At 42.9% G+C, this 72,089-nt stretch overlaps 2 protein-coding genes across 8 annotated transcripts in view; one reads left to right on the top strand and one right to left on the bottom strand.

Moving 5' to 3' along the window:
* PCBD1 (pterin-4 alpha-carbinolamine dehydratase 1) overlaps positions 1-672 on the top strand; it is a 5,055-nt gene extending 4,383 nt beyond the window's left edge. The window contains exon 4 of the mRNA XM_046651966.1: positions 113-672. Coding sequence (XP_046507922.1) covers positions 113-211 — 99 coding nt within the window. The 3' untranslated portion in view covers positions 212-672. The remainder of the gene's footprint in view (positions 1-112) is intronic.
* Positions 673-4,941: 4,269 nt separating this feature from the next.
* On the bottom strand, positions 4,942-57,168 carry SGPL1 (sphingosine-1-phosphate lyase 1). 7 transcript variants are annotated; one of them, XM_046653168.1, is made up of 15 exons: positions 57,075-57,168; positions 53,492-53,552; positions 33,154-33,319; positions 27,941-28,008; positions 24,677-24,824; positions 22,242-22,318; positions 20,678-20,806; positions 13,809-13,897; positions 12,325-12,430; positions 10,819-10,917; positions 10,020-10,169; positions 8,458-8,696; positions 7,412-7,558; positions 6,056-6,176; positions 4,942-5,521 (listed from the first exon to the last, which is right to left on the bottom strand). In XM_046653168.1, the coding sequence occupies exons 2-15, from the start codon at positions 53,516-53,518 to the stop codon at positions 5,381-5,383; spliced, it is 1,707 nt and encodes a 568-aa protein (XP_046509124.1). In that variant the 5' UTR covers positions 53,519-53,552; positions 57,075-57,168; the 3' UTR covers positions 4,942-5,380. The 7 variants fall into 7 exon arrangements, with proteins under 7 accessions (XP_046509124.1, XP_046509123.1, XP_046509122.1 ...); XM_046653167.1 differs by lacking the exon at positions 57,075-57,168 and adding an exon at positions 55,559-55,566; XM_046653166.1 differs by lacking the exon at positions 57,075-57,168 and adding an exon at positions 54,392-54,461.
* Between the last annotated feature and the right edge of the window lie 14,921 nt (positions 57,169-72,089).

The following is a 72,089-nucleotide window of genomic DNA, read 5'->3' on the forward strand; positions in this document are numbered from 1 at the left end:
CGGCCACTGCTCTGGAGCTCTCAGGGTGGCTGAGCCCCACAGCTAGTGCTTCTCCTGCTCTTAGGTGAAGTCAGTGGAATCGGCTGGCCCTGAATCTCTGGTTTTGTTTCAGGTCCACATCACCCTGAGTACCCATGAGTGTGCAGGCCTTTCAGAGCGGGACATAAACCTGGCCAGCTTCATCGAACAAGTAGCAGTGTCCATGACATAGACCCTGCCCTTCCTCTTGGAATTCTTCAGGGGACAGGGGTTACTGAACTGGGAATCTAGAGAGGGAACTGGGGAGCCTCGAGATGGTGATGCAGTCAGAGTTGCCAAGGCAACCCTGCTGCCTCCATTTAGGGGTGAGCTCTTGCTGGGAAAATGGGAGATGCCAGCACATGGGCCAACACCAGGAACTCTTCCCCACACCACTCTCTTCATCCTCGGGGCTCTGTTACATGTACACTAAGTGAAGTAAGATCTTCCCTTTCTTTGTGACTTTCCAGCAACAGTACTGTTTTTTCAGTAATTTTCTTTCCAGGCTGTGTCTTGATCCCTTTTTAGTTCATTTCCCAAGAAGCTGTGACAGCTGTGTCTACGATAGAAACCAAGATCCTAAAGTCAAGCCTATCCTGTGTGACAGAAACATATGTGCTTTTATGCCTCAAATAAAACTATGGTTTTACTTGGCCTCAGGCTCTAGAATCTTCTTTTCCACAGGTCAATCCAAATTGGAGTCAATATGCATTTAAAGCACTTCCTCTGGGCAATGCAGTGTTCAAGGCACTGGGGGGAAAAGGCCACCAGACCACCCTGCCTTGAAGGAGTTCATCATCATCCTGGGAAATTAAGCAAGAAAACAGTTAACTATTACTAGGCAGGATGAATTAATGCTAGATGCAAGGATAAGAAATGAAATGGGAACACACAGCGATTAAGAAGGGGAATCTGGAAGCTTCATTTGAGATGTGCCTTCAAGACCTGAATAGGATTCTGGAGGCAGAGAAGGCTCAGGGAGCATCACGAACAAAGATGAAGGTGTGTAGGACAGTATTATATGCATGGTGTGACCTATGACTAGCCAGGGTGTCATGGGCTGTATATCTTCTTCTGGTCTACAACATCCAATGGTGAGATTTCTAATCCTCATGGTTTCTACAGTTTCTTAGAAACTTAGCCAAAGTCTCAAGGGTCACCTGCTTTTACTCTATAAGGAAGATAAGAAAAGGCCCAGCTTAGGAGGTGACAGGCTATCTACCATCTGAGCAGTTAAGCAGCTGATTCACACAGATCACTCCTCCAGCTCAGTAACTCTAGGGCAGAATGCTCCCACTGATGCGCCATGACTAGAAGGGCCGAGAGCAGTCTCATCTCTACCCCTGTGTGCATGCCACGTGGGTATCGTCCCACGTATGCCATTATGCAAGAGTGGGAAGCCCTTCTCCCGACGGGCTCTCACCTATGACCTGAACCTGAAGCTGCCTGGGTACTAAGCCAAATGCCAGGGTCACTGGGACCAGGGATCTAGCAGTGTCAACCCAGTCACCCTGGATGAGTTGGTCCTGCAACAAGGGTGAGAAAAGAGGCAGAGGGTGGTGGTTGAGAAATAAGCGTATTTTTGGTAAGATGGACTAGCAGGACTCCCTTCCCAGCCTACATGCCAGTAAGGATTATCAGTACCTATGTTACTAGCATGTTCTCAGCAAAGCTTAATTTCAAAACCAACAAGGTTCAGACAGCAGTCCCCCATGTGCTCCATGTCTGACATAAATTTTTCTAAGTGTGCTCTGACCTGATGACTGTGTGTTAGGGGACAGAAGCCACCAGACACGGAGGTATGGACCATGTGTACGTCACCTCCCTGCCTCTGCTTACTGTCATGGATGAGAGGTTGAAAAATGCCAACCTAGAGGTCATTCCAGTTGTATGAAGCATCTTTGTGTTAGACAAAGACACAGGAATACTTTTTAGAAATAAATATATTTATTCTAAAATTAATGGAAATAATTGAAATTATAGGGGAGAATGTTAAGGAAAGACTATGAAAAAGAAAGCACAAGTAAGGCAATTAAGACTCCAACTCAAGAAAGAGCCCTCAAACACGTGACTTTTGCTGACCAGGCTCGAGTTGCTGGCTATCAAATTAGGCTCCGTCCTTACTTCCGTCACTACTGGGTCTAGCTAAAAGCGGCTTGTTGCCACTGAGAATCCAGAGAAGGCAAAGGGGCTCCCAGCCGTGAGGAGCATGTACAAGCATCTGGACCCCACTTCTTGGACAGGACAGGCCTCCTAACCAAGCATATCTGGCCCCTCTTTCTCCAGGGTTTACCTCAAAGCAAGTAGGTGCTCAGGAGCCGAGTCATTTGGCAGAAACTATAGCAAAGGTGGCATTCCTTCGCTTGATTCTGGCAAAGTCTGAAAGGGCTGAAAGCCAGAATGCAAAGCTGGGTTATCTGAATAACAGTCTTCAGAACCTGAGTGACCCTTTGGAAAGACTTCTCATTTGTTATTCATAAAGCAACAAAATGCCGAGTGGTGACATGTGCAAAGATCATCTGAGGGGTTCCATTAGCCCCCAAACCAAAGGCAGGGCTTGAAGTCAGTGTCCTCTGGTTAGACAGAGCCACACTGCCCAGGTGGCTGAGACCACCGCAGAGCTTAAGGCGTCATTAAGGTGTAAGAAGTGGATGATGATGACACAACACTTAAGGCAGGGCCCTGGCCCTGGGGAACTAAAGACCTGAGTTCCAAACCACTTTAAAACAGGTATGACCACCCCTTCAGTGGAGCTACCTATGAAAGTGCTCGGAATTGAGCGGGATTGCCGCTCATCATCTCTGCCCGCTGGCCCCAATATCAGTGGTCACAGAACATTTCACCACAAGGGGGCGATGTCTCACCAGCAGGCAGTTCTCCAGCTGCCACCACCCCATCTGGGATCTCCTTTGTGCCGCAATAAACAAATGAATGCAACCCACAGTGATTAAGATTTGGGACATTTAATTACTTAATTGCTTTTTAAGAAATTATTGCTGCAATTAGGAAGGGAGCTTTGAGATGGGAAGGGGGAGGTTAAAGACGAAAGATTTAAAAGAGGCAAGTACCATCTTCCAAATATAAAATTGGTAATGTTAAGAGTGACATGGCAGTGTATTCACAGGACTACTTACTTCTAGTGCAGAAACAAGACGGCAGAGTTTTGCAGAGGCCAGTGTGACATCTGCTACATGGTATCATTAAGACATCCCGCCCCCCCCCACCAGACTAGGTGTTACTACACGTAGATACACAGAATGGAAAGTCCACAACTGTTAGTCAAACTCAGGCTTATGATCAGAAATTCAAATGGCTACAGTAGGTCCCTTTGAAAAACACCACTGCCCCCCAGCAGCAGTGTTGCCACAGCACAGGAGAAGGTCCTAGAGAGACACTGGAAGCAGCAGCACACTCTGTAGGGCACGTGCTTCTCCATTTTAGCAGCTGACAAACCACAGTGGTGCCTGCTGGGTGGTTCTGGGTCCTTGGACTTCCTCCAACATAATGAATGCACTAGAGACCCAAGACAATTCACACACAGCTCCCACCACAGGTCCTCTCTCTGGGGGTGCCGACCAGTTCAGCAACTGGAGGGAATGACTCCCATATCCTCGTCTCTCCCCCTCCTTCTCTCTCTCTCACACACACACACACACACACACACACACGCACACACACAGCCCAGCCCTGCAATGAGATGACCAGCCAGTCAGAGCTGTTGTGTAGGAAGTACGGTGCTAAGAACACTTCAGACAAACGTGCTAAGGAGCTTGGGGAAAGTCTGGTCATTCTGGCTCTCCCAGCCAGCATTCTCAGGGAGGGAGGCGAGAGGCTACCAGCCTGAAGAGGCTGAATGTTCAGGAGTCCCTGAGAAGGGTAATGGAACAGAAGAAAGTTTCTCCTGACTTACCTACGTACTCCCCTACCCAAATAAAACCCTCAAAGACTGATCCGTTTCCCCTAGGGCCTAGGTCAGGAATAGCCCAGTGCTGCTCACTGCTGAGGAAAAGGCACACAGTATGTCTTCAGCAGAGTAGGGCAGTGGCTCAACCTAGATCAGGGCCCATGCAGGGAAGAGGAGGGTAGGAAGTGGGTGCAGGGTTTGGTCCTGTCCCTGTACCACCCTGAGCAACTAGTCTTACGAAGGGATCTCGGGCCCTAGACCACAACTGACACTTGCTATCGTGTTCGCCTACTCCAAAAAGTTTCTCTCGTCCTAGACAGGGCTGAGAAGCAGTCAGTACCAGAGGCTAAGCTGCCATAGTACCTTTGGGAGCAGACTAAAGGAGGAAGAGGCAGGAAGAACATACTATGGGGAGAGAAAACTTTCCTTGCCTTGGGGCTCTCTCACCCTAGGTGGGTGCGAGGAGGGTGTAAGTCAAGGCAACTTGTGAAGGTGCTCTGAGCTGTTCCTTCAGGCGAACACATTCTCATACAAGGTGGCTTAAAGCAATAGGGGAGGGGAGGACCACCATGAACTTTGGTGACACTCATTTGAGTTTGGGTGCTCATCCTACTCTGATACTCAGACAAGGTTGGAAAAGGGTCTGGTTTCATCACCAGCCCAGGAGAGAGTTCAGGTGGGTTCTAAACACTGCCAATTCAGAGAGGCAGCACCAGGGCCAGAAAGTCCTAGATTCTCTAGAAACCACATTCTCTTCCCAGTCCATGGAAACAAGAACAAACTAATGGGAGCATAACTTCAAACAAGAATCTCAAAAGATGGTGGCAATCAAGTATCAAATGGGGACTGCAATTGCACAACAGGACCAATGGACCACTCCAAACCCTGCCTTGTAGACTGAGCAGATAAGCTTGACCACTCCAATCCTGAATGGTAGGCACAACAGCCTGGTCAATCTGTGTCCTAGAAAAATAAAATAAGTTGCAATAAAAGTGACTCTAAGAGAGACAACTAAACTACTCATGCTTAAAGCATACCCAAGACCCACCTGGGAGACAGCGGTCCGCTCAAAGCTTCCTATCCAACCCATCCGCCTGAGATCCCCGAGAAAGCCTTTTTCTATCTCATCAACTGAACTCGGCTTCCCTAAGGAGTCAGGTCAGGTCAGAGCTGCCCCACAAGGATCAAGTGAAGCTGAAAGCCAGAGAGGTTAGAGAAGGAAATGGTTAAAACAACTGCTAGGGTAACATTTAGAACAAGGGCAAAATAATTACATAATGGAATTATTTATCCCTTTATCAAGGGAGGAACAAGAATCCTGAGGATCAAGCTGTCTCGTGGTCTGTCTTGCTGTGCTCTATTGAGCGAGACCAGATGGTGAAACTGTACGTGGCCTGTTCCACACCCAGAGAATCGTCTGGAGGCCACAAGTCCCTCAGGGGCAGAAAGGGGTCAGGTTCAGCGGGGTTTTGGAGAACCATTCATCTGGCTGCCTTGAGTTACAGTATCTGTGCTGAAAAGGCTGTCCAAGAAGACCGAGGACAATTCTGCCACCAGGTTCCTGTCAACGGTTGTCTGGGCCATGCCGTAGATCGCACCCTACAAATCCAGTCAAAGCATGTAATTAGAGATGAGGGGTACGGGAACAAAAACGAAGCTATGCTTATGCCCTCCTGCTCCCTGTCCCCCAGGTGCTCTCCTCTCCCCTCCACGCCCATCCAGGCACAACTCTATCAGGAGACAGCTGGCACAGTAAATTTCTCATGGGTACTTGCCAGTCTGCCTTTCTTCCCAAAGGAACTATCCTATGGATTTTGCTATAGAAAATTCAAGAGAAAACAGGTTTATTGCCTTTCCTGTGTCAAACTTTTCCTTTCAAATGGATACCACCACCACCATCTGCCTTTGTACAGCACTTTCAAATTTACAAGGTGCTTTATATATAGTATATCTCATTTGAGACTAAAAAACCCTAGGACTGGGTGAAGCAGAGACCATCAGCTCCAATTAAATAAGGAAAGAGGTTTGTGGATACAGGGCAGAGGCAGGAACAGATTCGAGGTCATATGATTCTTTCAAATCCCCACCAATACCTAAACTTCCACAGGAAGAAAAAACCCAAAGTGTCCCTACCATTCCTGTGGTCTTTGCTTTAGGATTCTTCATGATTTGAGTGACAGATTCCCGGATGTCCTTTAGGAACTGTATGGCTACTCGCTTCCGGGTGTGTACTAACGTGATGCAGAAATGAATACTACGGGAGAAGAAAAGAGACAGAGAGAGATGAACTTTGGAAAACGGAAAAAACAGTCATAAAATAAAGCAGCCCCAAATACAGGAATTTATTGGTTGCTTCTTCATGTTATTTGTGAAAAGTATAGGCATCCAAGTTGTTCCCAGTCCTGGGACCCAGGGCTCTCAAATACATGTGTTGTCAAGTATGGGCCAGCAGGAGGGCTTCTCAGCGTGATCAAGAACCATCTGGATAGAATGAATACAGCTGGCTGTTCTGGCCCACCCCTCCCTCCAAAACTGTCAACAGCTGTTCCTTCAACCACCAATGGGATGCTTTTCTCTTAGATGATAAACCCTCACGGGGACAGGGCCGTAAGGCTGGGGTCCTGAAGGACTTCAGGGCAAAGAAGAAACTGTAACTCTCCCTGGAGGGAGACAGAGGGATTGTGAAGAGGAAAGAGAAGAGTCCAGCGGGGGCTGGCAATGGCACCAACATGTGAAAGGATCATGGGTACATGAAGGACATGGGGAGACCTAGTCCACTGGAGTGGAGTGTGTATTTAAAGGCATCATGGAAGATTAGGTTAGAAAAGCATGTTAAAGAAGACAGTCGTGGCCCTGAATGCTTAAAGGCCCTCTGGAAGGTTCTAAGTTGACTATTACTCAGGTACCAAGTCAGTTTATAAGAGCAATCTGATGGCTGTGTACAAGACGGATCAGCGAGTATGGAGCCTAGAAAGAGAGTGGAGTGGGGGATCTCATTACCAACCACTGGTCTCAAGAGGCTGCCATCTTATTTTGCCAGAGTTTAAAACTAATGGTCTCGGGGCTGGCCCCGTGGCCGAGTGGTTAAGTTCACGCGCTCCGCTGCAGGCGGCCCAGTGTTTCGTTGGTTCGAATCCTGGGCGCGGACATGGCACTGCTCACCAAACCACGCTGAGGCAGCGTCCCACATACCACAACTAGAAGGACCCACAACGAAGAATATACAACTATGTACCAGGGGGCTTTGGGGAGAAAAAGGAAAAAAATAAAATCTTAAAAAAAAAAAAAAAAAATTAAAAAAAAAAAAACTAATGGTCTCATTCTTGACACTGAATAACGCCAGGTGGCAAGACAGAAATCCTGTAGATACCACAGTTGCCACTAATGTGCTGGGCTCTAGCAGTCAATCTCTGTATTTCAGGTCTCCTTGCCTCCCAAGTTCTTCAAGTCATGATGTAAAGAAAGCAAAAGAGGCTTCTTCAAGCTTACCTGGGTGGGAACTGCAACTGGTTCAAGTTCCACCCCTTAGCAGTCATCAGGTTAAATAGTCGGTAGATGTCAAAATCACGGGAGCCCAGAGCAATGACTGACAATTGAGGATTCCCAAAAACAAAGATGCCTTTGATTTTTTCCAGTCTTAAAACAAACAAACAAAGGAACAAAAAGGAAATTCAGCCACATATATTCCTCTGGTCATCATCTCTTTAATCCCCCAGGGGCCTCTGAGGCATAAAAGATGTACTTTAAAAAAAATCTTGGAAAGATAATCCCTCCATCTCTACAGTTTAAAATGTCACTATGTAATCCCTACAGCAAGAAATGGTCCAGCACTTCTCAACAGATGGGTCTATCAGAACCATACGCAGGCCTTTTTCAAATGAGACATGCCTACTGGCCACTTTCCTTCACCCTCAAGATCCTGAAAAAGCATCCCCAATCCCAGTGACATGCAGAGACACAGGCAGGGAATACACAAACGGATATGTAAAATGAAGCATGCAGCCAATTCCAGCCTTAGCCCCAGATTTCATCACCCCCGCTCCCCTACTCATTCTGTCCCATCTCTAATTCTTTTCTCATTCCAGTGACTCTCCAAGTGTGATTCCCAGACCAGCAGCATCAGTATCTACTGGGAACTTCCTGGAAATGCAAATCCTCAAACTCGACCCACTGAATCAGCTTTCCAGGAGTGGGGCCCAGCAATGTGCATTTTAACACGGCCTGCAGGTGATTAGGATGCAGGCTCTATTGAGAACCACTGCCTTAACCATTACACTAGACATTAGCACTTGGTAAGAGCTGCCAATTATTAAAGACACCCTCAGAGATGACCTGACCCTCCAAGTCACAGTGGAGCAAGGGAGCTCATCCTCCCAGGCCAGCAACACACTCCTAAGCTGCTGTCCTAAATCCTTGGTCTCTCAGTGGACGGCAAATGGGCTGTGCTATGGGTGCTTGGCCAGGCAGATGCCTTGAGCCTACTCTACTAGCAGACAAAGCAAGAGACAAGGCAGAACCACATCTTCCACACATACTCTGACTTGAGGAAGCGAGCAGTTTTGATGATCTGTTTGGTAGCTTCGACATAGCCGCTCTCACCGAAGTGCATCAAGGCGGCCCAACAGGCTGCACTGATGCCACCAGGCCGTGAGCCTGCCATGGTCGGGGAAGCGTAGATGCCACCCTGCCAATCCGTGTCAACGAAGAACTGGTAGCTCCTATACTTCTTGTCACTGTACAACACCACTGAAGAGCCTTTGGGGGCGTAGCCATACTGAGGGGGAGAAGCAGACAGGTGAGGGTACCGTTTCAGACAGAGGCCTGTCCCAGAACGCGTATCATGCACACTTCCTCGTGTGTCAGTTTGTTTCCCACTCACACCAAGAATTCAAAGGTAGATTGTTAAAGGGCAGAGGGAACTGAAAGGATGGAGTTTAAATCTCTATTTTAGGGATGAGGAATCTGAGGCCTAGGAAGAAGAATGTCTTGTCCAGCTAATGCCTTTACTTTCTCTCTCGCTCAGCATGTGCTTTTCCTTATTTAAAACATTACGCCAGGGTGGTATGTCAGGATGGAAGCAAAGATAAATTTCCACTTCCACTGGAAGCCAGGAAAGGATGAAATTCAAGTCACCTGGAGCAACTAAAATCATGCTTTGACTCCCTTCTCATCTTTTTTGCTTAGTATTCCACTTCCTTTTTAAGAACACTATGGTGCTCAGGATCTAGAAGCTACTTAACCTAACTCTGAAATAAACTAGGTACTTGGTTTCCTTATAGCAAACAGGCCATCCTACTTAACTCGCACTGAAGTAACAGGGAACTGATCTCACTCCCTGACCCACGTGAGGATGGGTAGTGAGAAGAGGGCACAGGAGCTGTCTGGGTGCCGTGGCAAAATGAAGTCATACCCCGACTGAAGATCTCATGCTGATGATTTAGAGTGTGAAAAACAGGTCTTTACTACACTCTAAAATAAGCTCGGAAACTGCAATCAAAACAAGGCATACATTCCCGAGGCTGCTACTTCTTCCACATCTGGATACAGTTTAAAAGAGTTCCTGACTGATCTAGATTTTGTCTCAGTCCACCAGGGGTGGCAGGCATGGACTTTTCAAACATTACAAGCTGAACATTCCTGAGCACGCAAGTTCTTTTTTTCCAAGGACTCGTCGGTCAACACAGTCCTGTCACTCAGTGCGGAGCACAGCAGTGTGGGAACTGCAGCATTAGCACACCTCCGCTCAGGAATTCCAACATCAACCCCACCTCCGCCCTCCAGCCCGCACAACCTCGAGGATTCAGGGAATTTTTATATAAGGGCCACTACACTAGCACATCCCAGTTGCACAGTCAGTGGATACAGAAATTCTCTTAGCCATGTGACACGCAGATAGCAGGTCTCTTTTCACTAGTGCTTGTCTCCTCCATCACTACACTTTGTCAACTGAATCAGATGTCCTGGTGAGAGCAGAGTCAGATTTAATTTTATATTTTTGGGGGGGGGGGGCTCATGCTTTAACCAATTTATTTTGTTGATAATAGTCAAAATAATCAATTGTCTACTCTGATAACATCTGATCTCTTCCCTCACTCACCTTATGGGTATCAGCTGAAATGCTGGTCACACCTTTCACCCGGAAATCAAATGGTTGCTCCAGTGGGTATCCTGCTTTCTCCATAAAGACGATGAGGAAGCCCCCCAGACAAGCGTCTACATGAAGAGGTATTTTGTATTTGACAGCCAGCTAGTTCCAAAAAAACAAAGACCATGAGAGAATTTCATTTATCGCGTCTAATAAAGACTTTGCAAGACGTGGGTGGAGAGGTGGGCTAGAACCACAGGCCATTACATACTCTCTCTTCCATGTTTAAAAAACTGGCTATTTTTGACACTCCTAATACTGCTCATCTTTCAAATGTATTTAGCATTCAAAATAATTTCTCTGAAATATGCTATTTTATATTTAAATATGCAAGGGCGTCAAACTCTCTGCAAACGCAGGCAGGCCAGGCACAGCACTCAGACTCAGGCTGCCTCTGGAGGGGAAGGTCCTGCTTTAACAACCGCAGGCAGGGAAGCGAGGTGCGATGGGGCAGCACGCTGAAGACCACCCTCTGGTATGCCTGCCTCTAAACGCAGATTATTTTCTGATCTGAATGAAAAGTCAGGACTCTGTCAGAGTATCCAATTTAAACAAAGCTTCTTCCTTGTGTTACCCCTCCCCCATAGAGAAGCTGGTAACTTTCAGAGGCTCCAAACAGAGCTGCAGGGCTTCCTACAGGGCTGATGTGCTGAAGTCTAAACTCAGAATGGCTTTAGCTGCCAAGTACTGCACCATTAGATTCTACTGCAGAACCTCAGCTGACTGCCCAGCAGCCCATTCCTCTCCGTACCTTGGCCACTTCAGGGACAGGATCTATGATGCCATGAGGAAACTGGGGGGTAGAGCAGACGAGCATGGCAGTGTTCTTGGAGATGGCTCTTCTCATTGCCTAGGGGTTCAAAGTTTAGAGGAAAATGAGAAGCCACGTCACAATTGCTCTTCTCTTCTGCTGCCAAGAGCAACCTAGGCTACTATTTGAGTTTCAGTCCACTGTGCACCCTCCTTCACCTCTCCAACCCAGGAGAAGACCGCCTCCCCACCACAGGGGCAGAACACAAACAAGGCCAGATGGGTCCATGTGGGGAAAACAGTCCGAGAGCACAATATAAAAAGAACAAAATCACTGTGAGGGTAAAAAGAATACTGGGCTAAAAGGCAAAAGAGCCACATGTGCGGCCCAGCCCCTCTTACTAGCAGTGGCACCTGGAGGAAACTACTTCACCTCACCCAGTCTGTGTCCTCATCAGTGAACTGCAAGAACACTAATAACTTCTACAACCTCCCTGGGCTGTCATGAGGCTCAAATGTGATTCTGACAGCACTCTGAAAACTGGAAAGTCCTACACAAATGCAAGGTATAAAAATAATTACTAGAGGGATATTATTCAGCCTTAAAAAAGAAAGCCTGCCATTTGCAGCAACATGCATGAACGTAGAGGACATTATGCTACGTTAAATAAGCCAGGAACAGAAAGACAAATACCATATGATCTCACTTATATGTGGAATTTAAAACAGAAGCAAAGGGTAAACGGGTGGTTGCCAGGGGCTGGAGGATGAAGGAAATGGGGAAACGTTGGTCAAAGGGTACGAAGTTTCAGTTATGCAACGTGAGTAAGTTCTGGAGATGTAACGTATGGCCATGTGACTATACTTAACCATACTGCACTGTATACTTGAAATCTGTGTAGAGATCTAGAAGGTATCTTAAGTAGTCTAACCGTGAAAAAAGAAGAAAGAAAATAGTAACTATGTGTGGCGATGGATATGTTAAACAACTTGATTGTGGTGATTATTTCACAATGTATATGTATATCAAAACATCAAGTTGTACACCTTAACTACATACGATTTTTTATTTGTTAATTAATTATCAGTTAACACCTCAATAAAGATGGGAAGTGGAAATAATGCTAGTGCTAGTAAATTAGATAGTTTACTTCTGAAAAACATAATTACTATTTTAACGGCAACAGTACTCATCAAGCCAATCAAAATCAGAGTGAGTCTTAATGATAATTTTACAAACCAAGAAGAGCAAGTGATGGTGCTGAAGCAAAGCCCTTTAAAGTCTCAAGTTAGCAACCAGCTCACCCTCCTATGAGAACTCTTGAGTCTATGAAGAGACTGCAGCTACAATCCACCACCCCTGCCAACAGCAGTTTTCACAACTCAGGCTGCTACAATCAAAGGCATTTTGAGCCCATCAGTGTGTGACACGGAAAAGCTAGTCAATCAGGTAAACTTCCTGCTTCTCACAGCCCAAGGCAGACAAGAGCCCTTCCGAGGAACTCACCCGAACATCCACCTCCATCATTTTGTTCAGCGGAACCCGAATAATCTTCATCCCAAAATAATTGGCTGCTTTGTCAAATGCAGCATGGGCACTTTGGGGGGCCACGCTAAATGACAGGGAAGAAGAGAATAACGAAATTCAGATCAAAATAGGGTTCCAGAGAAAGCAGAGCTAGCAGCTAATCTAAATTACCAGGAGTGAACCTCTGATTATTTTTCCTCAGATTTTTAAAAGTGCTTATATTATTTTAATTTTCTGTTTAAGCAGAAACAAGAAGTAGTCAACTGATTTTCTATAGAAATTTTCTCCCTACTATTTAGGAAATCATTTTGGCAACAGGAAGAACGCGAAAGTAATCCCACATCAGGGGATCCACAGCATAAATTACGGCTGGCAGATGAAGGATGCGGGGCAGGGAATACGGATCAGATCCACACAAGGCAGAGCCTTCTGTGGCCGGCTACCTGAAGACCATACCTCGACGGGAAGCAAGCTTCTGATGTGACACATGTTCTAGCAGAAAATGTAAGACTGCTCGGCAGGGACGTCAGAGCAGCAGTCAAGCATCAGATCAGTGGTCCCCTCCATCTCTGAAAGACCATGATCCTATGAGAAACTAAAATCCCTATTTTTCCTACATACTTGGAAGCAGCACTTTAAATAGTATCGAAAAAGGAAACTTCTCACAGTAAAAGAGTACTTGCTTTCAGACTTCTCTCAGTTACTGCACTCATTTTACAACTGATCTGTTCCCTTTAAGGGAGAAGAATCGCTATTACCGAGTAAGCACAGAGCACTGCAGATTGACGCACGAAGCAAGATGGTGGCCTAATTTATTCTCTTAGGCTAAGTATGAATCACAGCATGAGATCATGTGTGGCAAAACCCTTAGTCACTGACACTTGTAGGAAAAACATTAACCCAAGAGATGTGGTATAAACACACTGTACGAGGAAAGGGTCAAGACAAAAAAATGCAACTAGATACCAAAATTAGGTCCATGGGATGGCAATATGGGTAAATCTCCAAAAGAGTTTTCAAATGTTTCCCCCCAGAAAACAGCCCTCAGGCTTCTTTAGGGAGCACCCTGAGGCAGCATATTCATATTTTAACTTTCACTGAACTAAGACAAGCAGAGAGCTTTCCTTAGGCTCCAGAAAATTTATAATAAATACCACAGGATTTTAAAGACGTAGTCCTATAACTGTCACTTGTAGAAAAAGAATCTCACTCTGCTTACAGTATACACCGGGTATAAACCTGGGGGCTGGCAAAGGGAACGATCTTTAAAGTTAACTGGCTGACCCACTCAGGATTTTGCTGAATGTCAAGAGATAAGCGTCCAGGGCATAGAACAGGAGGAAAGAGGACCGGAACTGCCAGAGGAAGAGAAGAAGCGGAAAACAGACTGTCAGGCCATTTCACAGAGCAGTACTCCAACGAGACAAATCTAAAAGGGGAAAAGGACAGCCACACATACATACATTTCTGGAGTTTTGATCCCATTCTCGAAGGCCAGGTCCCGATAGGCTTTGCAGGCCATCAATATGCTTTCTGTGCCCCCAGAGGTCACCTGTAACAAAGAAGAGATGCTATCTATGGAGGGGAGTTAGAGCTGTGGGCACGCACTTCCTATCTTGATCTTGTCACTGTCTGACGGAGGAACAGATCAGGTCTTGGATGCTGCGGAGCAGACACTGCCACGTCTTCCAGAAGGAGAGTCTGGCTTTGTTGCTAAGCCCAATTTTGGTTCAGAAACAGAGTAAAAACTACTAAGAATGGGCAGAGGCTCCACACTGTATGCACAAACAGACATCCGCCCAGACCCACCTGTGCAGCCTCCACTTCCCTTTCCGCAATTCGTCCACTTGCAGGTAGGACAGAGCATTTTACACAACTCAAAACCATCAGGGCTACTGACTTTGCTATAAATTTTCAATACCCACTGAAGAATGTGAAATTATAAAGCTATAATTCTAGTAAGCTATGCAATACGTTACAAGACCAAGAGACAGTCATACATTCCAAAGTGAACTTGTGGTTTTGACAAGCTTGAAAGACAAAGAAAAGTAGAAGCCTCTACTTAGACAGAAGTTCATCTTACTTATCTGAAATCAAAAAAAAGCTCCTGTTTTAAATAAAACAAAACTCCTGCAGCTAGGCCTGGCCCCTCTGATACAGGCGAACTTCCTTACCAGAGATGAAACAAACACACTCGGGGGTAGTTTCATCTATCCTCTTTTCCTCACTGGACTACAAACTCACGCAGGTGGGGACCAATCTGTTCATGACAGCATTCCAAGCACCCAGCCTCATGGCTGACGCCCAACAGACTTTCCGTTAACATTTCTTAATGCCCAAGGTCACTCTCAGTAAACCATGACCAACACAGGCACATCATACCCATCTGGCTATCCTTCGATAACATCTAAGAACGAATCATTTCAAAATGAACAGAAAAGCAAAGCTGGGGGAATATTTTCTTAGATTTATCATCTCCAAAGATTCACATAATCTTAGATAGCTTTTTCATTTTACAGGTGAGAAAATGGAGCCCCTGAGAGACTAAAGGGATTCACCCAATATCATCCATTAGCATCCGCTGATAAGAAGTAAAACTTTCTAAGTTTTCCTATTTAGTGTAGCTTACTATGAGATGGAATGAGAGAGTGACTACTGAAATTTCCTAAAATAACATCCACATATAGGACAAAAATACCATTGGATAGACAATCCCAGTGGTCAAGAGTTACATGGCAGATTAGCTGAGCAAAGTCAGTCATTTTTTGATTCAGGAAGTCTTTATGAAACATGTGACCGTCATCCACAAGACAACACACTGTCTTGGACATCGGACCCTTCTCTGCATTTCTATGCTAGAGAAGACAAAATGCTCACAGTTGAGATCAGCTCTGCAGATCAGCAGCATGTCCTGTGGTCTAGCAGAAAACCTCAGAATGTCACATGTGGAACCAAACCAGTTGTGAAGAAAGACAGGAAAGGACGAGCAAAGTCCAAGTGTGCAGTGCGTCAATCTCTTACTAAGGCCCAGGAATGACCTAAGCAAAAATATTTCCAAACCCCCTAGTCACCCACTTCACATGTCCTATTTTCAGTCCTGTTAACTCATCAAATCAACATCATTATGTGTTAGGCAAACAACAGTGTACTTTTGACTATAAAAGCAGGAACGCCTAAATTCTACTTATAATTTTTATTTCTGATGGCCAAATTCTGTGTTCAAATATGCTACTACTCTCCCATTTCCCTCCATCCTCTGTACCCAAAGAAAAACAGAAATTTAATTGTGAATTAACAAGATAGAAACCTCAATGACTACTTGTTATATTAATCATCTTCTTTCAACGTTTATAAAAACTCACTCTTACATAGGATATGGATGTGAGAAAACAAGGGTAGAACATGACCTATTTGGAAAACTTTCTTTTAGATGCTGTTTGGACCCAATGGCATTTGCACAAGCCAAGACTGTTTTCTGTGGTAACCTAATTTCTTTCAGTATATGAAGCTACCTCCCACCCATTCTAACTAAGGCAAATGAAGTTAACAAAAGGAAAGCTAGTTTAAGGTTGAAGAACAATGAACAAGAAGAGCTTAAGACCTTAGCTGCGAACAGGCTGAAGGCTGCTCAGCCATCTGGCTGTCTTCCTGTTTCCCACCTGTAAACTGAACTTTCTTCACCGAAAGTGGCTCATCAAGAGAGACAGAGGCGGAGAGATTTACAGAGAGAGACAGACTCAAGAGAAAGAGAGAAACTTGAATAATCCCAGAGGTAATTAGTTCTCTTACAAAAGTCTAAGCATTCGAAGGGACTGGGGATTTTTGACTTTATCCTCCTCCTGATCCCTGACACATCCACTAGAAAGGAGCAGAATGCGAGAGGCATGGTCCAATTGCAGCAATACAAAAAACCCCCACAGGTTGGATTTCTGGATTAAGACAGACTGAAGCTACTTTACAGATTTTTTCTCCCCCAATAACCGTAAGAATGAAGGAAAAAAGCAGTAATTATCTGCCATAACAACCACCAAACAAGAAAAGAGAGAATCTAATGCAATAAACTTCAAATACCGGCAAAACTTTGAAGAAACAAAAAAGAAAAGAAAAAAAGGAACAAGTTTCTAAAGCAGAACCGAGAGCAAAACACAACTCCCAACCCCTCCTCCAAGCCCCGGAGATTGTCCGGTGAGTCAGCAAAATCCTGGGAATTCTCATTAATACCCCTAATCAATTAATAATCATTAATACTCCTAATCTTCAGAGAAGCAAGTGGAAGGGGCTTCCTTATTTTCTTTCCTTAGCTTCAGATCAGTGAGTGGTAGCCATGGCCACTAGGCAGAAACAAGCAAAACAGAGAGAGAGAACATCAGGACTGGTTCTTAAAGTGAAGACTTGAGGGATACAGGATGGGCTAAAGAAATCATCACAGCCCAAAGGGTATTATTTTCTTCCAACTAGGCAGAGTGAACTCTGGTAGATGACCTTTAACAAATTCTCAAAAGACACCTAGAGAGTCTAGTACAGATGGAACAAAGCTTTAGCTGAGCCCTGCCCTCAATCAAACACTCTCAGACAAGAAAATCACCCACCATGCGTCAGAACAAACAGAATGTCTAGAGAATCACCCAAGCATGAGCCAAGATGAAAGAAAATAGCATGGTAACTATGCAAACATATAAAAAGAAAAAAGTGGTTTGCAAAATAAAGGCACAACTCAGAAGGTACCAACCTAAGGACAGAAGGAAATTCCTCATGACTGTTGTCCCCTACTGGACAATATCATGAGAACATGAATCCAAGAAAACAAGAGTTGAAACACTGGACACTGAAACAACACAATGAGACTGCAGACCTAAAAAACAAAGTACCAAACAGCATCAATACAGAATTAATAAATATATCAGGAACAGAATAAACACCGCTGAGAACAAAAATACTGACTTAGAGGAAAGGTTTAAGATAAGTTTAGTGAACCCAGATAAAAAAGAGAGAGATTGAAAGATCAATGTCATTCCACACTTGGAGAACTATGCCCATCTGGCTGGTCAGAGAGAACCAAAGGAGAATGATGGAGATGGCTGGACATCTGTGAAACCATGTTCTCTAAGGACAGCTGAGTGTCCTAGGAAATACGTGGGAAAGAGAAGATTCGGGGGAAAGGATTTCAAGTATACAAAGGTCTCTCACGTGGAAAAAAACAATTATGGAACTTCTGTTTCCAGCAACATAGAACATTTGCCTTGGGCAACCCTCCTACCTGAGACAACCAGAAAGCCTGATAAAACATTTAAAAATTTTTTTACATCCACCACTAAGCTAACATAAAGGAATACACTGAATGCCCAAACAAAGCAAAATCAAGAATCCTACAAGATAAGTAAGTACCAAAGCCGGCTTTACCTTCGAGGGTTGCTGCCAACCCCTAGAGACCTCAAACTCTCACTCAGACAAATGGACAGCAGCTAAATTCCAGGCCCGCCCAAGGGAAGGGGTCTAACAGGAGACAGCTGACAACACTGGGACTACACCCACATTCTCAGGGGTACAGGAAATAAACCCCACTGGTGCCAAAGAGGACAGAAGGAAAAACTGCTTTTCTCAACCCTGATGCACAGGTAAAGAAAAATAAATCTCCCAAGAAGTTATGGGGAGACAGATTTTTGTGAGTTTGTGGTCTGAATTCACATCACCTCTGCTGTACAAAACTACATGCTGAGAACTGGACTTAAACTGGTTCCAGTGTGGTAGCACTTCCCAGCAATGCCCCAGCAACTGGCAGAAGTAATTACAAATCTTTCTGGAAGAACTTAACCTCAGTCTAGGCCTCACAGTTAAGTTCCCAGGAAAATGAGTGGCTCATAGTAAAAAAAAAAAAAAAAAAAAAACCGACAAATATAAAGATACAAGACAACATGAGTGAAACCAGCAGGGACAGACGGGTAAGGCTCATGGATCACCCAGCTCCAACGATTATCAATTCACAGCTTACCATTCATCACCCCCAACTTTGTGTTGGCTCCAGCCACTGCTGCTATTGGGAATATCAGATGTTCTAACAGTTATAGGTTACAGGGTCTCTATTTTTTCTGGCTGCTTTTAAACACCAATTAGATGTGTGTTAACCCTTCTCACTCTATGCTGCATGTCTCCTAACCTCTCTTGTACTTTCTACTTGTCTCTCTGGATTTTATTCTGGTAAAGTTTTTTTATCTGTCTTACTCCATAAATTTGACTTATGAACCATGTAAATATTTTATATAGTTATAAATGAACCAAGACTCCTTGGACAAATGGCTAATTCTGGGTCTGGAGCAGGAAATGTACAAGGCGAACCTGGAATATTTCATCAAATAAAAATAATTTGTCAAAAAAAAGGAAAGACATGGCTGGCCCGGTGGCATAGTAGTTAAGTTTGCACGCTCACCTTCAGTGGCCAGGGGTTCACAGGTTCGGATCCTGGGCACAGACCTATACACTGCTCATCAAGCCATGCTGTGGCAGCATCCCACATACAAACAATAGAGGAAGACTGGCACAGATGTTAGCTCAAGGACAATCTTCCTCAAGCAAAAAAGACGGAGACTGGCAATGGTTGTTCGCTCAGAGTCAATCTTCCTTACCAAGAAAAAAAAAAAAGAAAGGAAAGAAAGGAAACTTTCAAAGACTACTTGAGTCATGCAAAATGACCCAGGAGCCAAAATTAAGAAGCTCCCACTGGCCAAAAATGGGGTAATTTGAGCATCAACCTGAGTAACAACTACAGTGGACTGAAGCATACATAGTATTCTACAATTTACCTACCCTACTACTGACAGACATTTGAATTAACAGTTTTCAACTATCATGAACATGGCTGCTATAAATACACATCCATCCTGATATACACTAGTTTTTCTAGGATATATCCCGAGTAGCAGAATTTCAGGGTCCAAAGATTCGTGTATCTTCAACTTTACTGGATAAGGCCAAACCATTTTGTGTTTAACCTATGGTGTCTTAAAAGGTCATGAAGAGTCTAATAGCACAGGAGAGCACCTATGAACACTAAGTATACTGTCATCTCCCCTCCATGTCACCCCAGCCATCTAAATGGCATAAGGGAATCCATTGCTAGATTATGGTTGGTTCAACTTTTAATACTTTTGGATTGTTTTTGGAGAAATGAATGCCAGGAATACCAGTTTTATTAGCTACTGAATATATGAACATGTTGATTTTTCATGGTGCCAAGACAAAATAAAAACAATACTGCTTACTGTAAAAAACAAAAAGGAACTATAAAATATTCTTATCTTTGGATGGGCCCTTCACTAATTAAATTTGCAGACTATAATGATTATATGAAAGTATCTGATAGGATTAGCACCTCTAGGTTACCATTACAGCATACTGGGTTAAATCTAACTATTCCACACAAGCTGAGATTTAGTTTTTTCTAGAGAAGGCATTATCAGTTTGTTGTAAAAAATCTAGGCAAAAATTTATGAATCACACTTTAGGAAAACTAACAAACATCTACTGGAAAGAATAGCTGAAACAAGGAATCCTCATATGTCTCTTTAAATATAATGATACCCTCTTCCTTTATTCCTAAATCAACTAAATGGGATTCAACTTATATCAAAATAATAAACTTCCAGCTGAAGTAAAACGAGAAGTATATTCAAAAAACTATAAGATGGTTTGACAAAGTTATATAGATAAATGAGTAGGTAGGTGGATGTATAGGGGGTTGAAAGAGAGGGAGGGAGAGAAAGGAGCAAAGAGAGCAGACGCAGCAAAATACTTCTATTTAGTTAACGAGAGTATTCTTTAAACTATTCTAGCAACTTGACGTAAGTTTGCTTTTCAAAGTAAAAAATTTAAAAGAAAAAATATCTAGAAGAACATATATTAAAATGTTGAGGGGCCAGCCCCATGGCCAAGTGGTTACGTTTGAGCACTCCGCTTCAGCAGCCCAGGGCTTCACCAGTTTGGATCCTGAGCGCAGACGTAGCACTGCTCATCAGGTCATGCTGAGGCGGCGTCCCACATGGCACAACTGAAGGACCTAAAACTAGAACGTACAACTATGTACTGGGGGCTTTGGGGAGAAGAAGGAAAAAAAAAATGAAGATTGGCAACAGACGTTAGCTCAGGTGCCAATCTTTAAAAAAGAACAAAAATTTTGATACTCTAGATTACAAATTACAAGTAATATTTTAGAACTGTTGTTAATCTGGTTCTTTCTACAAAAATCACATATTACTTGTGTAATAAAATGTCTTGAATAAAATCTTCTATGTTAAGCTACCATAGATAAGATTATTGGATGCCACTTGCATACACTTACACATCCACAGGAATCTGGTCCCCCATTGAACAGGGAACAAGCTATCCTCACAATCTCTGCCTCGATCTTCCGCAGTCCCGGGAAGATATCTGGATGCAGAGGATTACTCCAGGCAAAATTGCCATAGGCCTGCAAAGAAATGCAAGCAGACAGGAAGTAAGACAATCATACTGTATGGGACAAAGAATCACACACTAAACAAGTTTCTAGGTATTAGGAACAATACTACCAACTGGAAAAATGGTAAGATATGTTCCCCAAACTAAAGAAGATCAAAATATAGTAGAGGAGACAGACGTGCAAATAAATTATTTTACAATGTGGTAAGAGAAGTATAAATGTGGTTAAAAGCACAGACTAAAACACCAAACAAACCCAGTTTGAAATCTAGGCTTTGCTTATCACTTCTAGCTATGTAATCTTGGGTCAAATAGCCTCTCTGAGGTTCAGTTCCTCATATGCTAAAGGGGATAATTATGGTATCTATCTGATAGGGTTCTAGCGATACGTCAACAACAGAAGGCATGCAAAGCACTAGTAGAGTGTCTGGCACAAAGGAGCTGTTGCTGTGAGTACAATATCAGATGTATGGACATGATGGTAAGGGGCCTTAAAGAGGGAATAATGGACATCTTAGGTGTTCTGGAGCTGTCTGTTGAATGGAACCTTGAGTGATAAATACGAATTCATCATTTAGAACAGGTGGAATGAAGGAGGGAAAGGAAAACAACGTAAGAGCAAGGTGTATACTCGGTCAAGAGAAAAGGCAGGAGTTAGTGTGTACGTGGGAAATTAAAAGGAGTGGTTGAAAAAATAGGTGGGAGTTGGCTTATGACAGGACTTGTATTTTCTGTTACATAAGCAGCTTGCCTTTTATCCTGAAGATAATGGGAAGCCAGTAACAGATCTTTTAAGCATAGGTGTAAGATCAGAATTACGCAAAGATATAGCTGAGCAACGTGTGTAATATTCAGTAAGGTGTGAGCAGCTTCACAGTTATAATAATCAAACACAAAGACCTGAGAGACCATCGGTCCTATACTAATTTTATATGACAAAGTGGGATTTAAAAAATAAATTTGATTAGAAATGGAAAAAGCTAAAGCCAATTCTAAAGTCAACCAAAAACGAGAATTATTTGAATTATTAGTGAGACTACTGCTCATTCTCAGATCATTTGATTTGAGATTCAGGCAGCAAAAGAAATTATGACCACATTTCCAACCCTTGTCTCCTGCTATCAGACAAAATTGGTCTTGGCATTAATAACCTCAAATGATGAAACTACCTTCCCTAGTAATCTGCCTCCTACACAGGGTGTCTGTAAGACCTGGAGACGTAAATAATACCTTTCTTTTTTACAGACTGAAGATGTCTTTGACAATATTATGCATATTCACCTGTGTCTGGATAAAGAAAAACTTTCTAAACTTGTTTAGTTTTATTTTAAAAATAAACTTTCCTTAAGTAATTTTTTTTTTAATTATAAAAGTAAGGAGGCAAAAGTGAGATCCTATAAACCAATACAGAGCACACACACTCCCACTGAGGGCTGGACACTCACCTTCACGAGGAGTTCCGTGAGCTCCTCTTCCCCACTGTACACAGCTCCGGAGGCTTTCCCTTCCTGCCACAAGACATCTGCAGAGAAAGGTACGACCACTGGGTCAGCACGCAGCAACCTTTGGGAAGACAGGTTCTGATAAAGGCGAAATAGGAAGAAACTCCTCTGGGTACAAAAGGAAAAAAAGTTTGAGTGGAAACCCAAAGGCATTGGAATATCAGATTGAGAAAAAGAATCCCAATAAAGAGCTATCACAGCAAAATAAAGACGTAAGATCAATTCCTATCAACAGTGTGAAAAAGACATTAACAGCATCTAGGTACAACAAAGCTAGCACAACAATAACGTTGTCATCATCCCCAACTGCCTTCTAACAGCAGAAAAATTTTCCTTGATCCATACTCATTTCCTGTTCTCTGTATGGCTTAGGCTTGACCTTATTCTGCAAGTGCTTCCTTCTTCTCTCCCTTCCTACCCAAAGGAAGTGATATGAGCAGAAAAAAGCAACACAGAAGTGTGAAATTTCAATAAACTATCATCAGAGTTGGAGCCAGGAAACTGAATCCCTGACTAAACAAACCATGATGAGATATGAACCCTCGGCATCCTGGTCTCAGGAGCCCCTCCTTCAGAGGAGCGTGGAAACCCACACAGAATTAGCCACCTGCTTCCAGCAACACAGGCTGCGGCACTCAGGATCAGGAACACAGTCACATGCGGATAAAGCTCGGAGGAAAGGCTCCTGACCAGAATATAAGGTCCAACTTTCCACGTCCTGTCTGAGGTGCTTCCCCAGAGACATTCTACATCATACCAACAAATCTATTGATATGGGCGTCTCCTTTTGCTACGGCACAGCTGAGCCCTACTGAAAGCGAGTAGTGAGAAACCTATCACAGAAACACAGTAACTTAAAACTACATCCATGGGCTCTAGAAATCCAAAATCTTCAGCTCCAACAAGAGAGCAGAACACTGAGCAGTGACTATCCAAACCAACCCCTCATTTTCACCCAATCTGCCCAGCTCTGGCTTGCTGCCAGTGTTACTTTCCCTCTTTCCTTAGAGGACACTGGTCTGTACCATGCATCTCTTCTGACCAGAGGTCTCCAGCCTTTCAAAAGCAGGACACAGTTTCATTTCCTGCTCTTTTACTGGTGCTACAGAGCATGGCAATGGACAGTGACTTAAAAAGGGAAGGGAAGGAAATACGGTGGCAGCAATCATGTAAATAATCACAATCATGTAAATAATCACAATCATGTAAATAATCATAATCATGTAAATAATCATAATCATGTAAATCTTTAATATACAGGCCTCACAGTACTAAACCCTGCTTCCTATCATTTATAAATCCAAGACTGTACCTAATTTTCTACCATCCAATGTCAAAAACTCAACATATGTCAATTAGAAATTTCAAAATGCATTTGTTGAAATGTAATGTGGTATCCTGAATTGTATCCTAGAACAGAAAAAAGGACATTAGTGGAAAAACCGGTGAGATAGGACCAGAATTTGTAGTTAATAGTACTGTACCAACATTAATTTTGAGTTTTGACAAATTAACATCAGGAGAAGCTGGGTAAAGGGTACACGGGAAATCTCTGTATTACCTTTGCAAATTTTGTATAAATCTAAAATCATACCAAACGAAAAAGCCAATTTTAAAAAAGTATTTGTAATATGATCTTACTGTGCTTATGTTAATAATAGCTAACATTTATTGAGCACATACTGTATGCCAGGTATTATATATACCTGTATGATCTCATTTAATCTCTATGATCATTCTTTCAGGTGAGTACTATTATTATTATCCCCATTGTAGAGAGAGAAAAACCAAGGCATAGAGAAGTAACTCACCCAAAGTCACACTTTAAGTGGCAGAACCAGGATGTGAATCCAGGCTGATTCCATGGGCCGTACTCTCAAACATTAAGCTGCATTTATCCTTCTCATATGTGCTCATGCATACGTGTACGCGTGTGTGTTTATCACACAAAACACTAACAACATTTTGTTACGTACATATGTATCTCTCATCTGTGTTTATCTTTCCATGATGGAATTACAGAGACTTTTTATTTTCTTTTGTGCCTTCATGCAGATTTCACAATTTTCATAATGAATCTGTATTTCATTTTTATTATATATATTCTTTTTTAAAAAACAAATGTTTCTTTTTTATTCAGGCTTAGAAAAGGAAACAGAACCAAGTTCCACTGTTTCTGAGATTGCTTTGCTTTCTGAATAAAGGATGAGTCTAAACATAATTTTTAAAATATGAAATTCAGCCTCTGAGAAAGGGAGCAGGCCCTCCTGAAAGTATATGTACCAGGGATAAACTATTCTTAACCTATGCAAACAGAAACAATGAGCAAACTAGCACCGTTAAGAAAGGAGAGAGCACACATTTGCAGAGAACCATACCCAGACGGCTGTAGTCCTTGAGCTTGTCCAGAACTGCAGACGTGCCCAGACCTTGAGAGGGTAGAGCTCTCACATACTCTTTATCCACTTTGAGGAACGACATGTTCTTGCTAATATCATCCTTGGTCTTGTTCAACTTATCCTGGATCTCCAAAGGTAAGAAAGACAAAGTTAAAAAGGAGACAGAGGAATACAGGAGAGAGAATAGAGGAACCAGTTATGACACCAAGTCAACTGCTTGAGGCTGGGCACCACACAAGTGCTACAAAACAAGGACGCTATTTTTTCATAAAGAGATGCGACATTTTAACTGTTCAGCTGTTTTCTGGCATGTCCAACAGTCTCTTAGAAGTCTGAAAAGTCAACTTGCTCTGAAAGTCAAAGATGCACTCAATCCCCCCCATTCCTCTGCCATGCTGACATCACCACCGCTTTGCTTGGTTTGCATTTGCTAGAGGCAGCACTTCTCTGACGGCAGTATTTGGACCTTGTTCCCACCCCAGCAGCAGCTACACTGTGTGCGCTAAAGAAACAAAGTTAGGGCCACGGACAGTAGCCAGAAAAGAGGCCACGCAGCAGTCAAAGGGATTCCGGTGTCTGTGCAAGTGATGAGCTCCTTCCACAGACACGCACAGAGAAACTGGAGGCCCCACACTACTCCCCACAGATAAGCCCAAGCCACACCAGGAAGTGCCAGGAAGCCTGTATTTTCTGTCCTCAGGTTGTCCACAGCCTCGACTGACTGACCCTAAGTGCTACGAGGAGCAAGGTCCTTTCTGCCACCTAATTTATCAACTATGGTTACTTCTCTTCCATCCTCACAGCAACAGCTTCTGAGACCTTTCCTTTCATTCATTCACTTACTCACATACTCAATAAATATCTCTTGAACTACTACCATGGGCCCAGGATACACAGTGAACAAAATACAGTTAAGCAGTATACAGTGACAACAACTCCTTTTCTCATGAAGCTTCTTTTAGCAGCAGAGACAGAAAATAAAAGTCAGGTCATGAAAAGTGCTGGGAAATAAAAACAAACCTCGAACAGAGTAAGGAGGTAGAATGGCAGGGGCTGCCGACTGTGATAAGAGGCTCTTGGTGGTAGGGTCTGGGGAAGAACAGCAATGTGTCACAAGTTTTGTGTGTCACAGTGATACGGTCTCAGCAACATCTGTTAAAGTTTGGTGCCCAAGAGCTCACTCCAAACTTTAGATTCCCTCATCTCTAGCTGTGCATGACAAGCATACAGGAGGAGCTTCTTAGCTGTGGCCCTCAATGAAACCACAGGGAAGCCACTCCTTCAAAACATGTCTCCAGCAGTGTGACAGGCAGGTGCTGGCAGGGAGTAGAGACCACACGCGTGGGCAATGCTATGGGCATGTGACGGACATGAAGATACTTTTAAAGTTGTAAATAAAGAATTATGCTGCATAAACGGCAACCATGCAACAGGAACAAACTTTGAAAGCTGAGCTTCATGAATAGACTCTGCTGTTGGAATAAAATAAAAGACAAAAAATGATACTAAGAGGGCTATCAGAAAGCACGGCAAGTACTTCCCCATTCCCAACTGTTGCCTCAGAGCCTCTATCACGTTTTAATTTCTTCACAGCATTTATTTCAAAATGAAATTCTTATGTATTTGTTTACTTATTTACTTTCAGTCTTTTCTACTAAAATATAAGTTTCACAGAGGAAGGACTTGGTCTTGTTCCCACAATACCCTCAGCACCTAGACCAGCACCTGACACGGAACAGGTGCTCACTACTAACACGTGTGAACACGTGAATGTAAGTGATGAATGAGAGGGGGACACATACTCACTCAAAACAAGTAACTTTTGTCTCTCAGCTTCAAAATCTGCTTCTAAAAATGAAAGGTGACTATATAGTTTCTAAGTACCTTCCAATTCTGTTATTTTATAAATTTAAGAATAAGTTCTGGAACCCTAGTATTTGTCTCAAAATCTGAAACTGAAGAAGAAAAGCGTGAAGAACACGGGCAGAAAAAATACCAGCAATGATAAGAGGAAATGCTATCATCCTTGGTGATCCAGTCCGTCCTTCGTATCTTCCCTCCCCTCTACCCTTCACTCGAGAAGGACGGAGGGGTTTAATTTTAGGGTTTCATAAGATTTGGAGTCAAATGAAAGCCCATTGAGTCTCATTCCCCTTTTCCACCCGTTATTGTTTCCACTGCTCCACAGGAAATGAATCTGAAAACACATAGTTCCAGAGTGGTCTGAATGGATTTTAGTCAATGGCCAGAGATAACTGACATCTTCTTTGGTTTGGCCAGGAATGGGGAAAGCGAACTGAAAGCCAAGAGTGAAACAGAGCTTGCAGGAAAGTTGAGGGCCGGGGCAGGGACTAAGGGAGATGAAGACCTCAAGGACTCATCTGCTTAGAGCTTGCAGTGGAGCCTGTTTATCTGCACTTGTGATAAAGAACTTGCGGGAAGGGCAGAGGGGTGACTGTCTCCTCCTCAGCGGGGGGAGGGCAGAGAGGAAGCAGTGAAGGGAACACACACTACACTATAGATAGGTACAAACGGCAGGAGAGCTCTGTTCCTCCCTAAGTTTCTAAACCTGGGATCAGTGAAGTATAGCCCAAATCTGACCTATGCCTGTTTTTCAAGGAAAGGTTCACTGGAACACAGCCTAATTCTGTTACCTATCGTCCTGTCGCTGCTTTGCCTCCACAAAGGCAGAGCTGAAGAGTGTGACAGACACGGTAAGGTCATCAAAGCCTAAAAAGTTCCATATCTAGCCCTTTACAGAAAAAATTTGCCAACTCTGATCTAAACCATCTAAGCACCCAACCCCCAGATATTTAAATTCAGCCCCGCCAATACTGTCCCAAAGCATCCTGTCACTCCTGTCAAGTTTTCTAATTTTAAATTCTTCCTTAACAGACATCTCCTTTCTCCTTTGGTCAACTACATTGGAGAAAGGGTTAGGTCAGGTTTCTCAATCTTGGCCCTTCTGACATTCTGAGCCAGATAATTGTCTGTTGTGGGGTATGTCCTGTGCAGTGCAGCATGCTTAGCAGCATCCCTGGCCTCTCCCTATCTACTAGATGCCAACAGCACTCCCCTCCAGCCGTGATAATAAAAATGTCTCCAAACATTGTCAAATGTTGCTTGGAGGTGGGGGACAAGATTACCCCTCCCCATTGAGAACACTAGGGTCAGTAAATAGAAAGAAAGAGGGATGATCATGGGGGCAGAAGGGGAAAGAAGATCTACAAAGATTCCACTTACCTTGCGACCAATAATAGGCATCTTCCTGATGAGCTTAAAACATCTCTTTTTAAACCTTGACCATAAACCTAAAAGAAAAAATGGTTCTATTACCCAAATAAATTTCCATGAATATGACTTGCTAGCCCTAATGTCTGAACTATTCAGTATGTCCTCTGCAATCTCACTTGCCTTCAGATCGCAAAGGTAGAGTTTCTTTCCTTTCAAAAAAAAACCTTTTAAATTTAATTTTTTGAATAAGTAATATATTCACATGATCCAAACAAACAAACAAATAAATAAACACAGAGTTAAAAGTTTCCCTCTCATCTATCCCCCAGAACCTATCCTACCCTCAGGCAAACACCACTATTAAGTTTCTGGAATACCCTTCTAGAATTTCTTTATGCATATAGAAGCAAGAATAAAGATATATTCTTATTTGTCTCTCTTTTTACACAAAAGGTAGCATATTCTAACACTGTACTAGACCTTGTTTTTCTACGTAGGAATATTCTCTTAAAGACCAGTGCTTTTCATTCATTTTTACAGCTGTAGAGTAGTCCACTATATGGATATACCATAATTTATTTAACCTGCTCCTTCCTCACAAACATTTAGATTGCTTCTAATATTTGCTATTACAAACCATGCTGAAATAACCTTGTAACACACACCATACTGCATTCATGAGAGTATACCTACAGGATAAATTCCCAGAAACAGAATTGCCAGGTCACATGACATGTATTCCAGAGTTCTTTACCTTCCCAATGTTTCCAGATGTCCAACATTTCTCTTCCCTCCTCCAAAACAAATGACCAACCCATGCTTTTTTTCAGGATCTATGCTCCAGTAACTCAATCAACACATATCCTAGCAACATTTTCTGGACCTAAAAAGGCCTTCAATATCATGAATACCAATCAGACTCCATTCTGTCAGGTGGTACATAGGACAAATACGGAATTCTGATTCTGTCAATTACAATAATTATAAGTACAGGGCATCTAAATAGACCACTATACCTTTTTGTTTTCTTTAGACTTTTTTTTTTGGTGAGGAAGATTGACCCTGAGCTAACATCTGTGTCAATCTTCCTCTATTTTGTATGTGGGATGCCACCACAGCATGGCTTGACGAGCAGTGTGTAGATCTGTGCCTGGGATCCAAACCCACAAACCCTGGGGCCACCGAGGCAGAGCATGCAAACTTCACCACAACACCACTGGGTCAGCCCCCTATTATACCTTTCAAAGAATCCACATTCAATATATCTCAACTGCCTCCAACAACAAGACTTTGAGGTTGGCATAGAAGACACTACATACTATCCACAAGCAGCTGAAGATCAAAACATTACTAACTTGCTCAAGGTGACAGATCAAATCAGTGACGGAGCAGGGATTTACCTGAAGTCTGCTTTTTCAGTCCTAGACCCCCAGGACTCTACACTGCTTCAAATGCACAATAGGAATTTTCTGTTATCCCAGAGAGTCTGTAAGGAATTTAGACCAGCTTCTCTGCAAGGCATGAACTTTTACTGCATTCCTGGGAGGTCTGGTCATGCCAATTTCCCTGGACTGAAGGTGCCCTCTCTCAGCAACCAGAACGTGTCTGGTCCTCCTTTTGGCATTGTATGATGCCTGCGTTTCTACCAGTGATTTGTGCTTAGGCTGCCCCCGCGCCTACTTCACTCTCCAGTGCCTACCACTGTGGTCAGCACTCTGTAAATGTCTAGGACAAAACCAGGTAACCAAGACACAGACAGAATAAGAAGGCAAAGGAATTGAAATCAATTGTTTGTAGTTACTTTTTTGTTTACATTTTGGGTATTTCCTTTTGGTTCTATGTTCTACACATTGTAACACACAGCTGAGATCTTGCTGTATGTACAATAAGGTGTCCTCTTCTCATTTACAGCATTTTCTACATTATTAAAAATTCTTCCTAAACATGTTTTTCAATGTTACCACAACAGTCCATCAAATGAGAATAACAATGTTGCATACTTAAGTTGCTTGTTATTTGACTATGTCTAACAACGTCAAAGCTGTAAAGATTCGGAACCACTCCTTATTTAATAGATCAAGTAATTAATTAATAAGAGAGGTCTAAAAATCAGAAAACTGAGGCAGGTGTCCAAAAGAACAGTTATGTGACTAGGTGGAGGAGAAAAGAATAGACTAATTTTGTGAAAGTTGTGAGATAAAATGGTATGGGGTAAAAAGAACAGAATACAGGATTAGAGACGGTAAAAATGAAAAGATTATGTGGTCATGACCTAAAAAGACTATCTCAAAAGTAAAAGTCCCCAGAGGTACAGAAAGAAAAGTAATTATTATGTTTTAAGGTAATAAAATAGGAAATGCCAGTGTAAGAAAAACAACGCATGGCTCTTTCCAGGTCACAAATGACGCCACTCAACCCTCATATCACCCTATAACTAGGTGAGGCAGGTGTGATTATGCCCATTTTATTGTGAGGAAACGTGCTAAGAGAGCTTAAGGGTGTTTCCCACAGTGCCATGGCTGGAAACTGGAGTTTACTGCCTCTTCCTACCACATAAGTCTGATTTCTGTTGGTGAACTACGGACAGCCCCACAGTTAAAATCAACGTCAAGTAGTAGCACACTAGCTGATAATCGGGGAGCAGAATTAAAGCAGAGAGAACACTTTAGAGAGCGACCCTCTGCCCGCCCCTCCATGCCCCAACGTCCTGCCCCTTCCAGTTCTTAATTACTCCAGTGTCTACCCGGTGTTCCAGCATGACCCTCTCCCCCTCAGAAGGGTATTCAGAGTTTGAAAAACAGCAAAATTTATCACTAGTCCAGACTTTAGACTCCTCAGGCAATAAACTAAAAACAACTCAATTGTTCAGTGACACAGAGAATACTCCTAACACGAGCAAGGTGCTGAAAAAAATGGCAATTCTACCAAAATTATCTCTGATCTCTAGAGGGAAGATATTTTCATTTGTGTCTAAAATTCAAGCTGGAAGTTACAAAATAAAAAGTACGTTATGCGTGCATATGTGATAAACTGTATGAAATTGCCAATATTCAATAATTTTTGACCTATAAAAACTATATTTTGTATAGTCCAACCTGATTCAGATTTAAAAAGAGATATAGATACATAAATAGTGGTTATCTCTAGGTAGCAAGATTTTAATTTTTTTCTTACGGCTTATCTATATTGTCTAATTTTCTACAATGAGCACGCACTACTTCTGTAACAAGAAAAAAATGTTATTAAAAATGAAACAACCAAAATGGCCTGGAGTTGAGCTCACAGAGATTCAGACGGCATGCAGCATTAACACACTGCCACTGCTAACTTCTCACGGAATGCTCAGAGGCCAGCATGCTCTTGTTGAACACTAAAGGCAGGTGAGTAAGTACCAGGACCTAAGACAGCTCTGCTTCTGCTACCAGTTAAACAAAACGCATGCGGGCACTGCAGGCCACAGAACTGAAAACACAAGTAAATACCTAAAGCGAACACTAACCAGAGAAAAGAAATATCAATCTCAAGATCTCTAAACATAGTCCAGTTTACAAATACACTACCTTAAAGGGAAAGGCACAGAGAACGGTGGCTGTCAGGAGTCGGGGGGGGGGTGTAATGGGGAGTTAGTGTTTGATGGGGACAGAGTTCGAGTTTAGGATGATGAGAATGTTCTAGAGATGGATGGCAGTGATGGTTAGACAATAATGTGAATGTACTTAATGCCAGTGAACTTAAATGTACTTAAAAATGGGTAAAATGGTAAATTTTGTGCTATGTACATTTCATCACAATAAAAAACAAAGGAGGAAAAGTACATTTATTGCTACTCCTTAGAGTCCTCTGCAATAGGTCACTTCACTTGGAAGGACAGGATGGTGGGCACCACTGAAACCAATGCTTCCCGGGAAAGAAAGAAGCCTGAGCAGCAAGACAAGGGTCGGGTCCACTTCCAAACCAGAGAGCAGATGCAGCAGAAGGGCGGTCCATCTAATCTGTCAGAATTTATGAGGGAATCTTTCAAGGTGCAGGAGCAGAAACTAAGGACAGGGTTTTCAAAGCTGGAGTGTACTAAAACGTAGACAGGGCAGTCATGTCTCCTTTCCACTTTAATTAAATGCAATGTTTACTACGCCATAACTCTGCAATTTTACTAAAATGGCTCAATGGCTATCTGCACGCAAACAGATAAAACAGAATCTGGACTTTCTCGAGGGAAGAGGAAGAAAAGCAGAAAAAGTACAGCTAAAGAGCCCCTTCACACCGATGTTATCAGGGAAGCAAATAGTTACGGAAATTTTAAACAAAAGAGAAACGACAAGCGATTCTCTTCAATGTTACTGGTTTCTTATCCCAAGGAAATGAACTCAGATACCCTATAAGAGTGGGGAAGGGGCCCGGCAGAGAGTCACAGAACACCCACCACCACTCCTACCATTTGTATTTAGATGAAATCAAGCAAAACATACCAAGCACAGCCTGCAGGGGGATAAGAATTCACAAGGAAGTAACAGGAAACCAGATCTCCAGGTTGGGGAAGAGGGGTGGCAGGAGAGGAGCTTACACCTTAGGAAGGATGGAGGATTTATAAGTTGATCACTAAGAGGCTTTCCTTCTGTATTTCCTGAGAAGTGGCCTCTTTCTTCCCCATGTCAATCTGGCTCATTGAATCACTATCCAGGAAGCTCAAGGTGCACTGTTCCCTGATGACAGAAGTCAACTCCAAAAGGACACGGACCTTGTATTACTTGTGTACTTACTCCCCAGAGCCTAGCACAGTGCCTGTCACATAGCAGGCACTCATACTATCACTGCATGAGTCCTGTTCCAATTTCACATAATCTTTATTGAAAAGGATGGCCTAAAAAGAAAGCAATAAATTCCTGCTTGGGGAATTCCAAGTGATACAATTACATTCTAGGCAAGAAACTGGAACTAAAGAAGGTTTAAGCCACACTATGAGGTATCTGTGGATCCTTAAAATGACTAATTTCTCAGGAGTTTTTATGGAAGCTGCAAATTTAGAAAAATCAACAGTGTAGGTAAGCAGTAACAGTTACACAAGAGATAACTTTAACAGTTAGAAGACAATGTCCACTTCCCATTTAAATAAATTTAAAAAATCAGAACCAAACCAAAGGCAAGAAATGAGTCCAATCTGTCAGCCATAAGTTCCCAGGCTAGTAAACTCCGCTCTATCTTTACAGAGGGGACAGCATACTTACTTTCGGGCTGGAAGACAAACTCATAGACCCAGACTATCAGCAGTGTCCACACGACACTCCATGCAATCAGCTGCCAGGGCTCATACTTGGTGCAATGCCCATTCACATAATTCTTGGCTTTTGTGGAATATACTTCCAAAATCTCGAAGTAGGGTTCAAAGGCCTTCTAGAAATACAAGAGAAAAATGAAATATTACATTAGAGAGAGAAAAGAAGTCTGTGCTTAGGTCTTCAACTCTCATGTTTCAAGGGCAAGGCCATCCACCACCCAGCCCTACCCCAACAATAATCTTATCCTCCTCGAAAGCCCTCAAGCTTCTGCTCCAGTCACTCCAGCACACACATCCCTTACGAGTCACGTGGACTCTGACAAGATTTGTGATCTTCTGCCCATTCTGTAAAATAAAAGGTTAAGCTAGGTCATAATTTCAGCTCTAAAGCTTCTATAAGACTGCAGTACTCATTGTCCCACTCTCTTAACTCAAACTACTACTCTCAGTACAAATGTCCTTCTCTCTACTTTATCAGAATCTCCCATCCTCTCAAGCCGGGGGGTCAGGGAACTGTTTCTCTTAAGGGCCAGAGAGTAAATATTTTAGGTGTTGCAGGCCAAACGGTCTCTGTTACAACCACTCAACACTGCTGTGGGAGCACCAACGGTCAGAGAGAGCCGCTCACCAAATGAACAGGGCTGTGTCCCAATAAACTTTAATTACAGATGCTGAAATTATATGATTTCACATAGCACAAAATAGTCTTCTTCTTTTTTAACAATTTAAAAATGTAAAATATCATTCTTAGCTCAGGGGCTGTACAAAAACAGGCAGCAGACTAGATTTAGCCCATCGGCCAAAGTCTGCCAATCTCTGCTCAAAGGCCCTATTTGACTAAAAATTCTTAAAGCCAGGCTTGTCACTATGTGTATCCCTCACAATACCTGGCACAAGCAAGAAAAATCCTCTCATCTGAAAATTTACCAGCATCTCTCACTCATGAGAATTGCCTCCCCCATCAAATTCTCTTCTGGAGTTTATCTGCACCTCTACACAGAGCTTATCACAATCTGCCTCGAAGTCCGCTCCTCCCCGCGACTGCACAGGTAGGTCTTTGAAGAGACCAGATCTTAGTCATATTTACAAGCCTCAGCGTGCCCTGCACAAAATAAGTTCATCTGATAGCTGGTTACTCACTCACTTATTCAACATTTATCAAGCATCCAGTGTGTAAGGCATCAAGCTGGGGGAGCATTAAGGTAAATACCATAGGTTCTTGCCCCTAATGAGTTTCCAATCTGACAAGAGAGGTCTCTACAGGTATGTGTGTGCATATACACACACGCATACATACACACACACATATATAAACGAGTAAATAAAACTCTTGAGGATAAAGACTATAAAATGGCTGTAAGTTAAGTGTTAAGAGAGACCACTGAGGAAGGCTTATCTAACTTAACCTGAGGGGAGATGGGGAAGATATGACAGAAGATAAAACCTAAGTTGGTTAAAGGGCAAAAGAATGATCAAAGAAAATTCTCCAGGCAGAAAAGCTGAAAGAAAAAAAAGTCATACCAGGAAGAGATAAGAGCAGCTGCAATTGCATAAAGAGTCTGGGAAGGGCAGAGAGTGGTGTGTGCAGGAGTGTGAGCCAGGCGAGGGCAGGGAGCGAACCCACGGGAGCCAGCGCTACATCTCCAACACACAGCAGAGGGCCTGGCGCACCCCTGTGCTGAGCAAAACGTGGACAGTGGCTGACAGCGACCAAGGAAATGACTGAATACGTCCATCAAGAATTGAGGCTGGGAAAAGCGCACCAGGTCCAGATTAAAAACAGCCTTGGGAAGAAAAAAAGGGGGCATGGAGAGTGGGAGTGTAAACTGACAGGCACTTTTTGTAATATGATTTATTGGTTATCTATTAACATTTTAAATGTATGTTCATTTTGAACCAGAAATTCTACTTTTTGGTATCTACATACTTGTACAAAGAGACATGTTCAAGGACAATCAGGGGTCAGCCTGGTAGCGCAAGGGTTAAGTTTGTGTGACCCACTTTCGCAGCCCAGGGTTCGTAGGTTCAGATCCTGGGCACAGACCTACTCACTGCTGGTCAAGCCATTCTGTGGTGGCATCCCACGTATAAAACAGAGGAAGACTGGCACAGAGGTTAGCTCAGTGACAATCTTCCTCAAGCACAAAAAGGAAGACTGGCAATAGACGTTAGCTTCAGGTCAATCTTCTCCACCAAAAAAAAAGGACATCATTTCCGTATTCTTTGTAAAAATCGGCAAAAGAAAAAACATAAATAACATAAATGTCCATTTATAGAGGAATGGTTAAATAAACTATAATATGCACATTTTATATACCCATCCTATGCACCACTAAAAAGATAGATCTATATGAACTACATGGAAGATTTCCAGAATAGGATGTTGACTTAAAAAAAAGCAAATTCCATGGGGCCGGCTCAGTAGCATAGTGGTTAAGTTTGCACGCTCTGCTTTGGCAGCCAAGGGTTCGCGGGTTTGGATCTCAGGCCTGGACCTATACATCACTCATCAAGCCATGCTGTGGCAGTGTCCCACATATAAAAGAGAGGAAGACTTGGGGCTGGCCCCGTGACCGAGTGGTTAAGTTCTCGCGCTCCGCTGCAGGCAGCCCAGTATTTCGTTAGTTCGAATCCTGGGCGCGGACATGGCACTGCTCATCACACCACACTGAGGCAGCGTCCCACATGCCACAACTAGAAGAACCCACAACGAAGAATACACAACTATGTACCAGGGGGCTTTGGGGAGAAAAAGGAAAAAATAAAAAATCTTTAAAAAAAAAAGAGAGGAAGACTGGCAGAGATGTTAGCTCAGGACCAATCTTCCTCAAGCAAAAAGAGGAAGGTTGGCAACAGATGTTAGCTCAGGACCAATCTTCCTCACAAAAAAAAGAAAAGGCAAATTGCAGAACAACAAAACAAAAGACATAGGTTTTGCATCAAGAGAGCAATTTTTTTTTTTTAGGATAATTTGGTGGGAGATGAGTACAAGGAGGACAGAGATTAGAGACAAAAATTTTAGTTGAGAGGACTGCTGATAGTCCAGGGGAGAAATAAACTGGGTTTGACCTTCAGCAGTATGACACTAGGGAAGAAAAAGCAGTATGGATTTGAAAAACACTTTTGGACGTGGAACAAACAGGGTTTGATAACATTAGATCTAGGAAGTACCGAGTGGGAAGAGTAGAAATAATTCCAAATTTTCAAGTTCAAGTTTGAGAGACTGGGGAAGTGGTCTCACTATTAACCATAGTAGACTAGAAATGGAACGGAAGTTGAAAAAGGCAGAGGAGATTTTGAGAAAAAAATAATATTGGTCTGAATTATGTTCCTATTGGATATCTAGATGCAATTTTCTAGTAGGAGCATGAAAGCTACAAGGAGGACAGGTGTTCAACACAGGTTTGCTGCAAACATTTATACTCTTACCAATTAGGCTGTGGTATAAGGTAATTAACATTAGGCAAGTACCGGGTTCCCTAGAGGGCTATCCATGGAAAATCCAGGCAGTTTAGCTGCAACCTCCTCACAGTTCTTGGTCACCACTCCCCAGAGCCCTCTGTTGCTATCAACAACCTAAATCCTGAAGAGCAGAAGCAGTGCTAAACAAGGGCTGGGAAAGGCCAGAGGAATCTATTATCATCAAAGGTACTTCATGATTTCCCTCATTATAAAGATTATAATCTCCTAGTGTTAAAGCTGTGATCAAATCAAATGGCTAAATAGTGTGTATCAATGGGATAACGGAAGAACAATCATTCAGATCAGCTTTTCCTGTGGTGATACTAGTTCCTGATTCATCCAGAAAAGAGAGGTTACCAACATTAAAAGAGGACTGTAGATATTATCAACTCTCCACAGCATGGAACAAAAAAGTCATAACCAGTATTAGGGAGAGAGCAAAGAATCAGCAAACCCAAACTAATTTAATTTTTTAAAAGCCTATTAGGATATGAAGGCATTCCATGCTAACATTTACAAAATTATTTTCAGCAAGAATATATTTCCTTGGTAATTGCTACAGGAAGATAATGGGAATCCTTGAATTCAAAGCCCTTGAATATATCTCCTTAACAGGAGATATGTTTCTATACTCTCTTACTCCAAAGACAGAATGATATCATACGTCAATGGGTCCTAGCAAACTTTTGAGTAGGCAACTAGTTGGTTACAGAAATTACATCTCCTGGCCTCATTCCAAGATCCTTGTACGTTACTATAAACAACCCAGGCTCAGTCCCCAACGAAGAAGCACCTCCCCACACTACAGCTCACTGCATTATTGGGCTCTGTGGGATAATATACGCTATCTCCTCGGAAAAAAGGATGAGGCAGTTCCCCGGGGGCCTTGCAAATAGCACAAACCCCAGGCTGGATCCTGATGCAATACTCCAGCCCCTGGGAACCCTACAGTCTAAATACTGAAGGGAACTTTAGACACCAAGGCCACATTTTCACTTTACAAAGAGAGGCCCCAAAGTGAAACAGCGTGCCTAAGTTCACATGGATAGACTTGTGTCAGAGTGCAGACCAGGAACCCAAGCCTCCTGACTCAGTATTCAGTACTCTTTCAATTCTTCAGTCTCAGTGTTCATGGGTAGAGGGTCACAACATTACAATCCAGTGCCATCCTCAGAGTTTTCTTTTTACAATTTATATTCTTGGCAGAATCCTCCTTGGCTATACAGTACAGTTTATAACAAACTAAAACTGTATGGCTAGGTGATGACTACAGATAGACATCTAGATAGAGACAGCACAAGAACTTAATAAAACTATAATGATTATTTCCCACCATGCTTTTTTGCTCACAGTAATACATGTTTTGTCTATATACATCTGCATATATATACTTATGATTATAATATTTAGGCTTGTGCTTCTTTCAGCTTAATCAACTTATTCTGTCTCTGGAAACACAAGAACTATGAACAGTCACCTAGGAAGGCCTCTAGCTTACTGCGCAACTCCGGGCAAATTATCTCACCAATCTGTGCCTCCATTTCTTTATCTAGGAGAGACACAGAATAATAGTCGTAAAACAAATCAACCGTGTCTGTGTAAACGTGCACCTGTGAGTGTGGGTGCCCCGATTAACAGAACATAGTCCTGGTAACATTTCTGCAAGTAAAACATTCCTTCCTTCACACTTTGTTCTAAAAGTGGAAATGTATTCCTCCAGAGGAAAAAAACAGAAAAAACAAAATACTCTGCCCAATGAATGTGCATAAAATGATAAAGAATACCATAAATCTTCTAAAAGTATAATATTAAAGGAAAAAAGATAAACCTTAGTAGTATGAAGATTCAAAATATTAACTACTTTAAGAAGCTACTGTCAAATTATGAGTCGTCAATTAACCAGGCTTTCACTTCTTATCAATTCCATTTCCAATCTAACGATTTAGGTTTTAGCTGATGCCTGAAAGACATCAAAATAGTTTTCAGTGATACTAATCGGGGCAGACCCGGTGGCGCAGCAGTTAAGTTTGCACGTTCCGCTTCTCAGCTGCCTGGGGTTTGCCACTTCGGATCCTGGGTGCGGACATGGCACCGCTTGGCATGCCATGGTGTGGCAGGCATCCCACGTATAAAGTAGAGGAAGATGGGCATGGATGTTAGCTCAGGGCCAGGCTTCCTCAGCAAAAAGAGGAGGACTGGCAGTAGTTAGCTCTAATCGTCATTAGACAAAAGGCAGCTGCTATAATTTAGGGGAGTTTAGCAGCCTACTATTCCCAATCATATTTAATTCTTTCAGCCCAAATCACTTCAAGGGAGCAAGACACTTCTGTGAATACAAAATGATAGTAGAAATCTACAAATTTTGTAAATTTGTGGCATGTTAGTTGTTAAATCAATGAGTTTCAAACTTTTCCAATACAGTCCCACAGAAATGTATTCTACAACAAAATCTAGTACACACAGAAACACAGAAAACCAAACCAAAAGATTCTAAAATAATACCTCACCCCTCATTACTTGTGATGCACTTACATTTCTTTCCTATTTCTTCCTTGTTTTGTAAATGCTTGACCCACTAAGTTGATTTGGCATCCCTCTAAATGGATCATGACCTTTCAGTTTAAGACCAGTGCCTGAGGGGCTGGCCCGGAAGCATGGTGGTTAAGTTCACACACTCTGCTTCAGCAGCCCAGAGTTCGTGGGTTCAGATCCCAGGCCTACACGCTGCTCATCAAGCCATGCTGTGGCAGCATCCCATAGGCAAAATAGAGGAAGACTGGCAAAGATGTTAGCTCAGGGCCAATCTTCCTTACAAAAAGAGAAAAAAAACAGTGCCTGAGAGTGATTTTACTCCTGGCTTCCTTATATTTAAATATGGTTGTGTAATGCAGTGAAGGGAATTAACACGAAGGTTATTTTCTACTCTACACAGTCTCAGTGCTTTTTATACTTCATGATTTATTCCCTTAACACGTTTGTGAGGCAAGGATTATGATCTGACCAAGTAACTAAGTCCAGGAGATTCAGGATTCTTCAGTCAGAAGTTACTTTCCTGTCGGTACTAGCCCACAGCTATCCCCAATGACATTAAATTCTTTCCGTCCCCAAATCACTTCAAGAGAAGCAAACTTCCCACACTGGCACTATCCACCCCCCACCACCAGCACAAAAACTTCTTTGAGAACTAGTACTGCGCTTGACCAACTGCCAATTAGGCAGTGATATTTTTTCCCCATTAAACTTCTTAATTACCAATTTATACCAGAAGAAACATACTAAAAATGAATATCACTGAAAGAGAAAAGCTGACTGGCAGACATTTCCAGACCCACACTGGACCCATTTCTTTCCTTGGAGCTAACACAAATAGTAACAATCCTTTTTCCCGTATTTAACAGGGACCAACCATCTGTATCTGTCTTATTCAAGAGCAATGGCATCTCCATTCGGGCAGCCCCTGGAGCTGCCTACCACACTGTCCTAAGACGAGATCTGCCCTGCAATGCTGCCACTGCTCTAGGCACACTTACTGCAGTTTAAGGGTCTCCATCATTTGATGGTTATTTTCTGAGTGCCTACTATGTGCATGGCACTGTTTTACAGGCAGCAGAGTTCACCTGTTTGTTTCACTTAAAGCTTCCTCTTCCCTTTACAACTCAAATATTAGGTGACCACCTGACTAAAGAGTGGGTAGAACTAATTAAGAAAGAGAAGGTCAAGGAGGCCATGACAACATACACAGGAAAGGGTGAAGCACTTAAAAGCATTAACTTATTTATAAAGAAGATATGAATATTTATACAACTTAAAATTGTAAACATCTTTTCATGTTAATTTATTATACTTTATCACCTTATGAGGTTCTTATGTTAAGAAGGAACAGTTTCACTTTACTGGTGGGGAAAACTGAAGTCAAGAAAGGTTAATTGACTTGCTCTACGGCAAACAGATAGTATGTGGCAGACTCTGGACCGAAACCCAGGACTGCACACTCAGAGCTGAATTCCAAGATGTCTGCAACCATCTCTCAGAGCTTCACAACATTATAATATCGAAACACTGGGGCTGGCCCCGTGGCCGAGTGGTTAAGTTCGCGCGCTCCGCTGCAGGCGGCCCAGTGTTTCGTTGGTTCGAATCCTGGGCGCAAACACGGCACTGCTCATCAAACCACGCTGAGGCAGCGTCCCACATGCCACAACTAGAAGGACCCACAACGAAGAATATACAACTATGTACAGGGGGGTTTTGGGGAGAAAAAGGAAAAAATAAAATCTTTTAAAAAGAAGAAAAATAAAAAATAAATAAATATTGAAACATTAACTGGAGGAGTATGACTTAAAAGAGGAGTATCAAAGAGAACTAAAGAGCTGCAACGCCAAGCAGAGGAACCAGTGAGACATTCCAACATCCTCTCTTCTTCCTGCTCCTCTCACCCTAAAGGAATCAGGCTAAAGATCAAAGAAAAACATTCTCGCTGTCAGACTGATCCATTCTACTGATAATTTCTGAACAGCCACACAGACACACATTCCCTGCCAAAGAAAATGGAGTAATTCTGCTCAGCTGATTATTACACAGCACAAAGTCCGCTAAAGGTGTATGGTCAACACTAAAGTGCGCACAGGCCAGTTTCCTCCAGCTCCAATGACAGCGTGTACCTCTCACACTTCCTGCTTGTCCAAATGTGGACTGCTGGCCACAACACAGACCTGGGCTCCAAGTGTAAGTCTGTCACTCACTAGAGGAAAAATTCAAGACAGTAATGCCTAATAATGTTACTGTAGAGTCACTGTAAAATCAGGATTCCGGGAACACTACTTCCCTACAAAAGGTTAATCTTCCTATCACAGCACAATGTCTTCCTTCCTTTTCTAATATGCCAAACATCCAATCTGCCTCAATTCAGGCTATTTCTCAAGAGTCTATCAGGGCCAAACTGCATTTGCCAATCGCACTGTGAGTTTATTTGTCCTAGAGGCACAGAACCCTGAGGGAGAATCACCAAATAATTGTTTTAACATCTGACAATGTTGAACATCTTTAACTCTCTTATGGTACTAGGTGCTGATAAGAATACAAATAAGAGAGAAGACATAATTTTTCTATCTCCTATGCTATGTAGAAGAGCAATTTCCACATGGTAAGAACTCAATTTATCAACTAAAGTGAAATAATTTCAATACTACATATACTTATGACAGTTTGTTTCGTAAGATCCTAGGAAGTTTCTGCCTCTCGCCTCCCCCATCTCTCCTGGTACCCGCAGAAGAGAATGACTGGTTATTTGTAACCAACTCTGCACACACTGGCACGCTTCTGATGAGCTCACAAGATACATCATGTCATAGGCCATCAGAACTGAAAGGGAGGTTAAAGATCAGTTTAAGACTGCTCTCCGTCCTTCACAGATGAAGACACTGGGGCCCAAAGGTCAGACAGCTCAGAAATGGCAAAGCCAGGTCAAGCCTTCTGGCCCAAAATGCATTGCTTTTTCCACTAGATTTTCCACTGCCCAGTTTTCCAGAGTCAAACTATCAGTGGCACAAACTAGCAGAAGACCAACGGGTTTAAAATGGACAATTCTCATCGTCACATCATCTAGTTTACCCCAGGAGCTGAATTAAGAGCCCAGAGCTTTACTACTCTCCCAAATGAGAAAGACAACACTGCCAAATGACCTGAACGCCGTCCTTCAGCAGCTGAGTGCTTTCGGGCTGTGGACTGCTAGTCAATGGCTTTCTCAAACTGCAAACCTCATTCTTCTCTCAACTACAGACTTACACCACTTATCTGTTTCCAAAAGAAAGACTGAAAGAAATCAGTTTGAAAAGTACTTTAGGAGAGGGCCGGCCCAGTGACGCAGCGGTTAAGTTTGCACGTTCCGCTTCTCAGCGGCCCAGGGTTCACCGGTTCGAATCCTGGGTGCGGACATGACACTGCTTGGCATGCCATGCTGTGGTAGGCGTCCCATGTATAAAGTAGAGGAAGATGGGATCAGATGTTAGCTCAGGGCCAGGCTTCCTCAACAAAAAAGAGGAGGACTGGCAGTAGTTAGCTCAGGGCTAATCTTCCTCAAAAAAAAAAAAATAATAAAAACATTATCCTTTAAAAAAAAAAAAAAAGTACTTTAGGAGAGTTAGCTTCAAAATCATAGGGGCCGGCCCCATGGCCAAGTGGTTAAGTTCGCGTACTCTGCTTCGGTGGCCTAGGGTTTCACTGGTTCGGATGCTGGGCACGGACATGGCACCGTTCATCAAGCCATGCTGAAGCAGCGTCCCACACAGCACAACCAGAAGGACCTACAACTAGAGCAAATACCCATGTACTGGGGGCTTTACGGTGAAGAAGAAGAAAGAAAAAAAGACTGGCAACAGATGTTAGCTCAGGCGCCAATCTAAAAAAAATCATAACATGTGGCTGTTTGAAGGAACCTTAGAGACCATCCTGTCTAACCCATTCCAATGATGAAGAAATTGAAAACTGAGGCTCCAAGACTAATACTACTGTGTCTTCTCTGGGGTCAATCTAGAGGCAGAGTCCCCATCAGAATCTAACTTCTTGTTCAATACTCTTTCCATTTAACCAGTGGAGTATATCAAAGTCATCCAAGGAGCGTTTTCAGAATCCCCCACCCAGAGGTTGAGTAAGTACAAAAATAGAGTGGAGCCCAGAAATACGTATTTTGGAAAACCTCCCCCAGGTGACTGATAGGCATCCCTGGTTAAGAACCATTTCTCTACACTGTAACATGCTCCCTTCTCTCCCCATCCCCTTCTTTTATAAAATAATTACCTGACAGTTGACTGAACATATTACTGACACCCAATCACCAAACTTAGTGGTGATCTCTCTCTTAACAGGGGATAAAAAGACATCGGCCCAGCTTCCTTGAAGTGTTAAAGTCAGGACCCAGCCATGCCAAGCAACAAGATCAACTCACTGCTCCTGGCTAATGTTTATTCTTTGGCCAGACACTAAAGAAAACTAAGTCACAATCTTCCACCTGGCAATGCTGTAGAGAAGAAAGGACTTGTTTTCCTCCTCCTTCCACCTTCTTCACCTCTAACACAACTGCACAGCTCAACACTCAAAAGTTTTCCCAGAAGAGCCAGAAATACGAGCTTTACAGTAGTAATGGGCTGTTGAGGAAAAGAAAAACCTGTTTTACCCAATTCACTCACTGCTTTAACGTCTAGAGAGCAAATATACTCTAAAGACTGAGACTCAGGCAGAGAGTGAAGTTAAAACACAGAAGAGAGCCAAGGAATTGATGCAGGTATTCTTACTCTACTTCCGCCCTAAAACACTGACATCAAAGCCAACTGAATCCCATATTCTTTCATAGCAGATTCTGCAGAACTTCAAAGCGCAAAGTAAACAGGTAAGAAAACACTACTGTCTTTAGAGCCTCAAAAGGCATTACAGTTTATCAGCCAAAAGAGATCACAAGCCCAAAGGGAAAACTCCCTTGGGTCATTAAAAAAGTAAGAATTGAGCAACAAAACCAGACAGCCACTCCAACCAACCAGTAACGACTGTGATGCAGAAATTTTGTTGTTGTTGTTTTTGTACTGAGGTAACACTGGTTTATAACATTATATAGATTTCAGGTGTACATCACTATATTTTAATTTCTGTGTAGATTACATCATGTTCACCACTCGAAGTCTCATTACCATCCATCGCTGCACACATGTGCCCTTTTACCCCTTTCACCCTCCCCCCGCCCTCCTTCCCTTCTGGTAACCACCAAAATGTTCTCTGTATCCACTGGCTCATTTGTTGAGGGGTTTTTTAATCTTCCACATGAATCATCATTTCTTAGAGGGTAAAGAGCAAACCGAAATTCCACTATGTGAGGCAAGAGATCCAGGATCTGAGAAGTTCATTTCAAAAAGCTTCACGGTCCACATTTTCCCTTCTAGCCATGCCTCAAGCGTCAGATATACATGCTCAGGACTATTCCACAAGCAAGTACAAACCGAATTGCTCTACACTTAGCACTGAGTATGTAGGCAAAGTACATCACAGAGGTACAATCTGGGCCTCAAAAAGGAGACAGACACGCAATATCCTCAAGCCATGAGGAGTGCACTCACAGAAAATCAAAGCTTCTGAGCTCATAAAAGCTAATGGCCCTACACATGCCAAAGGGTCATTTTAAAAATTTTATTCATTTACTTGTATTTACATGCAAAATCTGCCATGTACAGTAAAAGTTCAAATGACTTCCCTCTCCACTATGGAAGAAACTAGTTTTCCCTCTATATGCACATTCATTTTAACATACCTGATATTATATGATTCCATTATACGAAATGCTCTGAATAACGAAATCTAGAGACAAAAGTACTCTGATGTTTGCCTAGGGCTAGCGGACCGGGAGGACACAAGGCAGCGACTGCTAATGAGAACGGGGCTTCTTCTGAGAATGTTCTCAAATTGATTGTGTGATGGTTGCCTAACTCTGAATATACTAATAACCAATGAATTGTATACTCAAAAAAAAAAAAAAAAGCACATTATGCCCCAGCAATTCCATTAAATGTTCTCTCAGTTAAGATTCTTTGGATTCATAGGCTTTAAAAAAAAAAGAAGCCCTTTCTGAAAAAAGTTTCCAAACAGGCCAAAGACAGCAGAAACTTTGCAATTTCGGAAACAGAGAGTAAAGCTTTGGACTCCAAACAAAATCAACCAAAAGTATCTAATAATAACTTAGAAATTCGCAGAGCAATTATGTATAAACTAGACAAAGAGGGTCATTATTGTCTAAAGGCGTATTTTTTAAAGAGTCTATAAACAGAACTACCAAGTGCTAAAATGATGAAACTTTTAAAAAACACTATTTCCCCTTTGGCAATTCATAAACACAGACTGCAGCCACTACCCAGGATATCTGAAAAGGACAGCCACCTCTGGGTATTGTTCTGAACTGACAGCTCATCACGACTCCCGTGGACTCTCCGAGAGTCATGTTAACGGTGTTCTACTGACTGCTGAGGTGTCCTAGAAAGTCTGGACTGGTAATCAAAGCCTTCGACTCTAATTTTAGCTCTCACTTATAAGCTATGTGACCTTTGGCACATTACTGAACTTCTAAACAACTGGATTTTGCTCATCTGCAAAAATAGATGCCATTGTAATAATTCAACAAAAAGTTCACAAGATAAAAAAGACACCACCATCCACTCACAGGGCTGTTGTGAATATAAATGAGGTAAGGTAATAAGAAAATGACTGCAGATAATAAACACTAAATATTTGGTAACTCTGAATCTCTGATGATAAACATTTCCTCTCCTCTTCAGTAAGCTGCAGGGGAAAACCACCTTGACCACGTCCAAGGCAAAGTCACAGGGGGCTGGGAGAAGCTTTCAGTAGTTTGATTTCCAGGCCTATGCTGTATTTTCTTACAGATAATGATAATAAAACACATGTTAACAGTTAGCTGCTCCTCAGTTTTATAAGACGGATGTTAACTTTTAGCCCTCAACAATATAATTCAATCAGAAGGTTGCACGTGCGCCCTCACCTACCTACAGAACAGGATTACATCACTTACCTACTATGTTTACAGGTCATAAACCTGGTTTCAGTCATCCAGATGGACTGCTGTTGACTGCTACAGTCATGAGTCTTGGGAAACTATTTGAAATCTTAAATTTATCCAAGAAGGCTAGGAAATACAATCCTAGGCTTTCTCCCACCCTGGCTGTAATGCAGCTAGACAAGGAGCAGGTCCACTGTAGCATTCTCATATTTATCCCAGATTCCTTCCTATTAACAGTTTCAAAAGAGAACTTTCTGCTTGCCTCAACTGTCTCAAAGACAGCACCATTAATACTGGAACTCAAGACAGGACTGATGTGTTCCTTTTTAGACCCACCTGCCAAAATACATTTCACAGGAGTGAATTTAAATGCTTTTGGAAAAAACAAAGTTCAAAAATCAGCAAAACTTACCTATAGCGACAATGATAACCTTTGGTGGGCATGAACTGGGAGGGATACAAGGAGCTTGCAGGTATGCTGGACATTTTTCACACCTTAATCTGGGCAGGGAGTACAGTGTACCCATATGCAAATATTTATTGACCTGTACAGTTAAGATTTGTGCCCTTTACTGCATGCAAGTTATCCCTAAAAAAAAAGCTATGTTCTTTTTTCTAGTCCAAAAGTGATTTATTCACTTCACAGGATAATAGGACACAAATAACAGTGACCAGAAGAACAGGCTGGGAGGACTGAGCTGTACAAGAGGCAGGTCACTCTGTCATCACACATTTACAGTTTGCCTATTTCATGACAAAAAGCTCATGTAGCTATATATATTAAGTCAAAAAGCATTATTAAAAAGTGCAACTTAGTAGGTAAGATATAACAATTTTAAATCTGTACGAACCTAGTAACTAAATCTCAAAATATATACAACAGAATCTAACAGAACTACAAGGAGAAACAGACAAATAATTGGTAAGGCAAAGATGTGAAGAGGCAGCCATAAAACAGGAAATCCAAATAGTCAATAAACGTTTAAAAGGACACCACCTCATCAGTAATCAGGGAAATACTTACAGAAATCAATCAGATTTCACCCCTACTGGGTTGGCAAAAAATAAAAAGCCTTATAAATATCAAGTTTGTCAAGCTGTGTATGAACACGAACTCTCACATACTGTTGCTGAGAGTATAAACTGTATCAATCTCTTTAGAAAAGTATGGCACTACTGAATGAAGTTAAGGATTATACCCTTTACAATCTAGCAATTCCACACCTCGGAATAAATCCCAGAAAAACGCTTATAACTGGATCACTTGTCGTATACAAGAAAGCTCATAACTATAATATTCAGAAAAGCCCCAAATTGGAAACAACCCAGATGTCCATCATCAGTAGAATGGATAAATTGTGGCAGTCACATGAAATACTATACAGCAATGAAAACGAGTGAACTAAACTACATGCAACAAGATGCATGAATCTCACAAATAGTGAGCAACACAGGAAAAATCACACAAAATATATATAAACCCATTTATATCAAGTTAAAAAACTAAAATGAGGGTTGCATCTATAGGTGGTAACACAATTTTTTTTTTAAACAGCAAGGGAACAACTATTCCAAAAATCAGGATAGTAGTTATTCCTAGAGAGAAGGGAAGGAGATGTAATCAGGGTGGGGCACAAGGGTTTAGAGGTAAATATTCTATTTCTTAACCTGGTGGTAGATATGTAACTTTTGTTTATTATTATTCTTTAAAATGTAGATGTGTGCTTTACACATTTCGTTTGTATAATCAATTTCACATGAAAATATTTATAAATAAGAAGGCAGGCAAGCCCTTCTCCTTCCTTTCCTCTTCCTGCCGAATGAAACATGAACCTGACAGCTCGAGCTCAAAGCAGCTACCCTGGACGAGGAGGGGATGCACTATGAGCGGTGGAACTTCCTCAAAGACCTAGGAATGGCCATATCTACTAGGAACTGTCTACTCTGGATTTCTCTTACTTTAGAGCATATATTTCTATCTTTTAAAAATCTCTATTACTTTAGATTTTTCTCTTATATACAGTCACGTGCCACTTAAGGATAGGGATACGTTCTGAGAAATGTGTCATTAGGTGATTTCGTCATTGTGCAAACGTCACAGAGTGTACTTACACAACCTAGATGGTAAAGCCTCCTACACACCCAGGCTATTTGGCACTAATCTTATGGGTCCACGGTCATATACGCAGTCTGTTGTTGAACAAAACATCGTCATGCGGTGCATGACTGTAAAGCCAAACCTAATCTTGATTCATTCAGTGATCTGGATAAAGGAAAAACTTTCCAAAAATTAAAGCTGTCCAGCAATGCAAAGAACTCCTTGAGAAGGTATTCTGCACCCACTCCTGGTAGTGTGCTGCGGAAGGGATTCCTACAGCAAGGGAAGCCAGACTGCAGGATTTCTAAAGGCCCTTCAGGCAATTAGGATATAAGACTACGAGGGAAAAGCAGCTCCCGGCAGTTTTCCGGCTTGCCAAAGCTACTGTGACACTTCGCCTCTGAATTTATCCTTCTGTTATCAGTGAGAACATTCCTTTTCTATAACATGCCATGTCCTATCCATTCTTCAAGACTGCTCAAACACTATCTTCTCATTGTGCCTCTCAAAACTAACTTGACCTTGACTTCAGCATGCTGCATCTCCTCCCTTTGCTCCTCCACATCCTCTACTACCCAACCTCCTCCAACTCTGCTAGGTGCCTCATGGGGCTGCCCTCCGTGAATTAAATCACCCAGCCTCCCTTATCCTCTGGTTTCAGTTGGGTTTGACCAATGAGAGGCTCCAGCAGGAGATTAGAGGGTGGGAAAAGAAAGAGTCTGAGGTATTTATTCCCCAATTCCCCTCCAGAGAAGCCACTGGTTGGCAATGGCTGCATATTCCTACAGGTTATCCTCTTCTTCAGCTAAGCTCTCTCGAGGTTCTAGAAACTACTCCCTCTCTTGCCCCTTCAGGCCTAAGATTGATAATGGCTCTTAGCCCTGAGGTGTGTCACCAACCTGTTGGTCTCTCTATGTCCTGCCCAGCTTTGTAAACAGTCCCTCCATCTCCTCAATCACACTGTTGAAGTGTGCCAGGAGACAACTGATATACCCAACAAACTACTTTCTGCCTGCACTATTCCATCTTCCCAGATGGCTCCCATATCCCCTTACCCCATAGCACGGTTTTTCTCGCAGTAATTGGGTTCTGTATGTTTCCACATATGAACTGATGCACTGAAAATCAATCCTCTACGGGAAATTCTTAATCCCAGGCTGATTCTCTATTCTGCCACTAATGTGTGTACAAACTGTATGTAATATTAGATTGTGGGCAAAGCCCAATTAAGAAGGTAAAGGTTACTAAAAATTCCTGACACACAGACTGCAAAGCCAAGCTAAATACTGGGATTTGGGGTTTATCTTCTTATAACTGTACTTTCCTTTAGACTAAAGGCTGGAGAAATTATCATACTTGTTATTATGGTTCTGCTTTACTTATAAGATTGGAACAATGCCAAATAGAGTTCCTCCTACAAGCACCACTCAAACTGTCAACAAAATTTTAAACATCCTACCAGTCCCAATGAATTTTCCCTTTCTCTAGACAATCCTACAAAGAAGACACCAGATTCAAATAACAGAAATGAGCTTTTAGTGTTGATATTCCAGTTTATTGCTTAAATCCCATTTGAGATTCAGAAGGAAAGCCTCCCTTAAAAAGATTCAAGGGTCAAAGAGAAAGCTCTAAGATCTGGACTGAAAAACAAAACGAGGGGTTTGCTGTTTCCCAATAAGAAAAGAGTGCTGCACAAACACTGCCGAGAAAGCAGTTCTTAAGAATTTCCTGCACTGCAGAAGATCCTGCTATATGATCTCCTATATTCCAAAGCAGCAGGACTTGATCCATGGGCAAAACAACCCAAAGTAACACTGTAACAGACCCATTTAACTCAAAGAAAAGACTCATCCCCCACCTACATGAATGCATGGGCTACAGATACCCTTATCTGTATTAAGGAACCCGAGACCACAGTTTCTCAACCTGGGCACTACTGACATTTTAGGCCTGATAATTCTTGGTTGAGGGGACTGTGTATATAGTAGGACGTTCAGTCGCACCCATGACCTCAAGTACTCAAGCGTGACAACGAAAAATGTCTCCAGACATTGCCAAAGGTCCCTAGGGGGCAAAATTGCCTCTGGTTGAGAACCATGGCTCTAGATAAACAATTTTCACTCAAACTCCACCCAGCACTACCAGGGCACATATGATGACCTTGATTCATCTATTTGGATGGGAAAAGAGGAAAGTCACCTAAGAAAGGAGACTTATCTTTACAAAGTACCTTTGTCTGAAAAGCTACAAGTATTTGGCAATTTACAAAGTGATACCCTACCCTGGCATTGGGAAGGACAAGAATATGGATGAAAAGGATGGTTGCCAAAAATGGAAAAGGATTGCTAAAAAATTGCCCAACTTGAATTCCCTCTGAAAGGATCGCAATCCTCAGATGAATACTCCTCATTTTATTCTCTCTGCAACATAGGTGGAAAGTCTTACAGTCCATGACATACGAGCAAATGAAAAAAGGCAGGCAAACCACCCTCACTGAATGAGGACAAAATTAAGGTCAGGAAGGGACTGGGGGCTGACAGTCCAAGCACATTAGTCTGGAATACAAGGTTTGTCATATACAGACTCCAGCTGATCTTCAAGTATTATTTTCATAGCATGCTACCAATACAAATGTTTTCAATCTTATCAGACCCAATGCCCTCTATTTATAACAAATATTTTGTAATGCAATGCCCCTTTATTATTCTCAAGTGAAGATCAGTGATTACAACATGATACCTATAGACATCACTTTTTAAATTTCAAAATAATGTGTTAACTGCAGTATAAGAAGATTTGTATAATAAAACATGTATTTTCAGACAACACTATACTAGAAGAAAAAAAGCAAGCGCACACACGTGCGCACACACACACACAGAGATTTCCACAGCGCCCCCTAGAGAGCGGAGCTATCCCATCCCCTCTGCTCTACACAAGCCCTCTCCCATCAGTGCGAGGTCAGCAACCTCTGTCCCTTATGGTGAACGTGACCCAGAGGCAGAGTCACAAAGTAGGGAAGAGGAAGAGAGCTGAAGTCACCAACCGTGGCTAAAAACATGGGTACACCACTTCACTACTGTTGGACCCTCTCTGAGTCTAGTTTTTCACCTATAAAAGGAGGATGTGGCATACTTTTCAAAGAGTTTTTGTGAAAACTAAATGACTATGTAGAGTATCTATTTTTCTACCCAACATGTAAAATATGCTCAATAAATGTCAGCCATCAGACAATTCAGCTATCCTGAATCCATTTTGTACTCTGTCCTCGCTTATGCCCATCTTATGGCCCCAGCAGAAAGGATGGATGACAGGACATCCATTTGTCAGAGATACTCTAAAAAGGATTCATATAGACAATATAAGCAAGAAGTTGCATCACATGACTTCTAAGATCGTTTCTAATTCTGAGATTGAACAACGTGCTGCCCTGCTTTGAGGTTATTTTTTATTAACTGAGGTCCTTTCTTCCCCATTAAAGGGCCAATAACATGTCTTACGCACATATAAAGTAGCTGGAGAAACACCCTGAACTCAAATCATGACGGCAGAGCGCCCCCACTGAACACCCAGGCCTGGGTCATTGGTTCTCTAGCACTCAGCCTCAAAGAGCACAGGTACAGTCAAGGAAGGAATAACACCTTTTCCAGTGAAAACACCTCAAGCAACATGTATAGTGTCTTCAGAGAGTGATAATTCTCGAGGGCCAGTTGTTATCCACGTGAATTAATTTGAGGAAGTGAAAAGCAGTGGCAACAGCTAGAGAAACACTTCAAAACAAAACTGATTCCAAAGTCAATATTCTGAATAAAAGCACTCTCTGCTCCAATTGTTAAAGGGAAAACACAGGCCCAAGCACCATAAGCACATCTCCAGGCATGGAGGAACATCCTACCTGCATATAGGAATCTGAATCTACATAAACATACTGATCTATAAGAGGAAACCAGAAATTGCCAATTGTTACAAATCATTCTGCGTTAACCTTCCAAGGTGCTAACAAGTGCTTATCTTTGAGAAGTAGAATTACTGGGGGTTGCCCTTTTGCTTATAGTTTCCAATTTTTCTAACATATTGCTCTTGTAATAAAAATTTAAAATTACATAAGGCTATTTATTATCTACTGACAATTCATGAAATTGGAGGAAAGAAACTATTTTAGGTGAACTCTTCACCATGATCTGTGGGTAAACCAAGGATTTATCTATGTCTCCAAAATCATCCTTGCTCCCCACCTCAAACCAGAACTAATCTCGACTTAGTTCCCCTCTCTATCCTTCCCGGAGACCTCACGGGTTCTGCCACTACAGGAAGTCAGCACTGAGTTTAAAAAAAAACTGCCTATTAGTTTTGCAAATTTCCCAGCAAGAGCTACCAACTCTCTGGGACAGTGAGATAAAGAGAGGGAAAGGAATAGTTTTTAAATCAATGTTACACAAAGAGACATCAGACCCAGAGAAGTGACTTATTAACAACTAAACAGACATTTTCACTATATAGCTATTTGAAAACCATGGGCTCCCCACAATTCTCACACTAAAGAGCCTCTATAGAATCATAAACGTCCCAAGAATAAAACGTCGTTTTGGTAAATACTCATTTGGCAATAAATGAGTATTTATTTCTCCTTGCTCAGTAAAAAATAACACAGAAAGATCTCAGAAGGAGAGAAAGCAACAGCCTCTACCAAAGCAGGCATACTCCTCGCCCAAAAAAAAGAAAAATTCAAAGTACTTCAATTCAAAAAGCATTTGCTAAGCACTTGCTGTATACAAAACACCATGATAGGTATTTATTCATCTCTAAACAAATAAGACATGATATCTGCCGACTGGTGAATTATAACTCTAGTCTGGGAAACATACACTTATAAACTAACATAGGGCAGATCCACACAAACTGTAACAGCAGCTTTAAAACTGCTCTGGTAGTATGGGAAGGGAGAGATTAAAATCAACTGCAAGAACTCTGAAAAAGATTCTTCATATATATTTCACATATTTAATTCAGTCATTTATCCATCTTAATCATTGAACGCAAAATAAAACGTGGCAGAAATGCTCAGCTACCAAAAGCAACCATCAGAGGGGAAATCCACACACTCAGATCCCTGGGACTAAAAATAAAACTTAAGGGACAAGTGCCCTATAACCAGGCCGGCGTGTGGGAAAGACTCACCGACATCAGAAGGTCGGTACCCGGCATCTTCCTCTTCAGCCGTCCTCTCAGCGCCCCCGCTCTGCAAAAGGGAACCGGCTTTGTTTACTTCTAAAGCTTTAAACTGTCTCGTCGGCCCGCCTAGACTCCACAGAGCAGTCAAGAAACAGTTCTCTCCCTCCTTCGAGACCTCAGATTTCACTCCCAGATATCACACTCCACCCCCGCACCCCAACCCAGCGAATCAGAATCCTGCTGCCACTGTACTTCCCTCCCACGGCGGAGCAAACGCATCCAGACCCAGCCTCCCACAAAGCAATCCACCCAGGTGGATACCCCGGGGGACGCCCAACCCGCCCCCGACCAGGCCCGGGCCCCCAAAGCCCAGACTATTCAACCCAACGGGGCGGAGGATCGGACGCGACAGGCAGCCCAGTCCCAGGGTCCAGCCTCCCTGGACTCCCTTTAGAAACCAAAGGGCCTCGCTCGACTTCATTCCTCCCTGCCCAGAACCCCTTCTTCTCTGGCGAAGGGTCAGAAGTCCTGCCCGCCCCAGGTGCACTCCTACCCGCCGTGGGAGTGGGCTTTCAGACCCCGCCCCACTCCGCCCTGCGCCCTCCCCCACCCGCTCGCGAACCTGCCACTCACTCGGACCTCGGGGGTCGGCGCCCGCCCCGCACCCCGACTCGGCATCCGCCAGCCCCTAAGTCCCGCGCGGCCCTTCCTCCCCTGTTCGCCCACTACAACCAGGACGCCCGCCACCCAGTGCGGACCGGCCTCCCACTCAGTCTCGACTCTCCCCCACCCCAACCCGAATCCCTCCTCCCTGCTCCCCAGCCGCTGCGGCCACTCCACCTCCTGAGCCCAGACCCAGCTTCCCCGCGCCTTCCCTCGGGCACTCTTTCGCCCGCCCGGCTCCACCTCAACACGCGACAGCCTTGCGGGCGGCGGGCCGCGAGCTCCCCCTGGCGCCGCCGCCGAGGAGATTGGAGGTCCGGCCGCCGCGGCCCCGCCCCTCCCGCCCGCCCGGAAATGGCTCCCCAGCGCCGGCGTGCGCCGCCCCGCCGCCGGCCGCGCGCACGCCCCGGCCCGGGAGCGAGGCCGCCTCCCCTCCCGGCCCCACGGCGCGTGCGCGCCGCCCTCAGCCCTGGCAAGGGAGGGTGTACGGGCGCTCCTGGGAAGCTTGCACCGGCCCACCCCGGTAGTCACCACCTTCTCCTTCAGGCTGCTTTCTAAAAAGCCTAGTTGCTGGTCACATTTGGTCGCTTGGAACTCCTGAGAGAGTCGGCCTGCAGAGCTCTGTACAAAGTGATCCAAAATAACAACTCGAGGTGGGTCTCTAGAGAGCCCTTTGGGATTTTAATGGGTGACTTAGAGATTTGCCCCTTGTCTCTTTCCTGGAGACTTCCATTGAGGTCAGTGATGCTTGAAGAAAAATGACATGAAAACTCCCTTAGTGAAAATACGTCCGCAGCCTCCTCTCCTCCCACAAAATTGGAGAACAGAAACTACAGGTGTTGGGCAAAAATGCTACCAATCCTGCTTTATTTTCTTGAGCAATGTTGGGAATCATCACCAGGAACATAAAGGTCACCCTTCATTTCCAGATGAAATAACAAAATCTCAAATACATTTTTCATGACTTGCCCGTGTCAACATGGCACAAATTTAGCAGAAGTGGAAGGCAGCATAGTTGCATGTAACTGATCAGTGATCTGCATACAGTATTTTTTTCACCAGATTTTTAAAATGACACCAAGATGGAATCTTGAAATCTTAGCAAAAATGACGCTAATGAGAGTACCCAATTCCATCCCTTTGCAAAATATTGTCGTGACACTAATTTAGGCTGTCATGACTACCGTTATTATCTTCATCTGGTGCTCCTAGGATGAAATTCTTTGTTATCACAGCTGCCCTCCTCTGAACACCCTCTCAGCACTTCCACATTTCCAAGCCATAATGGTTATACCCTGAAAGAGTCGAGCAGGTTCTCTCTGGGCTGCCTCACCCTCCCGCCATCAGAAGTTGCAGACATCTCTACCATCTAGAGCTCCTGAATCAGGCACCGACACCCCATACCCTTACCCCGCTTGCTGCTGTTCCCATAGACATGCATTCTCAGTGTTGAAGGGTCAGAAAATGTTCCAGGGCCTCCTGCCAATGCCTACTCATCAAGAGCTACTTTGGGATTCCAGGCGTGTCCTCCCCCTTCCCCATCTTCCACCCCTCTGCTCTCTTTCTTCTTCAGATCCTGGGATCTGGTATCACTGCTCTCCTTCTTAGCTGCCACCTCTCATCCTAATCATGTAGATTAATCTAGAATCTCTGTACCCACCAACTGGAGAGCAAGATACACGTCTGACTCCTCCCTACACTCTACAGTACAACTTCACTCGTCCTCCACACACAGTAGGAGTCTGTTCATTCTTCCAAGATGAACGAACCAATTCAACCATATCGACTAATCTTTATTGTTATAAACTGAATGTTTCTCCCCCCAAAATTCATGGTTGAAGCTCTAACCCCCAGTGTGATGGTGGAGGCCTCTGGAAAGTAATTAGGTTTAGATGAGGTCATGAGGGTGGAGCTCCCATAATAGGATTAGTGTCCTCACAAGAAGAGAAAGAGAGATCAGAGTTCTCTCTCTCCACGCATGCACAAAGGGGAGATCATATGAGCACACAATGAAATGGCAGCCATTTGCAGGCTAGGAAGAGGCCCTCACCACAAAATGAATCTGCCAGCACCTCGATCTTGGACTTCCCAGCCAGCATAACTGTGATAAATAAATGTCTATTGTTTAAGCCACTCAGTGTATGACGTATTCATTATAGCAGTCCAAGCTGACTAAGATACTTACTTTGCCAACAACTACACTAGACACCTTTACATCTACGGCCCTGTTTATGTCTCAACTTGCCCAGATCAGGTGACTCATTATCTCCCAACTTATCAACAAGGACACTAGGGCCCAGAGAAGGTAAAAGATTATCCCAAAGAAATACAGGAGGAGGGGGTAGAGTTCAGATGGGAAGTTAAGGCTTCAGATTTTGCAGGGAGGACCTAAAATATGCTTGTTGATTAATTAGAATCAAAGACTGTTAGAGCTAGAGAAGTCTTCAGCTATTCTCCAGCTGAATCCCATAGTAGATACAGGAAGAAACTGAGGCCAAGAGAGGAACGTGACTCCTGGCAGTTCCTGGCAGAGCCCGGAAGCCGAATGTGCGTGTGTGTGTGTGTGTGTGTGTGTGTGTGTGTGTGACTTCAGGCTCCTCTGCACCTCTGCCCCACACTCCCCCTGACTGCAGAATAACGTCAAGGATCACAAGAGGATCATCAAGTAGGAAACAGCCAGAGACAAAGGATGCATGAGGATTAAGGGAGAAAACTTCAGCCTTCACAGGAGAATCACATTGTACCAAAATGGAACAAAATCCCCACTGACTCTCGGTCCTACATGTCCTGGCTATATTGGTGGGCCCCTGGGGGAAAGCAAGAGAAAAGAGAGTAAAGAGGATATAAATAAAAGAGGGAATTATAGATCAGAGAGAAGAGGAATAGGAAAAAGCAAGAAGTATGGGCTAAAGAGGCCCATGCCAACCTTCTTCTCTCCTGCAGACACTCCCACAGTAGGGGCTTCAGAAATTCTGCAAAGGAGGGGCTCAGCTGGCTGGTGGGAGGCAGAGGTGGGGTCATCTGGGGCTTCGACGCTCAGAGTGTGGTTTCCCGATCGGGAGCCCTGGCATCACCTGGGAACATTAGAAATGCAGGTTCTTGGAGCCCCACCCCAGACCTACTCAATCTGAATCTACATTTTAACAAGATCTCAGGTGATGTCTATGTACAGTAACGTTGAGGAGTACATCCCTGGACATCCTGCTTGTAGAGAAAGCACAGTGTCTTCACAAGATTTTGTGTCTGTCTGGGAGAGTTTAAGGAGGTTGATGAAGAAAACATATGGGGGACGAGGAGGAGAACTAATGCTCCCCAAGTGGCCTTCGGTGCCATTGTGGTGCCTTCCAGGATAACAAAAGATGAGAGAGATTAGAAATGCCTGTGGGGAGCCCGTGAGAGACTGAAAGTCCTGCTGATGACAAAGGCTTTGCAGTGGCGGGGGTGGGGCAGAGCACAGAAGAAGATGGTCTGGGATTTTTTTCCCCATATGGCTTCTTTTAAAACAATTCATGCCAGCATATCTGGTTCTGCTTAAAATGGCAGCTATCCAGCTATAAGTACTGACACCGCTCCCCCCATACATGAGCACACACTCCCCACTCTAAGAAGCAGGAGCACGCTACCCATGCCTCCTTTCCTGTCCCTGACACCCCCACCCAACTGGGGACCCTCTGTGGAAGCTCAGCTCAGGGCAGAGCTGTGGGCAGATCTTAGGGAGTTTGTAGCTTCTGAACCCCTGAACCCTTCCTGGAAAGGAATGGCCCACAGGAAAGCCCCCTGAGGACCTCCACTCACACAGCCTAGAATGCCCTGCCCAAGGAGGGCCAGGAAACCAGCCAAGAGCAGCAGGCTGGGATGGTCACAACAGAATGGCCACCAGGGAAGGAGAGCTAAGGGCCAAGAAGACATGGGAGTACTGGGGACAGGGAGCATGTGCCAAGAGGTTGCCACCATGGGATGAACAGCAAGGCACAGTGGGTCACTGAGGTACAAATCCAAGGTGCCAATTCAGCCAAAAGTCAGAGTGGCCAAGCCCTGAGAAACAAGAGTTCTTTCCCAAGGAAGCCCAGCTTTCCTGAGGAAGCCCCCCGTTGCTATCCAGGCTGCACAATCACTCCCAGCAAAGCATCAAAACCGGAGAGTGACTGCTCATTGAAAACCAAATAAATACAGACTTCCTCGGGCAGAAGGAAACTGGCTGGGGCCGGCAATGACAGAACAGCTTTGAAGGTGGACAGGCCGGCCTCCACCTAGAGATCACTGGGTGGCCTCAGGCAAGTTGGTTTAACTGTCTGAGCCTGGGCTACCTTGGTTATAAAACAAAGGTTAATAGCATCTACCCTAGGACTGTGGTATCAATTACAGGAAACGGATGCATGTACCCGACACAGGGTCCAACCCCAGTAGGCACTCAGAACTATTAGTCTAACCCCTCCGTGCATGTCCAGGGGGAGCCCAGGTAAGACTCCAGCCTGCACTCTGTGACTGGCTAAACCAAGTCCAGCCCTCTTGCCTTGTTGCTCTAGGCCTGGCTTTAATCCCCATCAGGCCCTGATCTGGATAGGTTGATTAGTCCTTCCAATGTGCCCCTTACCCCATCTAGGGAAACCTGGGCCTTTTCAAGGTGTGTCCAAGAGCTACAGATCTACTGTTTTCCTGCAGGTTTTGTTGTTTGTACATCAGTAAGTCCCAAACCAACCTCAACACCCAACACCCAAACCAGCCCCTGCACCCCGTTTGCAACAAATATATTTTGTAACTCCCTTTTACTATTCTGAAATCAAATTCTTATGCGCCTACCTACACATATAATTATTTTACAAATATAGTACCCTAACTTTAAAAGTGAAAGGCATGATAATAAAATCATACATGAAGTTGGCAGATGCACGAACTTAAAATGGGTAAATATGCATTTCAGAGAAGGCAGTATTTGTCTTTTTCCTCTATATTTGACATTTTGAATAAGGGCTAAATTAGGATCTCTATAGAACCACATAAAATCATCATGAAAGGGAAAGCTACAAATGCAGACTTGCGGAGAGGTGTCTTGGTGACCCAACTACTATGTGAGCCACGTTGCCAAAGGCGATGTGATTTTCCAGAACAGTGCATTAAAAGTTGATGAAGTCCCAAACAAAATGAAGGATAACTGACATGCAACTTTCAACAAGGTAGTTGTGCTCCAGTAAGGGTGTATAATAAAACCACATTTCTAAAGAAACCCAATTCTTGTATGTTAAGTGAAACTGAGTTTTTGACTCGTGTGCTTATGAGCTGTCTTTTCACCCATGTGAATGTTCTGGCAAGACATTCAAAAGACGTGCAGGACTCAGGACAATTCCTCACTGTTAAGGGCTGCCCTTGTAATATCTGCATTGCAAGACATTTAGCATCCATCAATGAAAGCCAGAGGAACTACCCCCAACGCTGTGACAACCAAAACTTTTTAAATTTTCGAGATGCCCTCCAGGGAGCTGAGACCCCACATTGTGGACTGATAATAGGAATGGAGTCTAGCACAAGCCTCATCTTATAGTTAAATATCTGTCAAGCATCCAGGCCAGTGCTTCCCAGCTAGCATCAAACATCAGAATCTCCAAGGAGCTTTTCAAAATCCACGTCAGGGCTCTTCTACAGACCTAGTGAGTGAAAAGTAGGGCCCGCACATCTGTATTTTGAACACCCCTGGGTAGAAGCTGCTAAATTCTGTTCATTTCCACCCATTTCTATGCCTTGGTCCAACAGCTGGTGGAGATTGAACCTAGAATTCCTGACATTCCAGCCCAGAAGGCCAGGCCCCAAACTGCAGTGAAAGCTATGGCTTCTTGTGGTTGTTCTGGGACTCACACACTGTGTAGCTCTGGATGCACCATTTACCCTCTCTGGGTTCAATTTCCTCACCTCAAAATTGAGCAGAGAGGAGAAACTGTTCTCCAGCTCTGTCAGTCCAGAATTCTCTATGCTCCACTTGAGTTACACTACCTGTAAGCCTCTGTTTGGAAACTCTACCTCTCTGTCCCCAGGTTCCCAGGAAGGGCCCCTGATCACATGGTTGTTTGGTTGGGGAGGGTGTCGTCCTGGTGGTCCTGCTCTGAGGATGAGCAGTGTGGCCAGAATGCCCTGGGAGGCCAGGTCCCTCTCTCCCTCCTGCTCAGTGTTGACACAGATGGGACACAACAAAGAGGCCCAGCATAATGTAAGTCTTGGGTAAACAGAGGAGCAAGAAGATAATTAGGAACCTTGGCCCATGGTAACTTCTTACCAAGCCCTGCAGAACCGGTTTCCAGGGCTGACTCACTCAAAGAGGCTGGGCTTTGGATGGCTGGGTAGCTCAGGGGTCAGGGTAGGAGGAGAGGGCGTGCATCTCCACAAAGGGATGAAAAAGCTTTTGTGTATGTCTTTAAAAATGGAATTAACGTAATTTTCTCTAGTAAGTTTTTTAAAAACTAAGGGCAGTTATTCCCCATGCTCAGGGAAACTGACCTAGGCAGGGGGATCAAGGGCAGCTCGAGCTGGGAGTGCAGAATGACCAGGAGTTAACCAGGCAGAGAGGGGCAGAAAGAGCATTCTGGCTGAGGGAACTGTATATGCCAAGTCTCAGTGTTGGGTGCAGGAAGGCCAGTGTGGCCCGGAAGAGACAAGATTAAAGGGAAGGAGAGGGAGAGGCTGATGTGCAGGTCAGTAGGGACATATGTGTAGGGCAGGTGTCCAAATGCACATGCCTTCAGGGGCCCAGGAAGGTAATGTGATTGCTACCATTTGGGAACGTAGGCCTTAGGTTCATTCGTTCACTCATTGAATGAATGATGCTAGGTTGCAATATCATGGGCAGGGAATGCATCATTGAGCAAACATAGATCCCTGCCCTCATGCAACTTACATTCTAGTGGAAAGAGACAGACAAATAAACATGATAAGCAAACTACATGGTAACTTAGACGGCGCCAAGAGCTATGGAAAAAGAAGCAGCAAAGCTGAGTATGGGAGATAGAAAGTGTGGGGCCTGGGACAGATGTCATGGGTGCTAGAGGGGTTGCCCACAGCCGCCTGCTTGCCCAAGCTCTGTTGGAAGACAGGCCATTGCTGCAGAGGGGAGTGATGCGCTCCCTACAGCAGAAATGATGCACAGTGCTGACACCCAATCACATCTCCTCACATCCTCTGGGCACTGGGAGGCAGATGCAATGTGCTGATGGCTCTCTATTCTTAGTTAGCAACAGGAAACAGCAAACCAGCATAATTTCTGGACAAAAAGAACTCAAAAATGTTGTAGGACCATGTTGTTTTCTTGTTGCAATCTGCATAATTAATCTTGTGGCCATGACGTAATTCGCTGAGTTGCCCCTTTTTGTTAATTCCATCTTTATTTCCCCAAGATGGAGCAAAAATCTCTACTTGTATGGTGATTATCAAGAGATCTAAAAGGTCACAAAGGGGAATATGACCAAGGAACTCCCAGAACTTTAAGCAACTCATTCAATTGTTTTGAGGTTTCGTTTTTTAATTGAAATATACCGTACATACAGACAAGCCCACAAATCAAACAGTAGAGCTTGATGAATATTCACAGGGTAAGTACCAGTGTTCAGCACCCAGATCAAGAAACAGAGCATTGCCAGTTCAATTTTATTTTTTAAAAAATGCAACTGAGGACTAGATGAAGATGGTAAGCCTCCTGTTGGAGACCTCAGGGCCTTGTAGGACACAGCATGTTGATCTTTATCCAGAGAGCAGCAAGCAGCCATTGAGGTTGTTTCCATCAAGTTGCTGACTGTATCACATTTGTGTTTTAAAATAATCCCTCTGCACAGTGTGGAGAACGGCTGGAGAAGAACCAAATGGGCAGACTGGTTACAAGGTTTTTGCATTCATCTCAGAGAGAACGAAGATAGTTGGTTCTAGGGTAGAATAATGGCATAAGATTGAAGATGAACTCTTGGAAAATCAGGTAACCGATTAAAACAAGGTTTCCAGAGCCACAGGCTACTCTGTACCCTGGTGAGCAGGGTCCCGGGTGTACCCTCAAGTAAGGAGCCTCTGGGGAGAAGTCACATGCAAAGCTCAAGGCAAACTGACCCACATCTACGGGCTATACCTTTGACTTGTTACAGCAGGATCGAGGTATGTCTCCCCTAGCCATGGGATTCTTTCTGAGTTGATGGTTTCCCAAAAAATAGAGTTGGTTGCAGTCGTAATCAATAGTAATGCATCTATGCTGTCGCTGTTTCTGTCTACCCCAGTCTTAGGGGTGGAATTGTGTCCTCCAATAAGTCCTATGTTGAAGTGCTAACCCCTAGTATCAGAATGTGACTTTGTTTGGAAATGGGGTCACTAAAGATGTAATTAGTTAAGATGAGGCCATTCTGGAGTACGGTAGGTCCCTAATCCAATTTAACTGTGTCCTTATAAAAAGACAAAATTTGGACACAGACGTGCATAGGGAGAATGCCAGGTGAAGATGAAGGCAAAGATCAGGTGATACTTTTAAAAGCCAAAGAACAACAAATATTGCCAGGAAACCACCAGTCTCGGGGAGAGGCGTGGAACAGATTCTCCCTCACAGCTCTCAGAAGGGCTCCTTACAAGTCCCTCCAATACGCAGATCATGCCAGTCCTTTAAAGCAAGTTGTTTATAGCTAATGGATCTACTCCTGACCCCAGCTAGCCTCCTCCTGGGAAGCCTTACAAAGTTTCTAGCTGGGAACCAGTCCTGTCGACACCTTCATTTCAGACTTCTAGTCTCCAGAACTGTGAGACAATAAATTTTTGTTGTTCAACCTACGCGGTTTGTGGTACCTTGTTTCAGCAGCCCTGGCAAATTTATATACCTAGATCCACAAACTAGCCCCAAACATTAATAGGTTGACAAAGGACAAATGAGAAGGGTGGGTTGACATGACCGTTCCTAGTAGACTCATATTTCCTCGCGGCGTCCAAGTGTGGTTGGGATGGGGGAGCCTCTAGAAGCCCTGAGGTCCACTATCACCTGGCTTCCTGGTGGGCAAAAGCAGCCTGAAGCTAGCCGTTGCAGAACTGCTCTAGCGGACGGCTACATTCAGTCTGGGATACAAACCAACACTTGCCACTGAGGGACAGATGTCGCAGGGGGCACTACAGACGAAATCATTCACTCAGACATATTTCAAATGCCCATTCTTGGGGCCGGCCCCGTGGCCGAGTGGTTAAGTTCGCACATTCCACTTCAATGGCCCAGGGTTTTGCCAGTTCGAATCCTGGGCGCAGACATGGCACCGCTCATCGAGCCATGCTGAGACCGCCTGCCATATGCCACAACTAAAAGGACCCACAACTAAAAAAATATACACAACTATGTACCAGGGGGCTTTGGGAGAAAAAGGAAAAAAATAAATAAATAAAATCTCAAATGCCCATTCTTACTATCCACTTTCCATGTAATTCAAGTATTTCTTACATTTAAACCATTTCCCCTGGCTGCCTGTTCAAATATCTAACTCCACATTACTTGGTTATTGCATCATCTTAGAGCCAAATAAACTCATTCATTCGAATATTCTTCAAGTCCCTCCAATATACAAATCATGCCAGTCCTTTAAAACAAATTGCTTGTAGATAATAAGCCTACTCCTGACCCTAGCTATCCCCCTCCAGGAAAGCCTTACAAAGTTTCTAGTTGGAAACAGAAGGCCCTGAGGGGATTGCCTAATGTTGACTCAGGACACAATCTTACAATCATGAAAACAAGTCAAAATCAAGACCCAATGGTAGACGAGCAGTTACAGGACATTCCTGAACCAGGGTCAGCAGAGGGGCAGCTCACCGCACCCCAGGCTATGCGGGAAGTGCTTACCTGGTAAGTCTTCCATAAACGGTAACCCGTAGCAACCATCATCTTCAATAGATGTACTTATCTATCTATGAGTTAGATTATACATGGAGAAGATGACTTCAAAGGGAAGACACCATACAAAATTCAGTTAACTGAATGTTTTTTTAAACTTGGCCCACAAGGCCCCTGTGATCAGCGTCTGCCTCCCTCTGCCTTCATTTCCCCCATTTCCATTTCACCCTTAGACTGTATGTCCCAGGCATACTTAGAATGACCATATAATTTATTATCCAATCTAGGCCACTTTTGAGACTGAGGACATACTAAACGTTTTCTGGGACAACAGGCACAAACTGGACTGTTCTGAGCAAGCTGGGACTTCTGGTCTTCCTAGCCATATGAACTTCTTAAAGTTCTCTTTCCATGCCATGGACTCTTATATTGCCAGATTTTTGCGTATGCTCTCCCTTCCTCTTGGAACATCCTCTCCTCCCTGGCCTGCTTGGAGCATATTCTATAGCCCACTCCTCTGTGGAGCCTTCCTCAAGGGTCTCCTTGAGTGGGCTTGGGCTCTCTTTCCCCTGTGTCTCCACCATCCCTAGCACTTATCACATTCTCTCTTAAATTTCTCTGGCTCCCCAAGACTGGAGACCTCGGGACAGGTATTATATCTTTTCATCTTTGTGTTCTCTAGCCTATTCCTTTCGTAGGTACTCAACAAATATGCGTCTCATCAATGATTTTGTGATTAGCTTGGAGAAGAGGTGGGTGTGAGAACTAGCTTCAAATGTCTAAAAGGTTGTCGTCACAAAGAGGGCGTAGGCTTGATTTATGTGATCATAAGAATAGAACAAGAAACTGACTGGAAGCCTCAAGGAGATATATTTCAGCTCCATATTAAGAAGAACTTTCTAGCCAACAGAACTACACAAAAAATAAACAGGCAGCCTTGGGCAGTAGAGAGCTCCTTGTCACTAGAGCTGTTTTGTTGGCAAATACTAGCAGACACTTGGTAGGAATTTTAAGGCAAGGATTCAGGAATGTAGTGGGTGAATGGCCTGGATAACTACCGAAGACTCTGTGATTCATTCATGCATTCAATGAATATTTACTGGGCACTGGCATTGCACCAAGAGCTCAATGAATTAGCACGAAAAAAGCACGCGCATGCAACCACCATGCAAAGCAAGGCCCCATACGTGCTGACGAACAAGACAGATGCAGCCTCTTATCTCTTGGAACTTAAAGGCTTACAGGAGAGATACATGTCATTTTCAGAATTATCGGATATGAAAAGCGAGTGTGAAGGGAGAACTTGTGGTGCAGGTCAGAGAAGAGATATTTGAATTGAAAAGGTGTGAATATAGGAAGCTTGTTTGGTTCCATGACCTTAGACTTCTTTGAAGAGCTCAGGCTTCTCTGTTCTCTGATGACTGCTTTTCCAGTTGGATGATCTTCCTGGGTGCTGGCTTAAAGCAGTCTATACCTGTCAGCTCCAGAGCTGTGAATCAAATGATAGTAACCAGGTAACTTTGATCTTCCCAGGGAAGACAGGTGGGTGAGCCATGTAGAGTCCTTAGTCGTGCCCCTTTCTTTCTTCCCCTCTTCTCTGAAAAACCATCAGAAAGCTAGTCACACAGAATTTGGGACAATGGAGGCACAGGAAATGCCATGATAGGTGTACTCCAACAGCCTGGCAGAGACACAAACTCTCAGAGCAGCCAACCCTCAACAAAGCACCCAAGAGTACTGGCCACAACCCAGAACTCCATGTACAAAGCAGAAAAGACAAAGCAGGTGAGCCAATGGCCATGTGATCGCAGGGTTTTCTCCTATACAATAATGGGGAATAGCATCAGGAAAATACAGCAGCCATTCATGACATGTTCACTTCATTTTGGTAAACAATAAAAAACTAAAAAAAATACCACGCATCAAGCCTTCACTAAGCATCAGGCACTGTGCTGGGTGATTATATATGCATTATGTTATTTAATCATCAAACAGCCCCATAAGGTGGGCAGAATTATTATCCCTATTTTACAGATGAGGAAACTGAGGCCTAGAAGTTAGCAAACTTATCTAAGTTCACATAGCTAGAGAATGGCAGGTCTGAGTGTCTCCAGAGCCTGTGCTTCTGGTCTCTGTTCTGTGAAAATGTTTGTGTGGTTAAATGAAAGCCCAACAAGCAGAGTGGTTCAAAAAGAGCTACTCTCTCTGAACTCCAAAGGCAGGTGAGCAAGTGTTCAGCAGAGTAGCAGTTCAGTGGAAGAAGAATTTAAAGCCTGAGTTCACAGCACAGGCAAAGTCAAAACAAAAACAATGAACTAGAAAAAAATTTTTTATTACTCATATTACCAAGGGATAATCTAATATATAAATCCAAATATCCATATAAGAAGGACTAACAAACCAACAGAAAAATAGGCAAAAGATATGAATAGAGATCACAAAAAATATATATGAATATCACCTAAACGTATGAAAAGATGCTCACTCTTTAAAGAAATGCAAATTAAAGCTATAGTAAGATAGCATTTATCTTCAACAAACTTGCAAAACTTGTGAGATGCAGTGATTATAGCCTTATATGTATAATATATTTGAAAAGAAGGCAATTGAAAGTCAATTACTCAAGTATCCATTTCAAGAAATTAAAGAACAGCAAACTACACCCAAAGAAAGTGGAAGAAAGGAAATAAGAAGACCAAAAAACTGGGGCCAGCCCTGTGGCCAAGTGGTTAGGTTAGCACAATCCACTTCAGCAGCCCAGGGTTTTGCTGGTTCTGATCCTGGGCGTGAACCTAGCACTGTTCATAAAGCCATGCTGAGGTGATGTCCCATGTATCAGAACTAGAAGGACCTACAACTAGAATATACAACTATGTACTGGGGGGCTTTGGGGAGAAGGAAGAAAAAGGAAGATTGGCAACAGATGTTAGCTTAAGGCCAATGTTGTACTTTTTTAAAGATTGGCACCTGAGCTAACAACTGTTGCCAATCTTCTTCTTTTTCTTTTTTTTTCTGCTTTTTCTCCCCAAATCCCCCCACTACATAGTTGCATATTTTAGTTGTGGATCCTTCTGGTTGCGGCAAAGCCAATCTTTAGGGGAAAAAAAAAAAAAAAGGAAAATGGATTCTTTGGGGGATAAAAATAATAGCCCTTGGCAAGATTGATTAAAAAAAAGAGAACGATAATGGACAAATTCAGTCTAACATCAGGAATGAAAAAGAAAATGTCACCATAGTTCCTCAAGACGATACAAAGATATGGTCAATGTGATAAACTTGAAAATGTTGATGATATGGAAAATTTTCTAGAAAAACACAATAGATACCAACACCAAAATGATAGAGATGTTAGAATTATCTAACAAAGATTTTATAGCAGCCTTGGAAAAAATGCTTTAATAAGCAATTAGGAATACAATTGAATTGAATGGGAAAAAATATATATAGAAAGCTTTAGCAAAGAAATGGAAGACATAAAGAAGCAAATGAAAATTTTAGAACTGCAAAATACAATAACTGAAATAAAAGTTTCAATGGAGGGGCCCAACAATATAATAGAGGTGGAAGAGGAAAGAATCAGTGAACTGGAAGATAGAACAATAGAAATTACCCAGTCTGAAAAACAGAAAAATTAGACGAAAAACAAAAAAATTAACATAGCCTCAAGGACCTGTGGGACTATAATAAAAGATCTAACATTTGTGCCATCAAGGTCCCAGATGACCCAGAGGAAAGAGCAGAGCTGAAAAAGAAGTCAAAGAAATAATGGCTGAAAACTTCCCAGATTTGGCAAGAGACATAAACCTAGAGATTCAAGAAGCTGAGCAAACAAAACAGAATAAATTCAAACATATCCACATCCAGACACATCATTATTACATTTCTGAAAGCTAAAGACAAAGAAAAAAAATCTTGAGAGCAGCCAGAGAAAAGCAACACCTTTCCACAGGGGAAAAAGTAATTAGAAAGACAGTAGATTTCATCAGAAATCATGGAGATCAAAATGAGATGGCACAATATATCCAGGTGATGAAGAAAAACAACTATCAACCCAGAATCCTATACCTAAGCAAAAATATCTACAGGAATGAAGGGAAAATCAAGACATTCTCAGATGAAGGAAAACTAAGATAAATTGTCACCAGCAAGCTTGCCCTAAAAGAATGGTTAAAGGAATTCCTCTAACCAGAAAAGAAACAATAATAGAGGAAACTTTGGAACATCAGGGAAGAAGAAAGACCACACTAAATAAAACCATAAGTAAATATAATAGACTTTCCTTGTCATGAGTTTTCTAAATTATGTTTGAGAGTTGAAGCAAAAATTATCACACTCACTGATGTGGTTCTAAATCTATGTAGAGGAAATAGTTAAGATAACTATGTTATAAAGAGTGGAGGATACAGGAACACAAAGGGAAGTAAGATTTCTACACTCAGAAACCTTCACTTGAGCTGGTAAAATAACACCACCAGTAGACTGTAATAAGTTTTATATATACATAGTCATGCACTGCATCATGACATTTTGGTCAACGATGGACCACATACAAGATGATGGTCCCATAAGATTAGTACCATATAACCTAGGTGTGTAGTAGGGTATACCATCTAAGTTTGTGTCAGTACACTCTATGACGTTTGCACAATGACAAAATCACCTAACGACACAGTTCTCAGAACTTATCTTGTCATTAAGTGACCCATGACTGTAATGTAATACCTAGAGCAACCATTAAAAGTTATACAAAGAGAGATGCTCAAAAACACTATCAATAAGTCAAAGTGGAATTCTAAAAAACATCCAACTAATCCAGAAGAAGGCAGAAAAAAGAAAACAGAAAAACAAAAACAGATTGGTAGAGTGGGTTTTAAAAAATGACACACAGGGTGGGCCCTGTGGCCAAATGATTAAGTTTGTGCATTCTGCTTTGGTGGCTCAAGGTTTTACAAGTTTGCATCCTGGGCGCAGACCTAGCACTGCTCATCAGGCCTTGCGGAGGTGTCATCCCACATAAGAGAACCAAAAAGACCTACAACCAGAATATACAACTATGTACTGGGTGGCTTTGGGGAGAAGAAGAAGAGGAAAAAAGATTGGCAACAGATGTTAGCTCAGGTGCCAATCTTTAAAAAAAGTAAATAAATAAAAGATAAAAAATCACATAACTATATACTGTGTACAAGAAACTCATTTAAAATATAACAAAATAGGCAAGTCAAAAGTAAAAGGATGGGAAAAGATAAATCATCCAAACATTTATTAAAGGAAAGCAAGAGTGCCTATCTTAATATCAGGTAAAGTAGACTTCAGAGCTGTTACCGAACCAGGTTTGTTTTTGCCCACCACCCAGAAAGCCACACACTGAGACAATGAGATTGCAGCAGAGTGGTGGTTTACTCACAAGGCAGCCATGCGAGGAAGCAAGAGCATGAGCCTCAAATTCACTTCCCCAAAAATAGGGACCCACAGATATTTATGGGATGGGGGTGTAGGGGAGGAAGACATTTCCTCTACCCTCTCTGGGTTCTTCTGGCTGGAGAACGAGTTAAATTCACATGAGACAGAATAGCAGGAGAAAACTAAACAAAGCTTTATAACGTGTGTACAGGGGAGAGGCTCAGGCAAGCTGAGCAACTCGCCAAAATGGCTGAAGCCCCCACCTTAAATATCATATCCAGCTAAAGACAAAGGAGGATGTTGCAGGTGAGGGGAGTCAGTTACAGGAGGTTACCAGAAACAGGAATAAAATTATTATGCAGATTTAAGTCCTTGCCTTTGGCTTTGATTAAGAGTTTCTAGCGATAAGGTCATCCCCTTTCTTCTTCCTGGTACAGAGAGGGAGGCACCTTTACAGATGGAGATTTCCTTTACAAGGTAAATGTCTCTTAACAAAAGGCAAGCAAGTTCCACTCTGCAGAGCCTCCTTCCCTGTCCCAAATAATCCTCATGTCAAAGAGACATATCTTGGCATGGCCAAGACCAGTCCCGCCTTTGAAACTTAAAGTTTCACAGTCCTTTGTAACTTTAAGAGCTTTCATAGTCCAGAAGCTGAGTGGTAGATTGCTTCATTTCACTGAACACATTTCTTAGTCCTGGTGATAGAACAGTCCAGTTAAAGTCATTTTAGAAGGTGGCGATGCAGGTGGGCTCCCAAAGTTAGGCCTGAGGCCAGGGGGCAGCCAGTCAAGAAGACTTCTAGATGTTAGAGTCAAAGCATCTTTTCAACAGACAGGAATCTCTCTTAAGTTTCTATCAAGTTGTTCAGCTTTAGTTAGGAAGGCTTCAGGAAAAAGAGGATGTTCAATTCTCAATGATTCCAAATGAAAATGATGGAAAAAATTGAAAACATTAGTTTGGAGATTTGTAACCAGATATTTCAGCAGAAGAGTTCAGGATCCAGTCCAGTTCACGGGTAGAAAAAAGCCTCAAAGACAATTAACAGAACTAGGATCCAACATCCACAAATGTGTATTATAGTTTTTCACTGAAACATAATTCTTCTCTCTAAAATCACCCTCATTTTTACCAAAGATAGCCAAATTAAGACTAATTGGTTTGCAATATAAGTTTAGTTTCAAGAAACTGGGCCCAATTATTTACATAAGTGCAGCAAGAATAGCAATTGATCATATAGGCTCTTAAATCTGCTTTGCTGGAATTTTTTAATGAGGAATCTCAAACTGAACCTTAAAGACTTCTTGAGGCCAGGAAAGCCACACCAAGGATTTGTGCCATCAGGCCTTGCCTGCAATACCTTATTTTGGGGTGAATTTCTCTCCTTTCTTGAGATTCCCCAAAATATTTTGAGGTTCCTCGCACCCGCCAGATAAGCAAGCTTCCTTACTCAGCAGGTAAGATTGCTGGAATCTCTCTCTGTAAAGCAAGGTACCAGGCCCATATTTCCAAGTGGCTTTATTTCCACAAAGTCAACCTTATTCCTCAAAGGCAGTATTGTCATATCCAAGTCAGTACATTTCTCTCAAATGTGACATTCCAGTCAAAGCTTTGGTAAGATAACCAATGTTTCCAATTGTGTCCTGTTATAAGGAGAACAGATTCTTATTGAACTTATGCAAATAACTATATTGCCATGAAATAACCATACTCACAAAGAGTTTCCAAATTCTCGAGGGATCAGGTAGGGAGAAAAAGATAAATGTTTCAGTTTTGCTCACAAAGGTATAATTTCACCAAATTGCCAAAAGTCATAGCTAGGATAAGAGAAAAGAGAAAAAGATTTCCTTGAACCTGAGAAAACAAAGCAAAACATCAAAAAATCAACAATACTTCAAATAAAAGTCACAAAAATTATAATCATCCTCAGTTCATTCAGTCCTGTATAATCGGTTCTTGATCTTAATCTTCTGTTAGCAGTTTTATGGGGTCATCAGTTTCTCCATAGATTTCTGTAATTTCTTACCCAGTTCAGTTCTATGATTTGAAAGTTTATCAGAAACCTGTAATCCAGAGTAAGTGTCAGAGTCCTTTCTGTGAATCCCTCCAAAGATGAGACATATTTGCAAAAGCGAAAGGCATCAGAGTAAAACTGACTGTAAACAACAAAAGACTTAAAAAATGACAATTGACAGAGAAACTTGGTTATTTCTGTGATAGACAACACCTTAAACTAATGATTAGAATTATGGGTGATAGCCAGGACAGATCAGAATTTTAGAATGTTATATAATTTTCAAACCACTTATATCAGTAACATGTACCAACACAATACTACCTAAGAAAGATTATCATCACTTATCTGACAATGCTTCCAATGTAATTTAACAGACCAAATAAGCCTAATTAGTTTAGAATCTTCCTCCTTATAGGAAGAGAGAGCAAATTTCTCTGTGAAGTCCCAGGGGCCCTCTGAAAATCCCTAGAGGAATCCTCCTCCTTCATGCAGGTCAAAAGAAAGCTTTTATTCAGGATTTGAATATTTTTGAGGGAGAAGCTTATCAAAAAAATATCAAAAGGTTTTAAAACACTTGTTCAAATAGGCAACAACTCTCACTGTGAAACAATGTTCAGGTATGCACTCAAAATGACAATGGAAACAGCCAAAAATCTTAAGAGAGACCTCAGTCATTATTTTAAAAAAACAGATTTGTCTTTTAG

Source organism: Equus quagga, chromosome 2 (assembly GCF_021613505.1).
Source record: "Equus quagga isolate Etosha38 chromosome 2, UCLA_HA_Equagga_1.0, whole genome shotgun sequence".
NCBI classification, from domain to species: Eukaryota; Metazoa; Chordata; class Mammalia; order Perissodactyla; family Equidae; genus Equus; species Equus quagga.

Coding starts and splice junctions, on each gene's coding strand:
- SGPL1 (XM_046653163.1), bottom strand. CDS start 54,163: ATGCCGAGTCGGGGTGCGGGGCGGGCGCCGACCCCCGAGGTCCGAGTG. Junction 12,431..13,808: donor GGGATCAAAACTCCAGAAAT/GTATGTATGTGT, acceptor CCTGTCATTTAG/CGTGGCCCCCCAAAGTGCCC. Junction 5,522..6,055: donor AAGCAAAGACCACAGGAATG/GTAGGGACACTT, acceptor CTGGATTTGTAG/GGTGCGATCTACGGCATGGC.